This window comes from Euprymna scolopes, chromosome 46, assembly GCF_053919585.1.
Source record: "Euprymna scolopes isolate OS-2025 chromosome 46, ASM5391958v1, whole genome shotgun sequence".
In the NCBI taxonomy this organism is placed as follows: domain Eukaryota; kingdom Metazoa; phylum Mollusca; class Cephalopoda; order Sepiida; family Sepiolidae; genus Euprymna; species Euprymna scolopes.
Genome location: NC_136527.1, coordinates 193,179,183 through 193,251,271, shown reverse-complemented (window position 1 = coordinate 193,251,271; position 72,089 = coordinate 193,179,183). Strand labels below are relative to the sequence as shown.

Genomic DNA, 72,089 nt, shown 5'->3' with positions numbered 1-72,089 from the left:
TAATAAAATAATAATCTTATGTAAACGTAATAAATTAATCCATATTCCATTATTCCAAAACCTAAAACATTGAATACAATATCAAAATTATAGAGAACTATATATATATATATATATATATATATATATATATATATATATATATATATATATATATATATTGTCGAAATTAGCATACCAACGAGTAGAGGGGAGGGGAAGAAAAGACGGTTTAAGTCTTGTAACGAAATGTCGACGTTGCTTACAAGCAGTCTTTCCTTGTAAAATAACAAGTGGGTAACGATGGTGGAAGTGTAATTTGTCTAAAAGACAACTACAACTACAGTAGAGCGGCCACCCCTTTTATTTGCCCCAACTCTCAGTCAACGAGATTCACGCGTGACTGAAATGTCTATTTAACTTGTAAGGAATAGGCACTCAGGTTCTTTGATTAACGGACCAACGGCCGTGTTGGTCACAGCTAGCAGCACTCCTTCCTTCCCTACCGACCTACCCTCGGCAAGTCAACACATTCAAAATTCTCACAATATATATATATATATATATATATATATATATATATATATATATATATATATATATATATATATATATATCAATTACCGAAAAAACAGTTTTGCGTTCAGTTGTTTAACAATTCAACCAACTTCGAATCAAATTATTGTGTTTATGATAAACATTAGGATTTTCGCAGAAATCACGTTAATTTTACTTAAATAAACACACTTTTATTCACGAAATCAATATTTTTATTGGATTGCAATAAAATTAACCATTTTTTTATGTTTAAGATTATTTTAAGAATCACAAAAAAAACTTACCTTCTATTCCAGGAAATTACAACAAAAAATAAATCGTTTTTCTTTTGTATCCAACGCAGAAAATGTGTTTGTTTGTTAGGATTTCTAAATATAATCTTTAGTAAATTGATACAAATTTTGTCTTGTGTGTCCAATTCATTAAGCAATTAAATATATGAAAATATAAAAGAATCAAAATTAAAAGACAAAAAACACGATTTAAACGTGAAATTATTATAAGAAGAAAAAAATCAACTGCTTCAGAACAAAGAACTTGTGTTCATCGTAAAACGGTGTAATCATTATTTTGTTCCTCGTGTAAAAGATTGAACATTTCATTATGATTTGGATTAGTCGAACTACTGTTTACATCCAAGATGAGAACAGTAATCCAAATAATCCAAATATAAAAAAATGCAAAACTGAATATTTCACATAAACAATTCAAAAAGGAAGGAATTGAACAAATAGCGAAGTCAATCAAATAACAAAAACTAGATTTGAACCAACAAGAAACAAAACAATAATCACATGATTACATTATGAAAATTGCGACTTATTTTTATCAGATTCGATTCTGTTAACTTTACGATGACCTTAACTTATAATTCCAGACTTAAACCTGATGTTTTACATGTAATCAGCATCAAACGACTAACGATGGAAGTGTAGTATCTTTTTCTAGTTTATTTGTGCATTTCAGACATGTGTCGCGTTATCCCCATTCTGGGTTTACTTGTCATGTTTTGAGCCCTCCCATTTATTACCTCCTCCTTTGATAGAGAAGTAACGCAATGTTGTAAAAAGTTCCGACTCGCAGATGTGAATATGAGAAAAAATCCAACAGAACACAAATCGATATTTAACAACATTCAGATCGCTGTGTAATTTGCTTGAACCCTATGTGTTTAGGTAAAAAATGCACTTTCGTAAATAATTGAATTCAGTCAACAACATATCGCTAAAACCAAAACAAACATCTAAGCAAATCGGTCGTGCGAGATGGGTAAGCGGTAAGGGGTGCGGCTGCGGGCTGCGGCTCATTACCGTGGGGTCCCGATTTCGAATCTCGCTAGATTCAGCCACTCTGATGAGTCGTAGACGACGAAACACGTGTCAGTGGATAATTATATTTAAAAATAATATATATATACCGCTCCCCAAGTGGGGGTACCAAATTGTTTAACAGGGAAAATTAATCCCAACTCGCATTTAGGTAAAAATGCATTTTCGTAAATAATTGAATTCAGTCAAAAACATATCGCTAAAACCAAAACAAACATATATATATATATATATATATATATATATATATATATATATATATATTATATGTGTGTGTGTGTGTGTGTGTGTGTGTGTGTGTGTGTGTGTGTGTGTGTGTGTGTGTGTGTGTGTGTGTGTGTGTGTGTGTGGGTGTGGGTGTTTGTGTTACGACGTCACCATTGCCGGTCTCGTCCGATTCATGCTTGACCGGAATTGACAAGTATTCGGGCCAGATTATTCAAGAGTACCTAAAAATATATAAAAAATATAGTTTTTGTTTGCACTAACTTTTAGAAAAGGAAGAGTTATCGATCCCTGACAAGCGACATCTGTCGCGATTCTTGAAACTAAAATACAAACATTCGCCACATGTAAGTGTTATATCTAAAAAATACTGTCATGTATAAGTGCCGATTCTTGCTGTTAAAAACTGTATATGTTCATGAAACAGTTGATTTTAAATCCTTCTATCTTTTCATCCTCATCACCAGATGAAATGTAAAATACGCTCGTGAGTGTGAGTATGCGAGAAAATAGAATAGAACACAAATCGATAATTAATTAAATCACTTTTTTTTGCCTTTTTATATATCGTTTAAAGGGTAGGTAACTATTTTGGAAATAATGTCCCTTTGATGGAAACATTACGATATAATGCAACTCATGAAAGTCAGCTGAATTATAATTAATGTCAACAACAAAATTATGCCTTTAAATTGCCGTAATAATAATAATGTGAAAAAAAAGTCAAAATACTAAAACACTTCTATTTTTTCATACGTAAACCAGAAACAGGTACTACACTTTCATTATTACTGTCTTTTTTTTTAGTTTGGGATTCTGCGTAGAATTTTAGCTATTTAACTTTTAATATGAAAACATGGCTGGCATGAGTGTAACTGCAGTTTCTTTGCTGATTGTATGTCTTACAGGCAAACTAATTAGCAAATTAAGTTTGAAATAATAAGGGAAGTTTAAAATAAGTTTAAAGTTTCATAATGTAATCATGTAGTTATAATTTGCTTTTCTTTTTAAATCCAAATTTATTTTTTTCGTTTGACTTTACATTTTGTGTAATTTTTTCCTTTTTTTTTTTTTTTTTGAGTCGTTTAATTCTTCTTTTATTTGATTTGTTTATGTAAAATATTTTTATGTGAGGATTATTTGGATTATTCGGATTACTGTTCTCATCTTGGATGTAAACAGTAGTTCAACTAATCCAAATAATAATAGAATGTTCAGTCGTAAAAAATAAACCTTAGTTTAATATCTTCATGTATCTTATTTATTTTAATAAATTAGACATAAAAATAAGAAGAGAACTTTAATTTTTTAAAGAATCCAACTAATGAACGAACATTTTTACACAAGGAACGAAATAATAATTTCACCGGATTACGATGATCTTGAATTGATTGTTCTTTAGCAGTTGATTTTTTATTTAAATAATTTAATTTTTAAATCGTGTTTTCATCTTTTAATTTTGATTATTTTATATTTTCATATATGTTATTTCTTAATGAATTGACCACACAAAACAAAAGTTATATCAATTTACTAAAGAAATCATAACAAACAAAACAAATTTTCTGTTTTAAACACAAAAGAAATACGAATTAATCCCGATGTTTTTCGTATTGAAATCTTTGAAATATACGTAAGTTTGTATCTTTTTCTTTTTTTACGCTAAAAAATTTAATCTATAACTTTTGATATAATCTTTACAATTGAAATAAGTTTATTTATTGTTTTTCAATCCAATAAAATATAATGAGTTTGCCATGCTTTATAATAGACGTGATATTTAGATTATTGTTAAACTAGGCACCGCTAAAACTGGGGGGGGGGCAGGTAAGTAAATCAGGTAATTATCCAATCAATACGAAATTGTCAGCGATTATTAAGAGAAGAATGAACTTTATAACAGTGTACTTATTTTTCATAAACGATATTTATATATATTGTTTTTTGCTTAACCCCCCCCTTGTTTTGAAGTGTGAACAAATATGCTTAAAATAATCATCTGAAACTAAACAAAACATATTCCGTTGTTGTAAGGGACAGGATTATAGATTAAAAAAAAAAACAAAACACTTGTTTACATACCTTATTTTGACGTCTGAATATCAGAACTTTGATTGTGTTTAATTATTCCGCTTTTGACTTTTGGAGTGTAAAATTCGGTGAATATGTTAAGTAAAATAATTAATTTAAGCTAAGCAAAAAAAAATAAAAAAATTTTTTTTAATATTTATACGAAAAAAGCAATTTTAAAATCTTTGATAAATAAATTAATAATTTTTTTTTAGCGAGCCGAATAATGTATGGCCATTATTAAACAGGGAATTCTTTGAAGAATCGATACAAAAAAAAATCGATAAATATTGTGCCCTTTGTGTTAATAAAAAAATATCATCAGTTTTTCGATCCCTTTTGATAACGTTTGCCGCCTTTCGACTACGGTGGACCATACGCGCTGAAATAATTTTGTTGGATCTTCATAACTGCCAAAACCGGTGCAAGCGTGAATCAGTACAATTTATGTTGGTCAACACTCACATAGAAACGAGACATTTCTCTTTTCATTGCATATCATTTCAATTTTAATTTTTATTCTGCTTTACCCCGCCCCAATTTTGGGAGCCTACATACACATTAAAAACCAAACTCATCAAAATGGTCACCCATCTGGTACTGGCCAGCCTCAGGGTTGCTTATGTAGTTTAGTTTTTATTCTGTTTTAAATCACCCATCCCCCATATTGGGGAGCCTGAGTCCCCCACACGCGTACACATTAAAAAGCAAACTCATCAAAATGGTCACCCATCTGGTACTGGCTAGCCTGAGGGTTGCTTATGTAGTTTAGTTTAATTTTTATTCTGCTTTGAATTCCACTCCCCATTTGGGGGAGCCTGACCCCCCACACACATACACATTAAAAACCAAACTCATCAAAATGGTCACACATCTGGTACTGGCCAGCCTCGGGGTTGCTTATGTAGTCAAAAAACCCTACAGTTCTTCCTCGTTCAATGAAGGAGAAATCTTTCTAGACTGGATCAATTTTAATTTTTATTCTGCTTTACCCCCCCCCCCCATTTTTGGGAGCCTAACCCTCACACATACACATTAAAAACCAAACTCATACAAATGGTCACCCATCTGGTACTGGCCAGCCTCAGCGTTAATAATACATTGAAATTTTCGTCACTGAAAAATAAGGGTTTTTTGGCTTGTTTGGTCTTCCATAGTTTGCTTTTTATTAAACACAAACGTAAATATTCTCGATCTGGACTCTATATGGACGCGAAGTAACTGGTTGCGTATATGAATAAGTGGAATTATTTGAAATCCAGGTACTTATATTATAATATTTTTGCATATATTCATAGTAAATAACCCTAAATTTTAGTTAGACTAGAAATAAACAACTTAATTCTTTCAAAAACCTTTTTTTTTAAAAACATTTATATACGCCTTTTGTGCAAGATAAAAAATGTCAATTGTTAACTTTTGGGGAAAATTTAACATTTAAAATTTAATTAAAAATAGTAGAAAAAGTTTTACATTATTCAGCTTTCTATATGATAAAATTCAGGATTTTATCTTTCTGGAAAAAAAAAGTTACTCAGAAATCATGGTTTTTAATAAATGTAATTTCGTTTCAAAAAACAACAACTTCATTTTTCGGCCATTTTTGGCGGTGCCTATGTTAAACATATTTTTTAAAGCTTGTGTGATTTCTGAGGAAATAATAATTTAATTCGAAATTGATTGAATTATTAACAACCGGTCACAAAAATAATTTTTTGTATTTCATTTTTAAATTTTTTTATTGGTCATCACCAATTAGCAATTATTTCATGTAGAAAAAATATTCGTAAGTCTTTTCAATCTAACACAGTCTAGTTTATCCCCTTAAAATTTTTGTTAAAAAATTACTTTATTTTGACTATTACGTTGCAACAGCCTTAAAAATATCCGCTAACGGAATGAAAAAAATAATATGTATTTCAGGGGAGGAGGTGGCTGGTTACTTTTAATGCATCTAAAACCAAGCTCCTATCTTTACATCATCAACGCTCTGATCTCGTCTAGGGGAAGCTCCATGTTTTGATAAGCTTCTGGGCTTGACTTTTACTCCTGACCGGAAATGGAACACATACATCAAGTCAGTTGCCAAGGTCGCTGGAAATATGCTAGGATCCTTCTACCGCTCCAGAAGATATCTCTCCCCTGATGCAATTCTCTATCTGTATAAAAGCCAAATACGTCCAAGGATGGAGTACTGCTGCCACATTTGGGCAGGAGCTGCTAAAAACAGCCTATCCTGCCTTGACAGAGTACAAATAGGCTTCGTGGCCTAGTGGGTGATGCCCTTTTCTCTTCCCTGCAACCTCTCTCACAGGAGAGACGTTGCGAGCCTGTCTTTGTTTCATCGTTACTACCTTTCCAAGGGGCTCGTCTGAACTCCAATCTCTGATCCCCCATCGCGAATCTTTCACGATAAACACCCGCTTAGCTGAAATCACTATCAAAACTTTTCCCCACTCATTATATGTGCCAAAATCAAAACGTAGATTCCAGCTTCTTTCTTAGAAATGCATGCCTTTGGAACTCGGTTCAGGTTGCCTGTTTCCCACCTGACTACAACCTGGATGTCTTCAATTCCAGTGTAAACAAATTCCTGATGAACCGCCCCCTTAAGGAAGACACTTTATCAAATCTCAAACATTAACGTACTGTACACACAATAACCCTTATCCCCGATTGGCTTCCGGGCCTTGATATGTGGTCACTACCTTGTAAAAAAAAGGATTTTACATTTTAAACCTTAAAATAAGTTTATTTCTGCCATGCTTTATTATAGACGCAAATTAAAAAAAAACAAGCATGATTAAAAAAAATATCACAAAATTATATCATTTAATGTGATATTAAATTTTTGTTAAAAATGGGATTATTTTTTTTTTTAAAGTTGTGTGATTTTGAGAAAATTATAATTTAATTCAAAATTGATCGAATTAATACCAACTGATCACAAAAACATTTTATTTTATATTTCATTGTTTTAAGATTTAAAAAATCATTCTACACTTCCCTATTACATCGTTAGAGAATTCTGTTTTAATTTTATTCATATTGTTAAACATTAAATTTTGGATAAATATTTAATTTTAATAATATGAGTCTCTTTCTTTTAAAAAGTTTTGCATAATATATTTTAGATTTGACAATTTCTTTTGTAAAGTTTACATAAAGTCAACACATATTTATTAACCATCACCGTTTAGCAGTTACTTATTGTAGAAAAAATATTACATAAAATATTTTAGATTTTACAATGGGGATCAATTTCTTTTGTAAAGTTTACATAAAATCAATACATATTTATTGACCATCACCAATTAGCAGTAACTTAATGTAGAAAAAAATATTACATAGAATATTAAGATTTTACAATGGGGTCAATTTCTTTTGTAAAGTTGAAATAAAAGCAACACATATTTATTGACCATCACCAATTAGCAGTTACTTAATGTAGAAAAAATATTACAGAAAATATTTTAGATTTTACAATGGGGATCAATTTCTTTTGTAAAGTTTACATAAAATCAACACATATTTATTGACCATCACCAATTAGCAGTAACTTAATATAGAAAAAATATTACATAAAATATTTTAGATTTTACAATGGGGATCAATTTCTTTTGTAAAGTTTACATAAAATCAACACATATATTGACCATCACCAATTAGCAGTAGCTTGATGTAGAAAAGATATTACATAAAATATTTTAGATTTTACAATGGGGATCAATTTGGTTCGTAAAGGTTACATAAAATCAACACATATTTATTGAAAATGATTTGGAAATTTAAATTTCGTTTTATTATTTTTTTAATTGCTCATGTGCTAATAAAATTGAAATAATCAATTAAATAATTAAAAATGATATGGAAATTTAAATTTCGTTTTATTAAATTTTTAATTGCTCATGTGCTAATAAAATTGAAATAATCAATTAAATAATTAAAAAAGATATGGAAATTTAAATTTCGTTTTATTAATTTTTTAATTGCACATTTGCTAACAAAATTGAAATAATTAATAAAATAATTAAAAATAATACGGACAATTAAATTTCGTTTTATTTTTTTTTAATTGCACATTTGCTAACAAAATTGAAATAATCAATTAAATAATTAAAAATGATATGGAAATTTAAATTTTATTTTATTATTTCTTTAATTGCTCATGTGCTAACAAAATTGAAATAATCAATTAAATAATTAAAAATGATATGGAAATTTAAATTTCGTTTTATTATTTTTTAATTGCTAATGTGCTAACAAAATTGAAATAATCAATTAAATAATTAAAAAGGATATGGAAAATTAACTGTTTACTAAAATATTCTGTAAAATAACAAAGCGGAAAATAAATGACAATATTTGTCCTCAATGTTTAATGAATATTGAGTGTGTGGCTGAAACTGTCCTGCAATATCGGTGCAACATCTGGCAGCAGCTCTTTACAAAAAACTGGTATCTACCCTGAACAACTTGTGTTCTACTTCGAATCGAATAATTTCATACTTTTAAAGTTTTAAAAAGCACACACAAAATAGTGGAATCTCAAAATTATTAGGTAACTTTGTCTTAGGTGAATTATTATGTGAGTTTGTTTTATCCAATGCACACTACATAGAATTTTATTATTACCATCCATTGCTTTCAACTTTGACACGATAGTCCCAACTGTACTCACCAGCAAATTTAGTTCTGAAGCTATTTTCCTGTACCCCTTTCCATCTTTATGCCTGTCTATAATTTCAATCCAATAATATTGACACAATAAACAGATAATTATTTAGATTAAATTAACATATTGTGTTCAGTCCAATAATATTACAACAATAAATAAACAGATAATTTTTTAGATTAAATAATTCTAGATATTGTGTTCAATCCAATTATATTGACAACAGTAAACAAACATATAACTTAGATAAAATGTATTTAATCTATTAATATTGAACACAAAAACAATTATATTTACAACAATAAGCTAATAATTTTTTTTAAGATTGAATAAACGCATTGTGTTCAATCCAATAATATTGAAGACAATAAACAGATAACTTTTTTAGAATAAATTAATCTAGATATTGTGTTCAATCCAATAATATCAACAACAATAAAAGAACATGTAACTTTTTTAGATTATGCCCCAATAAACAAACAATACAAATATGTGATTGCAGATACTAAAATATTGAATTTTATTTTTACAGATGTTCCTGATTGGACGCTATTATTCAATTTTAATGGAGTATCATTTTCTGTAAACATAATCTTTTAAACAATTAATACTTCATTTGGATAATACAGCGACATCTACAACAAGATTTATTATACTGGACAATAATATTTGATGAATTTTGTGAAACATTGGTGAAAACATAAAACATCTTAAAGGTAAAATATTTTTGTTGAATAGAACAAAAGGTAATAAGAAATCAAATTGCAGAAAAATATGTGATTTTAAGAAAACAATATATTTTTACAGAACCTTAAAATATAAAACTAAGAAAAGTTTTGTCGAATGAAAAATATGTGATTTTAAGAAGACAATATTTTTTACAGCCCCTGAAAATATAAAACTTAGAAAAGTTTTGTCGAATGAAAAATATGTGATTTTAAGAGGACAATATTTTTTACAGCACCAGAAAATATAAAACTAAGAACAATTTTGTAGAAAGAAAAATATGTGATTTTAAGAAGACAATATTTTTACAGCACCCGAAAATATAAAAGTAAGAAAAATTTTATAGAAAGAAAAATATGTGTTTTTAAGAAAATAGTATTTTTTACAGCACCCGAACCTATATCAGTAAGACAAATTTTCTACAACAACAGAAACAATAGCATTACGAAAAATTTTGTATCTGATAAGTTAATTATCTTCAAGTTTAACAAATTAATAATTGCACTTAAGGTATCTGATAAGCTTATTATCTTCAAGTTTAACAAATTAATAATTGCACTTAAGGTATCTGATAAGCTTATTATCTTCAAGTTTAACAAATTAATAATTGCACTTAAGGTATCTGATAAGCTTATTATCTTCAAGTTTAACAAATTTATAATTGCACTTAAGGTATCTGATAAGCTTATTATCTTCAAGTTTAACAAATTAATAATTGCACTTAAGGTATCTGATAAGCTTATTATCTTCAAGTTTAACAAATTAATAATTATCTGATAAGCTTATTATCTTCAAGTTTAACAAATTAATAATTATCTGATAAGCTTATTATCTTCAAGTTTAACAAATTAATAATTATCTGATAAGCTTATTATCTTCAAGTTTAACAAATTTATAATTATCTGATAAGCTTATTATCTTCAAGTTTAACAAATTTATAATTATCTGATAAGCTTATTATCTTCAAGTTTAACAAATTTATAATTGCACTTAAGGTATCTGATAAGCTTATTATCTTCAAGTTTAACAAATTAATAATTGCACTTAAGGTATCTGATAAGCTTATTATCTTCAAGTTTAACAAATTAATAATTATCTGATAAGCTTATTATCTTCAAGTTTAACAAATTAATAATTATCTGATAAGCTTATTATCTTCAAGTTTAACAAATTAATAATTATCTGATAAGCTTATTATCTTCAAGTTTAACAAATTAATAATTATCTGATAAGCTTATTATCTTCAAGTTTAACAAATTTATAATTATCTGATAAGCTTATTATCTTCAAGTTTAACAAATTTATAATTATCTGATAAGCTTATTATCTTCAAGTTTAACAAATTTATAATTATCTGATAAGCTTATTATCTTCAAGTTTAACAAATTTATAATTATCTGATAAGCTTATTATCTTCAAGTTTAACAAATTAATAATTATCTGATAAGCTTATTATCTTCAAGTTTAACAAATTAATAATTATCTGATAAGCTTATTATCTTCAAGTTTAACAAATTTATAATTATCTGATAAGCTTATTATCTTCAAGTTTAACAAATTTATAATTATCTGATAAGCTTATTATCTTCAAGTTTAACAAATTAATAATTATCTGATAAGCTTATTATCTTCAAGTTTAACAAATTAATAATTATCTGATAAGCTTATTATCTTCAAGTTTAACAAATTTATAATTATCTGATAAGCTTATTATCTTCAAGTTTAACAAATTAATAATTATCTGATAAGCTTATTATCTTCAAGTTTAACAAATTAATAATTATCTGATAAGCTTATTATCTTCAAGTTTAACAAATTAATAATTATCTGATAAGCTTATTATCTTCAAGTTTAACAAATTTATAATTATCTGATAAGCTTATTATCTTCAAGTTTAACAAATTTATAATTATCTGATAAGCTTATTATCTTCAAGTTTAACAAATTTATAATTGCACTTAAGGTATCTGATAAGCTTATTATCTTCAAGTTTAACAAATTAATAATTATCTGATAAGCTTATTATCTTCAAGTTTAACAAATTAATAATTATCTGATAAGCTTATTATCTTCAAGTTTAACAAATTAATAATTATCTGATAAGCTTATTATCTTCAAGTTTAACAAATTAATAATTATCTGATAAGCTTATTATCTTCAAGTTTAACAAATTTATAATTATCTGATAAGCTTATTATCTTCAAGTTTAACAAATTAATAATTATCTGATAAGCTTATTATCTTCAAGTTTAACAAATTAATAATTATCTGATAAGCTTATTATCTTCAAGTTTAACAAATTTATAATTATCTGATAAGCTTATTATCTTCAAGTTTAACAAATTTATAATTATCTGATAAGCTTATTATCTTCAAGTTTAACAAATTAATAATTATCTGATAAGCTTATTATCTTCAAGTTTAACAAATTAATAATTATCTGATAAGCTTATTATCTTCAAGTTTAACAAATTTATAATTATCTGATAAGCTTATTATCTTCAAGTTTAACAAATTTATAATTATCTGATAAGCTTATTATCTTCAAGTTTAACAAATTAATAATTATCTGATAAGCTTATTATCTTCAAGTTTAACAAATTAATAATTATCTGATAAGCTTATTATCTTCAAGTTTAACAAATTAATAATTATCTGATAAGCTTATTATCTTCAAGTTTAACAAATTTATAATTATCTGATAAGCTTATTATCTTCAAGTTTAACAAATTTATAATTATCTGATAAGCTTATTATCTTCAAGTTTAACAAATTTATAATTGCACTTAAGGTATCTGATAAGCTTATTATCTTCAAGTTTAACAAATTAATAATTGCACTTAAGGTATCTGATAAGCTTATTATCTTCAAGTTTAACAAATTAATAATTATCTGATAAGCTTATTATCTTCAAGTTTAACAAATTAATAATTATCTGTTAAGCTTATTATCTTCAAGTTTAACAAATTAATAATTATCTGATAAGCTTATTATCTTCAAGTTTAACAAATTTATAATTATCTGACAAGCTTATTATCTTCAAGTTTAACAAATTAATAATTATCTGATAAGCTTATTATCTTCAAGTTTAACAAATTAATAATTATCTGATAAGCTTATTATCTTCAAGTTTAACAAATTTATAATTATCTGATAAGCTTATTATCTTCAAGTTTAACAAATCAATAATTATCTGATAAGCTTATTATCTTCAAGTTTAACAAATTAATAATTATCTGATAAGCTTATTATCTTCAAGTTTAACAAATTAATAATTATCTTATAAGCTTATTATCTTCAAGTTTAACAAATTTATAATTATCTGATAAGCTTATTATCTTCAAGTTTAACAAATTAATAATTATCTGATAAGCTTATTATCTTCAAGTTTAACAAATTTATAATTATCTGATAAGCTTATTATCTTCAAGTTTAACAAATTTATAATTATCTGATAAGCTTATTATCTTCAAGTTTAACAAATTAATAATTATCTGATAAGCTTATTATCTTCAAGTTTAACAAATTAATAATTATCTGATAAGCTTATTATCTTCAAGTTTAACAAATTTATAATTATCTGATAAGCTTATTATCTTCAAGTTTAACAAATTAATAATTATCTGATAAGCTTATTATCTTCAAGTTTAACAAATTAATAATTATCTGATAAGCTTATTATCTTCAAGTTTAACAAATTAATAATTATCTGATAAGCTTATTATCTTCAAGTTTAACAAATTTATAATTATCTGATAAGCTTATTATCTTCAAGTTTAACAAATTTATAATTATCTGATAAGCTTATTATCTTCAAGTTTAACAAATTTATAATTGCACTTAAGGTATCTGATAAGCTTATTATCTTCAAGTTTAACAAATTAATAATTATCTGATAAGCTTATTATCTTCAAGTTTAACAAATTAATAATTATCTGATAAGCTTATTATCTTCAAGTTTAACAAATTAATAATTATCTGATAAGCTTATTATCTTCAAGTTTAACAAATTTATAATTATCTGATAAGCTTATTATCTTCAAGTTTAACAAATTAATAATTATCTGATAAGCTTATTATCTTCAAGTTTAACAAATTAATAATTATCTGATAAGCTTATTATCTTCAAGTTTAACAAATTAATAATTATCTGATAAGCTTATTATCTTCAAGTTTAACAAATTTATAATTATCTGATAAGCTTATTATCTTCAAGTTTAACAAATTTATAATTATCTGATAAGCTTATTATCTTCAAGTTTAACAAATTAATAATTATCTGATAAGCTTATTATCTTCAAGTTTAACAAATTAATAATTATCTGATAAGCTTATTATCTTCAAGTTTAACAAATTTATAATTATCTGATAAGCTTATTATCTTCAAGTTTAACAAATTTATAATTATCTGATAAGCTTATTATCTTCAAGTTTAACAAATTAATAATTATCTGATAAGCTTATTATCTTCAAGTTTAACAAATTAATAATTATCTGATAAGCTTATTATCTTCAAGTTTAACAAATTAATAATTATCTGATAAGCTTATTATCTTCAAGTTTAACAAATTTATAATTATCTGATAAGCTTATTATCTTCAAGTTTAACAAATTTATAATTATCTGATAAGCTTATTATCTTCAAGTTTAACAAATTTATAATTGCACTTAAGGTATCTGATAAGCTTATTATCTTCAAGTTTAACAAATTAATAATTGCACTTAAGGTATCTGATAAGCTTATTATCTTCAAGTTTAACAAATTAATAATTATCTGATAAGCTTATTATCTTCAAGTTTAACAAATTAATAATTATCTGTTAAGCTTATTATCTTCAAGTTTAACAAATTAATAATTATCTGATAAGCTTATTATCTTCAAGTTTAACAAATTTATAATTATCTGACAAGCTTATTATCTTCAAGTTTAACAAATTAATAATTATCTGATAAGCTTATTATCTTCAAGTTTAACAAATTAATAATTATCTGATAAGCTTATTATCTTCAAGTTTAACAAATTTATAATTATCTGATAAGCTTATTATCTTCAAGTTTAACAAATCAATAATTATCTGATAAGCTTATTATCTTCAAGTTTAACAAATTAATAATTATCTGATAAGCTTATTATCTTCAAGTTTAACAAATTAATAATTATCTTATAAGCTTATTATCTTCAAGTTTAACAAATTTATAATTATCTGATAAGCTTATTATCTTCAAGTTTAACAAATTAATAATTATCTGATAAGCTTATTATCTTCAAGTTTAACAAATTAATAATTATCTGATAAGCTTATTATCTTCAAGTTTAACAAATTAATAATTATCTGATAAGCTTATTATCTTCAAGTTTAACAAATTAATAATTATCTGATAAGCTTATTATCTTCAAGTTTAACAAATTTATAATTATCTGATAAGCTTATTATCTTCAAGTTTAACAAATTTATAATTATCTGATAAGCTTATTATCTTCAAGTTTAACAAATTTATAATTGCACTTAAGGTATCTGATAAGCTTATTATCTTCAAGTTTAACAAATTAATAATTGCACTTAACAATTAATTAATAATTATCTGATAAGCTTATTATCTTCAAGTTTAACAAATTAATAATTATCTGATAAGCTTATTATCTTCAAGTTTAACAAATTTATAATTATCTGATAAGCTTATTATCTTCAAGTTTAACAAATCAATAATTATCTGATAAGCTTATTATCTTCAAGTTTAACAAATTAATAATTATCTGATAAGCTTATTATCTTCAAGTTTAACAAATTAATAATTATCTGATAAGCTTATTATCTTCAAGTTTAACAAATTTATAATTATCTGATAAGCTTATTATCTTCAAGTTTAACAAATTTATAATTATCTGATAAGCTTATTATCTTCAAGTTTAATCAAATAAATAATTATCTGATAAGCTTATTATCTTCAAGTTTAACAAATTAATAATTATCTGATAAGCTTATTATCTTCAAGTTTAACAAATTTATAATTATCTGATAAGCTTATTATCTTCAAGTTTAACAAATTAATAATTATCTGATAAGCTTATTATCTTCAAGTTTAACAAATTAATAATTATCTGATAAGCTTATTATCTTCAAGTTTAACAAATTAATAATTATCTGATAAGCTTATTATCTTCAAGTTTAACAAATTTATAATTATCTGATAAGCTTATTATCTTCAAGTTTAACAAATTTATAATTATCTGATAAGCTTATTATCTTCAAGTTTAACAAATTTATAATTGCACTAAAGGTATCTGATAAGCTTATTATCTTCAAGTTTAACAAATTAATAATTGCACTTAAGGTATCTGATAAGCTTATTATCTTCAAGTTTAACAAATTAATAATTATCTGATAAGCTTATTATCTTCAAGTTTAACAAATTAATAATGATCTGATAAACATATTATCTTCAAGTTTAACAAATTAATAATTATCTGATAAGCTTATTATCTTCAAGTTTAACAAATTAATAATTATCTGATAAGCTTATTATCTTCAAGTTTAACAAATTTATAATTATCTGATAAGCTTATTATCTTCAAGTTTAACAAATTAATAATTATCTGATAAGCTTATTATCTTCAAGTTTAACAAATTTATAATTATCTGATAAGCTTATTATCTTCAAGTTTAACAAATTAATAATTATCTGATAAGCTTATTATCTTCAAGTTTAACAAATTAATAATTGCACTTAAGGAAACAACGAGAATACTAAAAAGAGCTCTCGGTTGGTTTCAGTAAAAACAGAACAATATTGGCAGGTGTTTTAGACCCCCATACTCAGCGTTACAATCTTCAAAGGATGAAAACTAAAAAAGGGAAAAGCCACATAATTGTTAAGTGCGTGAATATACTTCTTAAAAATCACAGTAATGCATATTAAACTTCACACTCCTTAAAAGCCATATACTTGTGAAGTGTGTGAATATTCTCGTTCTACAAAATAAATACTTAGTCATGCATATGAGAACTCGCACTGGGGAAAAGTGCCATTTGTGTGTAGTGTGTGGATATTCCCGTTCTGAAAAATCAATTTTAGTGAAACATATAAGAACTGACAGTGAGGAAACACCACATATCTGTGAAATGTGTGAATCTTCTTTTTCAAGTAAATCAGTCTTAGTTTAACATAAGATAAGTCCTTAAAAGTCCTTGTGAAGTGTGTGGATATTCTTGTTCTGAAAAATCAAGCTTATTAATACATATACGAACTCACACTGGGGAAAAGCCATATACTTGTGAAGTGGGTGGGTGTTCTTTTTCTCATATCTTAGTCTAACATAACTCATACTGGTGAAAAGCCACATGTTAAGTGTGTGGATATTCTTGTTTTCAAAAATCAAGCTTAGCCAGAAATAAGATAACTCACACTGGGAAAAAGCCACACAGTTCTTTTTCTAATCAATCAGGCTTAATCATACATATAAGAACTCACACTAGAGTAACAAGCCACATACTGTTATGTATTAATTTTAATATAGATGACAAATTATATATTTGTTGTTGCGTTTTCATTTTAGAGTGTTCATATTAGTGAGATAGAGTCAGGGTACATTTTAATATAGAGCCGGGAACATGTAATACACAATGAGAGGGAGATAGATATAAAGATAGAAGAGATATCGACATTTATACAGTTCTGACAGTTCTGGGAGTGTTTCTATAAACATATTTCTTTAACACAAATGTTTTTGAGATGATGATTATCAGTTCTTTTATCATAAAGAAGGAAGCAGTCATTACTTATAATAGATGACGGGAGAAACATTCTTAAGATGATAGACACATTACTTATATGAATCTTATACACATGAGTTGAACACAAGTTGTTATAAATACCTTTGTTGAATGAACCAACACAAGACAGCTGTTACAAAATATGATGACATCCTAAATTTCTTCGATTGGTCAATGGTTTTGCATCAATGAGTTCATTATAATTATCTGATAAGCTTATTATCTTCAAGTTTAACAAATTAATAATTATCTGATAAGCTTATTATCTTCAAGTTTAACAAATTAATAATTATCTTATAAGCTTATTATCTTCAAGTTTAACAAATTTATAATTATCTGATAAGCTTATTATCTTCAAGTTTAACAAATTAATAATTATCTGATAAGCTTATTATCTTCAAGTTTAACAAATTAATAATTATCTGATAAGCTTATTATCTTCAAGTTTAACAAATTTATAATTATCTGATAAGCTTATTATCTTCAAGTTTAACAAATTAATAATTATCTGATAAGCTTATTATCTTACAGTTTAACAAATTTATAATTATCTGATAAGCTTATTATCTTCAAGTTTAACAAATTTATAATTATCTGATAAGCTTATTATCTTCAAGTTTAACAAATTTATAATTGCACTTAAGGTATCTGATAAGCTTATTATCTTCAAGTTTAACAAATTAATAATTGCACTTAAGGTATCTGATAAGCTTATTATCTTACAGTTTAACAAATTAATAATTATCTGATAAGCTTATTCTCTTCAAGTTTAACAAATTAATAATTATCTGATAAGCTTATTATCTTCAAGTTTAACAAATTAATAATTATCTGATAAGCTTATTATCTTCAAGTTTAACTAATTTATAATTATCTGATAAGCTTATTATCTTCAAGTTTAACAAATTAATAATTATCTGATAAGCTTATTATCTTCAAGTTTAACAAATTAATAATTATCTGATAAGCTTATTATCTTCAAGTTTAACAAATTAATAATTATCTGATAAGCTTATTATCTTCAAGTTTAACAAATTTATAATTATCTGATAAGCTTATTATCTTCAAGTTTAACAAATTTATAATTATCTGATAAGCTTATTATCTTCAAGTTTAACAAATTTATAATTGCACTTAAGGTATCTGATAAGCTTATTATCTTCAAGTTTAACAAATTAATAATTGCACTTAAGGTATCTGATAAGCTTATTATCTTCAAGTTTAACAAATTAATAATTATCTGATAAGCTTATTATCTTCAAGTTTAACAAATTAATAATTATCTGATAAGCTTATTATCTTCAAGTTTAACAAATTAATAATTATCTGATAAGCTTATTATCTTCAAGTTTAACAAATTAATAATTATCTGATAAGCTTATTATCTTCAAGTTTAACAAATTAATAATTATCTGATAAGCTTATTATCTTCAAGTTTAACAAATTTATAATTATCTGACAAGCTTATTATCTTCAAGTTTAACAAATTAATAATTATCTGATAAGCTTATTATCTTCAAGTTTAACAAATTAATAATTATCTGATAAGCTTATTATCTTCAAGTTTAACAAATTTATAATTATCTGATAAGCTTATTATCTTCAAGTTTAACAAATCAATAATTATCTGATAAGCTTATTATCTTCAAGTTTAACAAATTAATAATTATCTGATAAGCTTATTATCTTCAAGTTTAACAAATTAATAATTATCTGATAAGCTTATTATCTTCAAGTTTAACAAATTTATAATTATCTGATAAGCTTATTATCTTCAAGTTTAACAAATTTATAATTATCTGATAAGCTTATTATCTTCAAGTTTAATCAAATAAATAATTATCTGATAAGCTTATTATCTTCAAGTTTAACAAATTAATAATTATCTGATAAGCTTATTATCTTCAAGTTTAACAAATTTATAATTATCTGATAAGCTTATTATCTTCAAGTTTAACAAATTAATAATTATCTGATAAGCTTATTATCTTCAAGTTTAACAAATTAATAATTATCTGATAAGCTTATTATCTTCAAGTTTAACAAATTAATAATTATCTGATAAGCTTATTATCTTCAAGTTTAACAAATTTATAATTATCTGATAAGCTTATTATCTTCAAGTTTAACAAATTTATAATTATCTGATAAGCTTATTATCTTCAAGTTTAACAAATTTATAATTGCACTAAAGGTATCTGATAAGCTTATTATCTTCAAGTTTAACAAATTAATAATTGCACTTAAGGTATCTGATAAGCTTATTATCTTCAAGTTTAACAAATTAATAATTATCTGATAAGCTTATTATCTTCAAGTTTAACAAATTAATAATGATCTGATAAACATATTATCTTCAAGTTTAACAAATTAATAATTATCTGATAAGCTTATTATCTTCAAGTTTAACAAATTAATAATTATCTGATAAGCTTATTATCTTCAAGTTTAACAAATTTATAATTATCTGATAAGCTTATTATCTTCAAGTTTAACAAATTAATAATTATCTGATAAGCTTATTATCTTCAAGTTTAACAAATTTATAATTATCTGATAAGCTTATTATCTTCAAGTTTAACAAATTAATAATTATCTGATAAGCTTATTATCTTCAAGTTTAACAAATTAATAATTGCACTTAAGGAAACAACGAGAATACTAAAAAGAGCTCTCGGTTGGTTTCAGTAAAAACAGAACAATATTGGCAGGTGTTTTAGACCCCCATACTCAGCGTTACAATCTTCAAAGGATGAAAACTAAAAAAGGGAAAAGCCACATAATTGTTAAGTGCGTGAATATACTTCTTAAAAATCACAGTAATGCATATTAAACTTCACACTCCTTAAAAGCCATATACTTGTGAAGTGTGTGAATATTCTCGTTCTACAAAATAAATACTTAGTCATGCATATGAGAACTCGCACTGGGGAAAAGTGCCATTTGTGTGTAGTGTGTGGATATTCCCGTTCTGAAAAATCAATTTTAGTGAAACATATAAGAACTGACAGTGAGGAAACACCACATATCTGTGAAATGTGTGAATCTTCTTTTTCAAGTAAATCAGTCTTAGTTTAACATAAGATAAGTCCTTAAAAGTCCTTGTGAAGTGTGTGGATATTCTTGTTCTGAAAAATCAAGCTTATTAATACATATACGAACTCACACTGGGGAAAAGCCATATACTTGTGAAGTGGGTGGGTGTTCTTTTTCTCATATCTTAGTCTAACATAACTCATACTGGTGAAAAGCCACATGTTAAGTGTGTGGATATTCTTGTTTTCAAAAATCAAGCTTAGCCAGAAATAAGATAACTCACACTGGGAAAAAGCCACACAGTTCTTTTTCTAATCAATCAGGCTTAATCATACATATAAGAACTCACACTAGAGTAACAAGCCACATACTGTTATGTATTAATTTTAATATAGATGACAAATTATATATTTGTTGTTGCGTTTTCATTTTAGAGTGTTCATATTAGTGAGATAGAGTCAGGGTACATTTTAATATAGAGCCGGGAACATGTAATACACAATGAGAGGGAGATAGATATAAAGATAGAAGAGATATCGACATTTATACAGTTCTGACAGTTCTGGGAGTGTTTCTATAAACATATTTCTTTAACACAAATGTTTTTGAGATGATGATTATCAGTTCTTTTATCATAAAGAAGGAAGCAGTCATTACTTATAATAGATGACGGGAGAAACATTCTTAAGATGATAGACACATTACTTATATGAATCTTATACACATGAGTTGAACACAAGTTGTTATAAATACCTTTGTTGAATGAACCAACACAAGACAGCTGTTACAAAATATGATGACATCCTAAATTTCTTCGATTGGTCAATGGTTTTGCATCAATGAGTTCAACATCTTACATGAGTTCATTCTTCTAAACCTTTGCTTCCCAAGGTGGATGTCAGCTCTGTCTGTCCGACCAAATCCGACCTCTGACACGGCACTGACTCGACTCTCTCTAACTCTGTCTCACTAAAACTCTAACTATACCGACAACTCATCTCTTAGCCATGACGTCATTGCATGACAAAACGACGTGCTCACGTTGTCTAAAACACACTGTTCACATGTCTACAACAAGAGTTCTCTAACCTATTTCGGCCTAACCAACTTTCAAATATGTTATAACATTTTTCATATTTCGTTTAAAATTCCTTTTAAAATAAGCAGACTTAATCATCAAATTCCTTTTTCAATGACATTAGTAAACAACGAATCTCTTTTAACCAAACATCTGCTTATTTATTTTAAACTCTCGATAAGAATTCTCCTGAATCTTAATTCCAAACATAGCTTCCCAGGTTCGAATTCTCGGACTATCCTGTCTCATTTTTACTTACAATAACAGGCGACATGTTCTCTAACAATACTTGTGAAGTGTGTGGATATTATTGTACTAAAAAATCCGATTTAGTATCACAAATGAGAACTCACACTGGGAAAAAGCCACATACCTGTGAAGTGTGTGGATATTCTTGTTCTGAAAAATCCTTCTTAGTGATCCATATGCGAACTCACACTGGGGAAAAGCCACATGTTTGCAAAGTGTGTGGATCTTTTTTTTCTCAAAAATCACACTTAGTCATGCATATGAAAACTCACACTGGGAAAAAGCCACATATTTGCGAAGTGTGTGGACGTTCTTTTTCTCAAAAATCAAACTTAGTCATGCATATGAGAACTCACACTGGGGAAAAGCCACATACTTGTGAAGTGTGCGGATCTTCTTTTTCTCGAAAATCAACTTTACTGACACATGAGAGAACTCACACTGGTGAAAAGCCACATACTTGTGAAGTGTGTGGATATTCTTGTTCTCAATATTCAAGCTTATTCATCCATATGAGAACCCACACTGGTGAAAAACCACATATTTGCGAAGTGTGTGGATGTTCCTTTGCTACAAAATCAAACTTAGTCATGCGTATGACAACTCACACTGGGGAAAAGCCACATACCTGTGAAGTATGCGGATCTTCTTTTTGTAAAAAGTCAAGCTTAGTCAGGCATAAGATAACTCACACTGGGGAAAAGCCACATGCTTGCGAAGTGTGTGGATGTTCTTTTGCCCATAAATCAGGGTTAGTCAGACATATGAGAACTCACACTGGGGAAAAGCCACATACCTGTGAAGTGTGTGGATGTTCTTTTACTACAAAATCAAGATTAGTCACCCATAAGATAAATCACACTGGTGAAAAAACATATACTTGTGAAGTGTGTAGATCTTCTTTTACTACAAAATCAAGCTTAGTCAGGCATAAGATAACTCACACTGGGGAAAAGCCACATACTTGTGAAGTGTGTGGGTGTTCTTTTGCTTATAAATCAGGGTTAGTCAGACATATGAGAACTCACACTGGGGAAAAACCACATACTTGTGAAATATGTGGATCTTCTTTTACTAAAAAATCAGTCTTAGTTACACATATGAGAACTCACACTGGGGAAAAGCCACATACTTTTGACGTGTGTGGATCTTCTTTTACTACAAAATCAAGCTTAGTAACCCATAAGATAACTCACACTGGGGAAAAGCCACATACTTGTGAAGTGTGTGGATATTCTTTTACTACAAAATCAAGCTTAGTCAGACATAAGATAACTCACACTGGGGAAAAGCCACATACTTGTGAAGTGTGTGGATATTCTTGTTCTAAAAAATCAAATTTAGTGAGACACATGAGAACTCACTCAGCAATAACAACAATTGCTGATTCCACCACACAGAAGTAGAGAATGTTAGCTTCTTGACATCTAATTGTAATGTCATATTGGTAACGACTATTATACAATGTTACATAATGTAATGTGTAAATAACTCCACTGTAAAATCTTGAATATTCCATGTATTAGCAAGTCTTGGGAACATGTACCAGAAACAACAGTTGGTAATAAGTCATACACCATCCATTATGACTACAAAATTCCTACATCTACATACATAGAAAACGGGATATTAAGCCGGACATGTTGATATGGGACAAGAGGGAGAAAGTAACAACTCAAGTTAAAGTAAGCGTCCCTAATGATGCTGGCCTGAACAGAGCTGATAGGAAGAAAACAGCAAAATATTAAGGACTTATGTACGACATGAAAAGAAACTGGAATCAAAAGATCTGTCATTCCACTCATTATAGGAACAACCAGGCTATTGAAAAAGAATTTCAAAAACTATTTGGCGAACATACTCGGTGAACCAAGTGAAAAAGAAATACAAACAAAGAAAAGGAAACAGAAGAGGCCTAAAAACCCAACACTGGACAGTTGCACAAAAGAAGGTATTATTATATTGTTACCATAATTCAAAGTTTGAAAAATGGAGCAGAACGTTGAATGAGATCCTACAAGAGACAATCAAGAATTCTGACCTCCCTGAAGACAATAACAAACAAATTTTGTGAGACACGTGAGAACTCACTCAGCAATAACAAACAATTGCTGAGTCTGCCACACAGAAGTAGAGAATGTTAGCTTCTTGACATCTAATTGTTGGGGAACGACTATTATACAATATTACATAATGTAGTGTGTAAATAACTCAATTGTAAAATCTTGAATATTCCATGTATTAGAAAGTCTTGGGAACATGTGCCAGAAACAACAGTTGGTAATAAGTTATACACCATCCATTATGACTACGAAATTCCAACATCTACATACATAGAAAACGGGATATTAAGCCGAACCTATTGATATGGGACAAGAGGGAGAAAGTAGCAACTCAAGTTAAAGTAAGCGTCCTTAATGATGCTGGCCTGAACAGAGCTGAGAGGAAGAAAATAACAAAATACCAAGGACTTATGTACGACATGAAAAGAAACTGGAATCAAAAGATCTGTCATTCCACTCATTATAGGAGCAACCAGGCTACTGAAAAAGAAATAAAAAACTATCGGTGAATTAAGTAAAAGATAAATACAATTGCACCACAATAGACGGTTGAATCATAAAAATATCTTTCAATTTGAGTCACTAAAATAATTGGAGAATGTTTGGCATCTGGTGGAAGGCTCTGGTCCCAACAAAAACAAAGATAAGATAAAAAGCCACATTCTTGTGAAATGTGTGCCTTTTTCTTCTAAGAATTTGCATTTATTTACATGAGAACTTCAAACAAGACAACATTACATGTAACACATTTGAAATGACTCATGATTGATGCAACAATTCTAAATGAATATTGTCATAATAAAGAGAAAAAGAGAATATAATATTAGTAAATAAATAATCACAAAGACTATAATTGGGTTCAACTGAGTGAAAAGTCACAGACATGGAATAAAAGTATATAACAGTATATATTTGTGTTATAGTGTTTTGTTCAGAAGAAGATGTATTTCTTGTAAGATAAAAACCACCAAGAGAGCGAAGGTCAATGGGATAAGGTATGTTTCCCTTTTGTGTGATGTGCAATGCAAAGATGTCTATTCGTTATGTTAACAGAACTGTCTCGCATACGGTTCTTGTTCCGGTTGTAAACAATGTTTATGTGTGTATCTCCACACACAGGGAAAACCACAGAGACTGTATACTAACAAAAAATGAAAAGAAAACATTATACATACATTAATAGATAATTTTACATGAACACGGTTACATAGACACAATACAACCTGACACGTACATATGCACGTTATGTATATGTATATATGAACTAGTATACTACATCACATGCTTTCTTATCTGTCCCATGGCTTACTAATATGTACAGTCGAACATATCACATTAGAGAGCACCTTTCTTACAGCTCATTGAAATGAGAACAAGACAGATGATTAAGGTCGCTTCAAGCATTATTTCAGATATAATAACTGAAAAATATGCTTAATGTATACACCAGGAGAGCAATGTGACTTTATATTATTATACTATATATATATATATATATATATATATATATATATATATATATATATATATATATTTAATCAATGCCACATTCTTTGAAGCCTAATCCAGTTCCACTACACAGCCACGTGACTTTATAGAAAGCATATAGCAACAATGCGACACTCTGGCAAACGTAATCGAGTTCACTTACATAAAAGAGATAAACTTACATGAACACGTATGCACGTTATCTATATAAGTATATACACCAGTATATTACAATGCATGCTTTTACCTGTCCTATGGCCTACTAATATGTACAGTCGAACCACCTTTCTTAGATGAAAATTGAAATGAGAACAAGGGAAGTGATTCAGGTCAGATATTTATAACTGAAATAATGATTAATGAATTATGTCTACATATGTTAATGTCAAGATGTTTAAAGTAAAATGTTTTCTTTAATATTAATAGGTGGTGGTTAAATATATTTTTTCCTTTTATTTTCTTATAATAAATAAATAAAACAAATCAATTGTTAATTGTCTTCCCTTACTTTTTGCATGATCAACTTGTTTACAAATATGAAAAAAAATATTTGAACAGACAATAACAGATTATGTTATTAAATATTTTATTAGAATATCTTTTATTGAGAAATATTCAAGTATTTTTTACACAGAAATCACCACTTATCAAGGCCCGGAGGCCACTTGAGGATAATGGCTAATGGGTATACATTAGTCAATGTGATTATAGCGTAGTAAACATAAATGGTAGGAATTTTATAAATTGAACTACTTAGGGGGGACGGCTTATCAAAAACTTGTTTACAGATTGTAGTCAGCTGGAAAGCAGCCAAGCAGAAAAGAGTTCCACGGGCGTGCAGTTCTAAGAAAAAATCTTTGTTCATGGAATGCACATTTAGGTTTAGGCACAGATAAAGAGTGTAGGAAATTATTGATAGTGGGTTTTGCTACACGAGTGTTTTTCGTGAAAGTTTGGTGAGGGACCATAGATTGAAGCTCACATGATCACTTGCCATGAAAATAACGATAAAGCAGTCTTGCAATGTCTATTCTGTAGGAAACAGGTTGCAGGGAAGAGAAAAGGGCATCTCCCACTAAGCTACGAAGTTTATTTTGAACTCTGTCAAGGCAGGATAAGCTGCTTCTAACAGCTCCTGCCTAGATGTGGCAGCAGTACTCCATCATTGGATGTACCTGACTTTTATATAGGTAGAGGATTGGGGGGGTTTCAAATTTTTTCTGCCTGATGACCTTATTTTGCGCATGAGCGGCACGTGTTTGCTCCAGCAATGCAGTTTGGTCTAAGTTGTTAATGCAGCTGTAAGTCGATGGTGAAAGCTCTTTACCATCCCGTTAGCAGAAGGATGATAGGCGGTTGTTGCTATGTGAGAAACTTTAAAGGTTTGAAGGATTGGCAAAGGTCTCGGAAGGTTTGTGATGTAAACTGGGAACATTTGTCAGTGGTAACAGTCTTGGTACACCAAAGTTAGAGATCAAGTTCTCTACAAATGCGTTGGCTATGACGTCTGTTGAAATGTCATACAAAGAAATTGCTACTGGCGAACGTGTAAAAGAGTCTACCATGGTGAGCATGTGGCGATGACGATATCAGAAGGTCGCAGTGGTCCAACAATGTCCAGGTGATCAAGGGAGAAACGTGCGTCAGATACAGAGAAGCTGCCTGGGGTAGAGTTTATATTACGATGAACTTTTGTAGTTTTGCGTGAAATACGTGCCTCACTTCATCGACGTATATTACCAGTCATGCTAGGCCCAAAAGAAAATGAGCTGTGATAAGCTTGACTGTTGCCTGCTTGCTGGGTTGTGTCAAGTCCTGAAAGTGTCGAAATACTTTCTTACAACAAGAAGGAGGTAAGTAGGGTTTTTCATGCAACAGACATCTCGCACCAGATTAGCTTTCTGAAAAAAAATGTTTGATTTTCACATGAAGTCTGTCAATGACGTGTGTCATTCCTGTTCAGTCGCGATATCATCTTAATCCAGATGTTTGTCAAAACTGTTGAGGTCACAGAAGCGGGAAAGGGTGTCAGTTACATTATTCGTTTTTCCTGGTAAATATTGACTGTCAGCAGGATATTGCGTCACAATTCTTTGGGTGTATGTTTTCTAGGGGTGGAAGATGTAAGGTAAGCGATCAGAGGTTTGTTGTCGGAAAAAATTGTGAACTGTCTCCCTTCCAACATAAAACAAAAATACTTTACTGATAAATACATGGTGATTTGTTCTGGACCGAAAATGCTGTATTGGGCTCAGCTTAACATAAAAGAAAGACAGTGGTCCTGTTTGAACATTTATCACCTGGTTGAGTACGGCACCAACAGCTACACTAGAAGCATCTGTAGAAAGAAAGATTTAGCTTTGAGGTCACAGAAGCTGTCGGGTCAGGATAAAGGTAAAATGTCTTTGTGAAATTCACCAGAGCAATTTTGGATGCGTGAAAAGATGTGAGGTTTCGTGAGAGAGTCAGTCTCTAGGTGTATCAGAATTTTTGTAGGAATTTTTGACACCCCTAACACGAAACTGCGAATAAAATACAAAAAAATCTCGTAATGTCTCTGTTAAAAGTGGGTTATTTATTTTCTTTATGGATTATACTTCCAAAATAAACTATTAAAGTTGTTTTAAAAGTAATAGAATTTTTTTTAAACAGTAATGAATTTTCCGAACTCAATATTTTTCAATTTTTAAACTTTAAAAATCTATCAAAATTTTTCTATTGATTCTATTTTTACGATATTTTCAGGGTCAATGTGAAATTTTATGTTCTTTCCAATAAACCGAATATAATATTTTAGACAAACGTTTTTTTTAATTCACGCCCCCCCCCCCATTTTCAAGTTTCTATTAAAAAGTAAATAATTAATTTACTCACCGAAAAGTAAATAATTAATTTACTCACAAATTTAAGAGAAAAGGTCAATAAATAATATATTCAAATTTAAAACAAAAAACATGTAGTGTTTTTTAGAATTTTACATGTAAAGTTTAAAGTTTAAAACCTTTTTTTTAACCACGTTATTTGTTTTTTCTTTTTTTTCTTTTTTAAATGGAACCTTGGTCATTGCTCCTTTAATTGAAAAATAATTAGGGCTTGAATTACATTTTTCGAGGAGTTATAAGTTTGGAAAGACAGGGGGTCGAATAATTCACGCCTCCCATTTTGAAATGTCTATTAAAAATAAATAATTAATTTATGTACCAAAGTCTTATATATCATAAATTCAAGAGAAAAGGTCAATAAATTATATATTAAAATTTAAAATAAAAAAAGAACTGTTTTTTAGAAATTTACCTGTAAAGTCCGAAGTTTAAAACCTTTTTTTAAAAAACACGTTGTTTTTTTTTGTTTTTTTTTTTAATGAAACCTTGGTCCTTGCTCCTTTATTAGGGCTTGAATTACATTTTTCGAGGAGTTATAAGCTTGGAAAGATGGGGTGGAATTATTCACTATTATCACGAAATTTCTGACACACCTAGTCAGTCTCTGAGTTTGGACAGGTTATGTGAACAGTTGGCTATGAACTGGCGGTAGTAGTTCACAACTGGAATGTAATAACAAAGTTTACACAATGAAGTGGGTACGGGAAAATCCTGGATTGCTTGCACTTTTGAAGAACTGCCACTGAATTTGCAACATTGATTTTTAATCAAAAGGATTGTAAAGATTGGGAGACTCGGTGTTCTACTTGTGTGGAGCTTGCGATCAGGATGTCGGCGATGCATGTATAGACCAAGAGTAGTTCATGAAGGACTTAATATGTGAATCTTTGGAATGCCTGGGCGGCAGAGCGAATTTAGCAGGTGTAAACAGTTCGCTATGATTTTATTGTTAATTTACTAATGTCAAAATTTAATGAAGTTCATATGTTAATTTTATTCAGAGTTTATGAAAAAATAAAGGAAAAAATGTAAATATTAATAAATTGATGAACACTTGTCTTTAACAAGGTTGTCTCCCGCAGATTAAGCAATATCTAAAAATATAAACAGATTTCATGATAAAATGTATATTTAATCTTTTATTATGTGGATAACAAATATGTATTAGTTGAAAAGGCAAAAACACTATATATAGTATAGTTCATATACAAAAGTTCTGATACACTTGCAAGGATTCTGCATAATTTCAAAAAATTTTTCGTTGGGAAAATTATCCCTACCACAACAAGTGTATTTCTTCCGTCATAGTTTACTTTGTTTTCAAGTCCTTCTGTACCATTTGATTCTCGAGATTAATTTATATCTATAGGTTCTTTAAAGGATAACTTACCTTTTGTTCATATTAAGTACAGATTGAAATTACTCTTAAGTACACATCTGTATTACATTGTATATTGGTAAATGATATTATGTTAAGGCAGCATATTTCCGGTTTTTATGTAGCATGGTGGTCAGTAATGCAACATCCATTAGACGACAGTTTTTGTCAGGTAATTGATTACATTTATTTTAAGTGATATTTCGATGTGAGAATTTGAATAAGGCGCTTATTTTCATAGAAGTCACTATTTCTTAAGGCCTGGAGGCCACTCGGGGATAAGGGTTATTGTGTGTACAGTACTCAATGGAAAAATATCGTAGTAATCGCTAGTAATGGAAATCTAATAAAGTGCCTTACTTAAGGGGGCGGTTTATCAGGAATTTGTTTATGTTGGACTTTAAGACATCCAAGTTGTAGTAAGGTGGAAAACAGGCAAACGGAAGAGAGTTCTACGGGCGTGCACTTCTAAGAAAGAAGCTTTGTTCATAGAATCTACGTTTGGATTTAGGAACAGATAAATAGTGGGGAAAATTACTGACAGTAGTTTCAGCTAGACGGGTGTTTTTCATGAGAGATTGGCGAGGGGGACCTTAGATTGGAGCTCATACGAGCACTTGCCATGGAAATAAGGATAAAACAACGACAGGCTCGCAATGTCCCTTCTGTGAGATATAGGTTGCAGGGAAGAGAAAAGGGCATCCCCCACTAGGCTACGAAGTCTATTTTGTACTCTGTCAAGGAAGAATAGACTATTTTTCGCAGCTTCTGCTCAGATATGGCAGCAGTACTCCATCCTTGAACGTATTTGGCTTTTATATAGATAGAAAATTGCATCAGGAGTGAGATATCTACTGGAGCGGTAAAAGTATCTCATCATTTTCCAGCGACCCTGGCAACAGATTTAATGTACGTGTTCCATTTCAGATCAGGAGTAAAGGTCAAACCCAGGCGCTTATCAAAACATGGAGCCTTCCCAAGACGAGGGCATCCATTTCAATTGATGCCAGATGAGATCAGAGCGTTGATGATGTAAAGATAGAAGCTTGGTTTTAGATGCATTAAAAGTGACCAGCCACCTCTTCCTTACGTTTTATATATTTATATATTTTAAGTAATATTTCTTATGAGGGTATTTGTAATAAGGCGCTTTATATATTTTTAGTGATATTTCAGATGTGAAAATTTGATTAAGGCGCGTTATATATTTTAAGTGATATTTCCAATGTGAGAATTTGATTAAACGCTTCATATATTTTCACTAAAACTTATTTCTAAACATCCAAGACTGATATAATCTTCTTGAACCTTGTTTCATAATCCGCCAGATAGCATCCTAGGTCTTCAAAAGATGGCAGTTATTTTAAGTGAGATTTCTTTTATTATGGCGGTTGATTAATTCTCCCCGAACCTTATCTCTCATCATTCGAGACTGATGTACTTTTTGGACCATTATGGTTCATCATTTGACTCGTTATATACTCTTTAACTACGAAGTATTTACAGCCAGCATTCTCTCTTAGGTATTCAAAGGAACAGGTGGTTCTCTTGGTTTTGTTGGAAGTTTTAGCTCAGGTTGTTTACATCTTCTCACTTATTGACCAGCAGATTCATTGTTACACAATATGTTGTATTTAAAACCTTGAAAATCTTAGATTATTACATAGTTGGCAGTTTTAGTGCAGTTGTTAATACTTTCTCATGTATTGATTAGCATATGGAACCAATATATTTTCTGTAGCAAATTCATTATGTTTATATTACTTTCACACTATGTTAATATTGTTAATTTCCAGTAAAGTGTTGTAAAAGTTAAAAATTGACAAAGCCATATTTTGGGGAAACATGCATAATCTTTTACTAAGTCTGGTAAATTCAAACAAAGAAAAAAGTCTATAATATTGAGACATAATGCCACAACAAGTCCACATAAATCTGCTGTGCCTCTACAATATATAAGTTTTCACTTTCCTAGTTGCATACTTCATCTATGAACCATTCTTGTCTACATCGTCTATTATAAAATAACCAACAGTATGAAGCAGGAAGTGTTTTGGCATCAAGAATCGGTTGCTGATTAAAAAGAAAATCACTGTGCGTTGTAAGAAGCTGCGGAGAAATCTAAGCATTGCTTGGATTGATTACCAAAAGACATACTATACTGTACTATACACGTATCTACTACGATGCTTTGAATTACCATCAAGTAATAAACACTAATTGAACAAATAATATTTTACATAATGATAAATCTGCTAATTAATTCTCAGTTAAGAAATGTTCATTTGGAAATATTCGTGTTTTACTAGAGAATGTTCAATAAGCCTAGGCGATGGCAAGAGATAGTGTTATGTAGCAGTGTGTACATATATCAGTGTGTGTATGTATATATCGTGTGTACATGTATCAGTGTGTGTGTGTGTATACCGTGTGTACATATATCAGTGTGTGTATGTATATATCGTGTGTACATGTATTAGTGTGTGTGTGTATACTGTGTGTACATATATCAGTGTGTGTATACCGTGTTAACATATATCAGTGTGTGTGTATATACCGAGTGTACATATATCAGTGTGTGTATATACCGTGTGTACATATATCAGTGTGTGTATATACCGTGTGTACATATATCAGTGTGTGTGTATATATATATATACTGTGTGTACATATATCAGTGTGTGTGTGTGTATCGTGTGTGCATATATCAGTGTGTGTTTGTATATACCGTATGTACATATATCAGTGTGTGTGCATATCTATGTACATCAGTGTGTGTGTGTGTTTGTGTGTGTATATACTGTGTGTACATATATCAGCGTGTGTGTATATACCGTGTGTACATATATCAGTGCGTGTGCATATACCGTGTGTATATCTCAGAGTGTATATCGGGATGAGAGATAACGGGGGAAACATTTTTAACGGGAATGACATTTATATTCTGGGAGAAACATTTATAACTGATGCTGAGAGACATTTATAACTAATGCTGAGAAACATATAAACTGGGGGAGAATTTAAAATTAAATAAAAACTAACTACACTTTTTTTTAAAGATTTCTAAATTTGATTTTTTTAGCTTTGTAAATATGGATTTAAATTGTATTTTTTGTTAATCCTACTTTGTAAAATGTATTTCTATAATTATTTCACTTTAAAACCATTTAAAAAAAAGGAATACAATAATATCGAGATTAATATAGCAGAAAAATGCCTTAGGCAAGGCAAGTACCGCCCAGCCCTTGAAATTTTCAAATGCATTTCTATAATTAAATGGAATTTTAATTAGATATTGAGATAAATTTTAAATTTAAAAGGTTAATTTTTAAATAAATATTAGAGTTAATATTTAAAAAAAATGAAATTAGACTTTAAACTTAATAAGGCGCATCCGATAAATATGGGTGGGGGTGGGGGTGTATTTCACAAAACGAGAGTTAAACGTGAACTCCTTATGTATATATATATATATATATATATATATATATATATATATATATATATATATATATATATATATATATATATATATATGTTTCCACTTCTCGTTATAAAACAGATGAGTATTGGTTGGAGAGACCTTGAACTAATCTAAGCTTTCTGTAAACACACACACACACACACACACACACACACACACACACACACACACACACACACACACACACAGCCAATATATATATATATATATATATATATATATATATATATATATATATATATATATATATATATATATATATATATTGATGTAATGGAATAACCTAACATCCCTCCATAAATGAAATGAACTAGAGATATATTGACCCTCTGACGTGACTGAGATAGAAGGAAAAAGACAGGAAGAGAATAAGACAAGATGTCGAGTAACTCTTCCCTTGTAAATAAACCCCTTTGTTTATTATTGTATTTTTATTTAAAGTAAGGATAGATAGAACAATCCATTCCAACCCGAATTGGAGAATTGTAATGTTTACTAGTAAAGGGACATAACTTTCAGAAGAGTTACCTTTCCCTTGCAATATATATATATATATATATATATATATATATATATATATATATATATATATATATATATATATATATATATATATATATATATATATATATATATATATATATATAAATTAAATAAACAAGTAGGGTCCAAGCAAATTACACGGCGATCTGAATGTTGTTAAATATCGATTTTTTTCTCATATTCACACCTTGGATGCGGGACATTTTACAACATTGCGTTTCTTCTCTATCAAAGGAAGGGGTAATACATGGGTGGGCGCAAAACATGACAAATAAAGCCAGATGTAAACAGTGGGAATTTTGTAAGTCTGGAATTATAAGTTAAGGTCATCGTAAAGTTAACGGAATCAAATCTGATAAAAATAAGTCGCAATTTCATAATGTAATCATTGTTTTGTTTCTTGTTGGTTCAAATCTAATTTTTGTTATTTGATTGACTTCGCTATTTGTTCAATTCCTTCTTTTGAATTGTTTATGTGAAATATTCAGTTTTGCATTTTTTGATATTTGGATTATTTGGATTACTGTTCTCATCTTGGATGTAAACAGTAGTTCGACTAATCCAAATAATAATGAAATGTTCAATCTTTTACACGAGGAACAAAATAATGATTACACCGTTTTACGATGAACATAAGTTCTTTGTTCTGAAGCAGTTGATTTTTTCTTCTTATAATAATTTCACGTTTAAATCGTGTTTTTTGTCTTTTAATTTTGATTCTTTTATATTTTCATATATTTAATTGCTTAATGAATTGGACACACAAAACAAAATTTGTATCAATTTACTAAAGATCATATTAAGAAATCCTAACAAACAAACAAATTTTCTGCGTTGTTGGACACAAAAGAAAAACGTTTTTTTTTTTTCGTATTAAATTTCTGGAATGGAAGGTAAGTTTCTTTCTTTATTTTTTTTTTACTTGACAACAATATTATTCAACAACTTTAAAATAATCTTAAATATTAAAATAAGTTTATTTTTTATTGAAATCCAAGTTTGGGGCTAATTAATTTATGTTTTGTACAAACAAGGTGTTTGTTTTTTTTTTTTTTTAATTTTAATTCAATATCTTACGACTTTACTTTACTAATTATCTTTGAAATAGACCCAGAAAACTTATACTTATCTTTTAAAGGATTTTTTACGATGAATTTATTTAACTTCAAAATTTAGCTGAATTGGGTAGCTCGCCGTGAGAACATTTTCATAACTTCTTTTTCACGTGTACAAATATTTTTTTTCCCTTTTGTAAATTAATCTTTCAAATACAATCATAAAGTAATCGGAAACCTACAAAAAATTATGATAAACCTGCTTTCAAAACTGTCCTCCATTTTCCGCATATTTTTGCCCGTACCTATATTCAATGTTTAAGGTTTGGGAATAATGGAATAAGGATGCTTTTATTACGTTTACATAAAATGATTCTTTTATTACGTTTACATAAAATGATTTTTTTTATTTCGTTTACATTAAATGATTCTTTTATTTCGTTTACATAAAATGATTCTTTTATTACGTTTACATAAAATTATTATTTTATTACGTTTACATGAAATGATTCTTTTATTACGTTTACATAAAACGATTCTTTTATTACGTTTACATAAAATGATTCTTTTATTTCGTTTACATAAAATAATTCTTTTATTACGTTTACATAAAATGATTCTTTTATTTTGTTTACATAAAATTAGGCACCGCCAAAAATGGCCGCAAAATCAAGTTGTTGTTGTTTTTTAAAACGAAATTACATTTATTAAAATCCATTATTTCTGAGTAACTTTTTTTTTCCAGAAAGATAAAACCCTGAATTTTATCATATAGAAAACAGAATAATGTAAAACTTTTTCTACTATTTTTAATTCAATTTTAAATGTTAAATTTTCCCAAAAAGTTAACAATTGACATTTTTTGTCTTGCACAAAAAACGTACTTAAATATTTAAAAAAAAGGGTTTTTGAAATAATTAATTAATTTATTTATTGTCTAACTAAGATTTACGATGATTTTCTAAGAGAATATGCAAAAATATTATAATATAAGTACCTGAATTTCAAATAATTCCACTTATTCATATAGCTAACCAGATTTCGCGTCGATTTCGCGACTCTGTTTACGTTTGCGTCTGATCAGGAGAAAACTATGGAAGACCAAACAGGCCAAAAAAACTTATTTTTCAGTGACGAAAATTTCAATGTATTATTAAGCTGAGGCTGGCCAGTACCAGATGGGTGACCATTTGTATGCGTTTGCTTTTTAATGTGTATGTGTGTGGGGGCCAGGCTCCCCAAAATGGGGGGGGGGGGCAATTTAAAGCAGAATAAAAAAAAATTATTTCAGCGCGTTTGGTCCACCGTAGTCGAAAGGCGGCAAACGTTTTCAAACGGGATCGAAAAAAATGATGCTATTTTTAACACAAAGGGCACAATATTTATCGAATTTTTTTTTTTGGTATCGATTATTCAAAGCATGCTCTGTTTAATAATGGTCATGCATTATTCGGCTCGCTAAAAAAAAATTGTTAATTTATTTATCAAAAATTTTAAAATAGCTTTTTTCGTATAAATATTAAAAAAAATTTTTTTTCGTTTTGCTTAACTTAAATTAATTATTTTACTTAACATATTCACCGAATTTCACACTTCAAAACTCAAAAGCGGGATAATTAAACACAATCGAAGTTCTGATATTCAGACGTCAAAATAAGGTATGCAAACAATTTTTTTTTTTTTTTTTTTGGAATCTATAATTCTGTCCCTTACAACAACACAATATGTTGATTTCAGTTTCAGATGATTATTTTAAGCATATTTGTTCCCACTTCAAAACAAGGGGGGGTTTTGTAAGCAAAAAAATATATATATATATATATATATCGTTTATGAAAAATAAGTACACTGTTATAAAGTTCATTCTTCTCCTAATAATCGCTGAAAATTTCGTATTGATCGGATAATTACCTGATTTTTGGTAGATTTTTAAAAAGACGGTCCGTCAAAAAGTACTGACCTGCCCCCCCAGTTTTGGCGGTGCCTACATAAAATGATTCTTTTATTTTGTTTACATAAAACGATTCTTTTATTACGTTTACATAAAATGATTCTTTTATTTCGTTTACATGAAATGATTCTTTTATTTCGTTTACATAAAATGATTCTTTTATTTCATTTGCATAAAATGATTCTTTTATTTCGTTTACATAAAATGATTCTTTTATTTCGTTTACATAAAATGATTCTTTTATTACGTTTACATAAAATGATTATTTTATCTCGTTTACATAAAATGATTCTTTTATTACGTTTACATAAAATGATTATTTTATTTCGTTTACATAAAATGATTCTTTTATTACGTTTACATAAAATGATTCTTTTATTTCGTTTACATAAAATGATTCTTTTATTTCGTTTACATAAAATGATTCTTTTATTTCGTTTACATAAAATGATTCTTTTATTACGTTTACATAAAATGATTCTTTTATTACGTTTACATAAAATGATTCTTTTATTTCGTTTACATGAAATGATTCTTTTATTTCGTTTACATAAAATTATTATTGTATTTCGTTTACATAAAATGATTCTTTTATTTCGTTTACATAAAATGATTAATTTATTTCGTTTACATAAAATGATTCTTTTATTTTGTTTACATAAAATGATTCTTTTATTTCGTTTACATAAAATGATTCTTTTATTTCGTTTACATAAAATGATTCTTTTATTACGTTTACATAAAACGTTTACATAAAATGATTCTTTTATTTCGTTTACATAAAATGATTCTTTTTATTACGTTTACATAAGATAAGCATATAATAGAAACTTAATAAAGAAAAAAATAATTGATAAATGTTTACAATCGAATTCAACATAGTTTTAATAAAAAAAATTAAATAAAATAAATTTTTTGTTTGCCATTACGTCTGAAAAGCCATTAAAAATATTCCGAAAAATAGAATGAAAAAAAAAAATTAATACTGACGCCTTTGTTTCATAAATTCAAGTGAAAATGAGCACCCACCCCTTCCTAATCTTTTTAATAATAGATGATTCAATCTGATACTTGGATTTTTTTAATCAAAAATGAGTTTATTTATTTTTGTTATTTCTGAGAAAATAATAATGTTTACCATGAACAAAATAAGTTGATCCAAAGTTTGTCGAATTGTCAGACAACTGAGCACAAAATGTTTTTTTTTATATTTTTATTCTTTTTTAAAAATATTTTTACAAATACTTTTCTGTCAACATTTACCTAATATGTCACTAGAGAATTGTTTGAATTTTGATATTTTATTCAATATTTGGGATTTTCGAATAAAGATAATTTTATTTAAGTTTACATAAAATGATCCTTCATTTATTGGGCATCACTAATTAACAGAAACTTTATATAGAACAAAATAATTTGTAAATATTTACAATCACAACCAGTATAGTTTTTCGGGGTTTTTTTTAGAGATTTTTTTATTTGTTTCTTTTAGATGTAGTTTTATGTCAACAATTATCTATTATGTAGCTAAATCATAATGTTTATCATAAACACAATAATTTGATTCGATTTGGATTTCTAAGAGTACTAGGAGTCGGAGTCGGAATTTTTTTATCAAACTCCGACTCCTTAAGTCCAATAAATTTACTTTTTTATATGGGTCTCCTGTTTGGTTTTACCCGTTATTTTTTAATTATACAAAACACGGCACATAGGTCCCTGATAGTAGCCCCCTACATCAAAGTGCCAAAGTTGCAGGGATACTATGTAGGGAGTTGAGCAGCAAAGAGTGTGTTTACAGTAGGTGTATCAGAATTTTTGTAGGAATTTTTGACACCCCTAACACGAAACCCTGTATAAAATATTTTAAAAAAAACTCGTAGTTTCTCTTTTAAAAGTGGGTTGTTTATTTTCTTTATGGATTATACTTCAAAAATAAATTATTAAAGTTGTATAAAAAGTCATAGAAATATTTTTAATTTAAAAAAAACAGTAATGAAATCAATTGAATTTTACGAGTTCAGTATTTTTCAATTTTTAAACTTTAAAAATCTATCAAAATTTTTCTATTGATTCTATTTTTACGATATTTTCAGGATCAATTGAAATTTTATGCTCTTTCCAATAAACCGAATATAATATTTTAGACAAACGTTTTTTTTTAATTCACACTACTCCCATTTTGAAATGTCTATTAAAAAGTAAATAATTAATTTATTCACCAAAGTTTATATATATATCACAAATTGGAGATAAGATCAATAAATAATATATCCAAATTTAAAACAAAAAAGTAGTGTTTTTTAGAAATTTACCTGTAAAATCCGAAGTTTAAAACCCCTTTTTTAAACCACGTTGTTTTTTTTTATTAAATGAAACCTTGGTCCTTGCTCCTTTAATTGAAAAAAAAATAGGGGTTGAATTACATTTTTCGAGTAGTTATAACTTGGAAAGACAGGGGTCTAATTAATTCACGCCCCTATTTTGAAATGTCTATTAAAAAGTAAATAATTAATTTACTCATCAAAGTGTTATATATCACAAATTGAAGATAAAAGATCGATAAATAATATATTCAACTTTAAAACAAAAAAAGTGTTTTTTTAGAAATTGACCTTTGAAGTCCGAAGTTTAAAACCTTTTTTTTAACACGTTGTTTGTTTCTGTTTTTTAACTGAAACCTCGGTCCTTGCTCCTTTAATTAAGAAAACATTAGGCGTTTAATTACATTTTTCGAGTAGTTATAAGCTTGGAAAGACAAGGGTGGAATTATTCAATATTTTTCACAAAGTTTCTGACACACCTAGTCTAGAAGTTCTAGGGAAGAAACTATTAGAATAGAAGGTTTTCATACATCTAGGGATTTCTACTGTGTTGGGGTGGGACTTTGCTGCCTGTCGGGTTTGTCGGGGGTATTTTCATTAAGAGGGTTCAAGAGCTTGTAGTTCATCAGAACATATACCATTAAAATACTTGTAAAACAAGCGGATGGATGCAATATTTTGTTGATGGGACAGGGGATGAAGCTTAGATGACAGTTCAGGATCTATCAAGTTGGTGACTCTCTTTTGAACCCTGCCCAGGAGCGATAGACTAGTAGCTGATGCACCAGCCCAAATGTCACAACAATACGCCATACATGGGCGAATGTTAGCTTGGTAGAGGTATAGGATATTTTCAAGTGTAACTAACTTTCTAGCAAGGTAGAGAGAGCCCACATTTGCAGCAGTCTTGGCAATGATCTCGATGTATCTATTCAAACTCATGTTCTCTGCCTTGGCAGAGTTAAAAGTAGACTTCATAGTCTAGTGGGTGATGCCATTTTCTCTTCCCTGCAAACTCTTTCTCACAGCCTGTCTCTGCTTTATCATTATTTTCATGGTACATGCTCGTCTGAGCTTCAGTCTATAGCCCCCTCGCCAAACTTTCACGAGAAACACTCGTCTAGTTGAAAAAAATTATCAATAATTTCCCCCACACTTTATCTGTGCCTGAACATAAACATAGATTCCATGAACAAAGTTTCTTCCTTAGAATGCACACCTCTTCCATTTGCCTCTTTGCCAGTTGACTATAATATCGTCATTTTCAAGTCCTACCTAAGCATGTTCTTAATGAGCCGTTTCCTTTAAGTAATCGAATTTTTCAAATTTCCATTTACAATTAAGACGACAGTGTTCCATTGACCACTGTATGCTTATTAACCCTTATTCTCGAGTGGCATCTGGGCCTTGATAAATGCGGACTCTTTTGTAAAATAACATAAGTCAAACGTAGGTATATAAAATTTCAAACATAAAATTTTCACTGACAAAAAAATATAATAATTTAAAACTTTTCTTAAACTTGAAAAAATATATTAATTATTGTGTAAAACCACTTTTGAAAAATATAATAATTAAAACCTTTTCTTAAACTTGAAAAAATATATTAATTATTGTGTAAATAAAACTTAAAAAATATGATAATTTAAAACTTTTCTTAAACTTGAAAAAATATATTAATTATTGTGTAAAAACAACTTTTGAAAAATATAATAATTAAAAACTTTTCTTTAATTTGAAAAAAATATATTAATTATTGTGTAAAAAAAACTTTTAAAAAATACCAACTCTTACAAACTCTTAAAAGCTGGGGTCACAAATTTAAATCCAAAAGGTTTCAGCACTTTGTAAGAATATATTCTGTGGAGATCATAAAATTCTATAAAGTCTCTCCTGTGAACAACTTGTGCTGTAGTTCTAATTAAATAACTTCATACCTATTAAGTCTGCATCTTATAAACCACACACAAAATGGATAGTGCCAGCTCAGAAATGTTAGGTAAGCCTATCTAATCCAATGCTCACCTAACAATGAAGTACAACCGCACAATATATATATTGTCTGATTATTATGTGAAGATGAATCACTATTGATACAACACATAAACATTTTAAGGCCAATCGATTTGGCAGGTGAGTTGTTACACACTCCGTACACATAATACAATTAAATGTCCGGGTAAAGTTTGCTATACAAACAGTAAAGATGATATTTAATGACAATATGGATACTCAATACTAATGATAATCATATGAAATCCTATTTAATTCAATACAACAAACTCAATAATGATAATCATATAAAATTTTACTTAATTCAATAAAAGCTCAATAGTAATGATAATTATAGGAAATAATATTTAATTAAATATAACAAACTCAATAATAATAATAATATCAAAACACAAACCATGGCCGACAATTAATTTTGTGCTCGTTTGACTTGTTGATCTAGTGTTACTTTTCATCAATTCTCTGTTTAGGTAACTCATTATAATACATCATCATATTCCAGTACCTTTCTATTCAAAGCTGTAAACTTATATGAGTTTTTTTTGTTTCTCCCTTTCAATTTTGACTTAACAATGACAGAAAAAAAGTTCATGAAAACATTTGTAATTCTCTCCCTGTTCCCTGTTTTCCTGACTATATAGACATGCTAAACTTAAATGTGATGTAAACAGACATATCACATCACAACTTACAGGGAAAACCTCTGCTGATATGGCCCATAATCCATAGTATCTCATTATGTTTCAGTTGCAATGTGTGTTGTTTTTGAAACGCCAATAAGGATACTTTTTCAGTATATTTTGTTTATTAAATTTTTACATGAATTTGTAGAATAGTTAACGACACTTGGCTCTTATTCTCCCTCAACAAACACAAGAAAACTGAAACCGATACAACTTCCTCTCTACCACAATAAATTGTAACCATATTGTTTATCATGTTAAATGCGTAAAATATAAACGACATGCAAAATTTGTCTTACTAATATTTAAATATAAAACATTAAATTCGCTTAATATAAAGGTCTATGATTGCAAATTATTTTAACGTTTAGATGAATAAAAAAATGAACAAATATTTTAAGATAAAACATTTCAATCCAATTTTAAATTTGTTTCGTCTCAAACAATAGAAGCCTTACAATCAACAAAGGAGAATGGTTGGATTTTGATGTTTGTCCGATTGGTCGAGAGTAGGTATGTTTGTGCAGAGCGTATATTTGAGACTCTCTTACTATGTGAATTGTGTATTAAAAATATTTTGTTTTAATCAATAGTTAAAGATTAAATATAAACTTGCTGATGAGATATATATTGTCTGATTATTATGTGAATATGAATTAGTATTGATACAACACACAAACGTTTTTAGGCCAATCGATTGGCAGGTGAGTTGTTACACATTCCTTACACATAATACAATTTAATGTCCGGGTAAAGTCTGCTATACAAACAGTAAAGATGATATTTAATGACAATATGGATACTATGGGTTCGTTGAATTAGCATATCTTTCAATATAGCACTTAAAAACTTTCGATGTTAAAGGGAGAAACACTTTAAAGTCGTTAACAAATGATAGTCATATGAAATCATATTTAATTTAATAAAAATCTCAATAATAATGAAAATCATATGAAATAATATTTAATTCTATAAAAAACTCAATATTACTGATAATCATATGAAATATTTAATTCAATAAGAAACTCAAAGATAATGATAATACTAAGAAATCATATTGAATTCAATAAAAAAAATCAATAATAATGAAAACTATGTGAAATCATATTTAATTCAATAAAAAACTCAATAATAATGAAATAATATAATCAAATGAAATAATATTTAATTCAATAAAAAACTCAAAAATCATGAAAATCATAATTCAATAAAAACTCAATAATAATGATGATCATATAAAATAATATGTAATTAAACAAAAAAACTCATTAATAAAAATAATCATATGAAATAATATTTAATACAATAAAAACTCAATAATAATGATAATCATATGAAATATTTTATTCAATAAAAACTCAATAATAATGATAACTATATGAAATAATATTTAATTCAATAAAACTCAATAATAATGATAATCATATGAAATAATATTTAATTAAATAAAAAAATCAATAATTATCATGATCATATGAAATAATATTTAATTCAATAAAAACTCAATAATATTATAATCATGAAATAATATTTTATTCAATAAAAAACTCAATTTAATGATGATCATATGAAATATTTAATTCAATAAAAAACTCAATAATAATGATAATCATATGAAATCTTATTTATACAATAATAATGATAATCATATATCTTATTTTATTCAATAAAAACCCCTATAATAATGATAATCATATGAAATAATATTTAATTCAATAAACAACTCAATAATAATGATAATCATAAAAACTCAATAATAATGATAATCATATGAAATACTATTTAATTCAATGAAAACCTCAATTATAATGATAATCCTATGAAATAATATTTAATTAAAAAAAACAAATAATAATGATTAGCATATGACATCTTATTTTATTCAATAAAAAAACTCAATAATAATCATAATCATATGAAATAATATTTTATTCTATAAAAAACTCAATAATAATGATAATCATATGAAATCTTATTTATTCAAAAATAATGATAATCATATGAATGTATGAATGGTGTTCAATAATAATGATAATCATATGAAATAATATTTTATTCAACAAAAAAATCAATAATAATGACAAGTTTCTGCTCGTTTGACTTGTTTATCTAGTGTTAATTAATTCACTGTTCAGGTACCTCGTTATAATACATCATATTATTCCAGTACCTTTCACTTCAAAGCTGTAGACGTGGAGCTCTACTCTGTCCGTTTTTATTGCCTATAACAATTCACTATAAAATCTCTTAAAACTATATTCCTTAAAAATAGGAAACAGAATTAACTTTCTAAACATAAAACCATTTTCATAGATTTATTATTAAATGTGCTGATCTTACATGTGATTATGTTTTAAAAAATATGTTAAGCTGAATTAGAGATGAACAAATATTTTTCTTCATTGGTTTGGAATAATAGGATTGACACATTGAGAAATACACGAGAAGAAATAGAAAATGTAATTGTCCCAAGCAAGGAAAATATTAATCTATATGTGGTAGTTGTATTGTTATAAAATGTTTAGTAAAAAATCAAAATAATATAATTAGGTTAAGTGTTTGTTATATGTTAATAATAATTTAAATATTTAGTCTTACTAATATTTAAATATAAAACATTAAACTCACTTATAAGTTAAACGTCTATGATTCCAAATAATTTTAACGTTCAGATGAATTAAGAATGGACAAATATTTTAAAATAAAACAATTCAACCCCATTTTTAAACTTTTTTTCTCAAATAATAGAAGTCTTACAAGCATCAACAAAGGAGAATGGTTGGATTTTGATGTTTGTCTGATTGGTCGGGAGTAAGTATGTTGGTGCAGAGCGTATACCTGAAACTTTTTTAGAAGTCTAAGACAAATATGGTCTTGGTAGTTGCACGAAGCCATATTTGGCTAGAATACATATGGTAATCTTAGCTTTGTTTACGTATAGAATACTCTTATGTAATTTTCTAGCAAGTTTTAAGCAGGCTTTGTAACATCCTTACTATGTAAATTGTGTATTAACAGATTATTAAATAACAATTTTGTTTTAACCAATAGTTAAAATGACGTTAAATGGGCTGGTAAGTCCAGCTAGAATTCGTCACATAAAGATTAAATATTAACTCACTGATAAGTTAAACACGTAGTAACAACAATTTCTATGTTCAGATGAATTAGCGATAAACGGATATCCTTAAACAATCTATAAATGTTAATAATATGCTTTAAATTTGATAAATATATATACGGAAAACAAAAAATAACTAATAAAAAATAAATGTACAGATTTTAATGTAGGTTTTCGAACCGAATTAGTAACGTTTTCGGCATTAAATAAATCCTTTATAAGAAATAGTCGATAATTTTGATAAATTTAAATATTTTATATACAGTATATGCATGTGCTTTAGGAAGGCAGAAATAAACCTAGATATATTTCTCTCATTATAACAATGAAAAATATTACATCAAGATTGTCACACACACATGCGCACATGCATATTTTCCTTAAAACAATATACGTTTATAATGTATTTATTCAATAAACATATCTTAAAATGCAACGGTTTATTTAACTCAATGAAAATGATTTACACTTTCAGAGCATATGTAACTTTATTAAGCATTTAATTCACATTCATATTGTTTAAATTACTGCGTCTTACACGTGTTTCATTGCATAAACCAATCAAATTATCAGACATTTTTATCAGTTCATCAAAGAAGAAACTGTTCACTTTTTCTTGGTTCAAAAAGGAAATATATTTTAAAAGCTGCTTAGAAACGTTTAACAGACATAAAAATCCAAAATCCAGTAAAAAAAGTAAATGAAACGTAACTTCAAAGCGAAATAAAAAGGTTTAAAAGACAGTAAGACTTGTTATATATAAAACATTAAAGACAGTAAGACTTGTTATATATAAAACATTAAAGACAGTAAAACTTGTTATATATAAAACATTAAAGACAGTAAGACTTGTTATATATAAAACATTAAAGACAGTAAGACTTGTTATATATAAAACATTAAAGACAGTAAGACTTGTTATATATAAAACATTAAAGACAGTAAGACATGTTATATATAAAACATTAAAGACATACTGATATGCAGAAGAAAGACGTTTAGTTCGTAGAGCATGAATTGAATAGACTCATTTTACAGGCCATATTTAAATTTATACTAAACTTTCAACATTAATACATTTTAATAATTTATACTATCAGAAGGTGAAAATAATCAGAATAAAAAATCATAAAGAAACAAAAAATATATGAATAACAAAAATATGCTAAAAAAGTTGAATTAAATAATTTCTTAAATTGCAATACAAAAATACTTATTTTAATAAAAATTAAAAAAGTAACTACTAAGAATATCAGTTCTGTAATGGAGGTAAGGTAACCAATTTACAGCTTCGAGAGCTTTTTAAGGTATATTAATATGTATTATCAGACGTTAATTAAAAAATAAAACTGCACTAATCGATTATTAAAATAAATAAATAAAACTGCACTAATCGATTATTAAAACGGTTTATATCAGTGGGATAATAAAATATAGGAATTATAGTAATGCATTCACAAGCGTTCGATAAAATAATTCGTTGAATGAAAAACTGTTGATTTCTAAAAAAAGTACAAAAAATAAGAACCTAATTCTGTTGCATTAAATTATTATGAATATTAATAAATATGTAATGTTATGAAAATATTCAGTTTAATATCAAACACATTAGAAATAAGCGGTTATATTTCCACACATATGACTTAAAACGAAAGCTATTTTAAAAGACCATATTAGTATCCATTGCTAAGTAACTAGATTATATATTGATTTGTATTATTAACTTTAATTTAATGAGTATTTAAATTCAATTTTCCTGTAATATAAACTTATAATATTTCTATTGTTTGCAATATATTTTTATTATTATCAGTAGCAACTATGGTAGTTGTATGGGTACTGTTCCTACAATTCTTACTATTATTGTTTATTTTACTTTATTAATTGCATAATTCATTTATCTATTACAAAATACTATGAATAGTATTAAATATTACAACAATATGAATGTGAATTAAGAGTTTTTGTGATTTGGAAATGTTTTATAAGGTTATGTTTCTTGTTTTGTTGGTACGATTAAAATAAACAATGATATTAAAATATTTAATTTAATTTGTTTTTACTTACAGATGTTCCTGCTTGAACGTTTTAATGGATATTAAAGGATCACCTTACTCCTTAAAGAGTATTCTTTACACAATTATATCTTTACGTAGCTGTCAACAGAAAACGTCTGCACACAACTTTATTAGAAAGATATGTGTGAAGAGTTATTTTATCTGGATTGTTTAGCAAATAGTGATAAGAACATCACACATAATTCAATTTGTGAAATTTTTGTTTAATGTTTTAATAAATCATAAGATATCGAATTTAACATTTCAGAAGAATCTCCTAATTTACAAAATAGAATATTTTAACTTTTACACAACGACATATATCTTATCAAATAAAGTAAGTGATACAAATTGAAATTTCTTTAGTATAAAATCTAACTTGCATCAACAACTCAGATTAAAATGTTGTTTATAACTTGGAAGTTATAATCTTGCACCAGGAGCAATTTATGTTTAAATATGAATATACATATGAAGGGAAAGCCACATTCTTGTAAAGTGTGTGGATATTCGTTTACTCAAAAATCAAATTTAGTGACACATATGAGAACTCACACTGGGGAAAAGCCACATTCTTGTGAAGTGTGTGGATATTCCTTTACTAATAAATCACATTTAGTAAGACATATGAGAACTCACACCGGAGAAAAACCGCATTCTTGTAAAGTGTGTGGATATTCTTTTACTGAAAAATCGAAATTAGTGATACACATGAGAACTCACACTGGGGAAAACCCACATTCTTGTAAAGTATGTGGATATTCGTTTACTCAAAAATCAAATTTAGTGAGGCATATGAGAACTCACACTGGGGAAAAGCCACATTCTTGTAGAGTGTGTGCATATTCTTTTTCTCAAAAATCAACATTAGTTAGACATATGAGAACACACACTGGGGAAAAACCACATTCTTGTGAAGTGTGTGGTTATTCGTCTATTCAAAAATCAACATTAGTTACACATATGAGAACACACACTGGGGAAAAGCCACATTCTTGTGAAGTGTGTGGATATTCGTCTATTCAAAAATCAAAATTAGTGAGACATATGAGAACTCACACTGGGGAAAAGCCACATTCTTGTAAAGTGTGTGGACATTCTTTTACTGAAAAATCAAACGTAGTGAAGCATATGAAAACTCATACTGGGGAAAAGCCACATTCTTGTGAAGTGTGTGGATATTCGTCTATTCAAAAATCAGATTTACTGAGACATATGGGAACTCACACTGTGAAAATAGCAAATAGCAGCCATAAAGGGAACAGCATCTATTCTTAAAAGAGCCCTCAGATATAAATTTAAATCATAGCAGAATCAATTGTTAGCTCCAGGAGGGAGTCCCTTGATCTCTTAATACTTACTGAAGTAAAATAAATAAAAAAAAGGGAAAAACCACATTCTTGTAAAGTGTGTGGATATTCTTTTACTGAAAAATCAAAATTAGTGAGACATATGAAAACTCACACTGGGGAAAAGCCACATTCTTGTAAAGTGTGTGGATATTCGTTTACTGAAAAATCAGATTTACTGAGTCATATGAGAACTCACACTGGGGAAAAGCCACATATTTGTGAAGTGTGTGGATATTTTTTTACTGAAAAATCAACATTGGTGTTGGTATTCTGATATCAAGTTGCAAAGTTCTTCTAGGGGACGGCTACTATACAGGTTCTTTGGACTGGCTCAAAAGAGGATCCCTCCACCACGATCAGGAAAGGGTCATAATCGCGTCCCAAGACCAGGGATTGATGACCAATGCATTCAAGAAGATGGCAGGGATCAGTAATGACAATAAATGCAGATTCTGCCACACAGAATTGGAAAGTATTGGTCATCTGATATCAAGTTGCAAAGTTCTTCTAGGGGACGGCTACTATACAGCGAGACATGATGGAGTATGCAAGTACCTCCACTGGATCATCTGTAAAAAATTAAACATCCAGTGTAGCAGCAAGTCCTGGGAACACCAACCTGAAAAAACAGTTGGTAATGATTTATATACCATACATTACGACCATGTAATCCCTACAGCCACCTACCTTGAAAATGCTGCTGTGAAACCTGACATAGTTATATGGAATAAGTCAGAGAGAGTTGCAACCTTGATTGAAGTGAGTGTTCCTAATGATGGCGGTCTTAACAGAGCTGAAAGAGAGAAACAGACCAAATACCAAGGTCTCATGTATGATATGAAAAGAAACTGGAACCTAAGGGGATATCGATCATACCAGTTATCATAGGTGCCACAGGACTTATGAAGAAGAACCTGAAGTCCTACCTAACTAATATTCCTGGTGAACCAAGTGCAAAAGAGATTCAGACAATTGCACTTAAGGGAACAGCGAGGACACTAAAAAAAGCTCTAGGTTGGTTTCAATAAAAAAGAGGGCAATGTTGGCAGCTGGTTTGGCTGCCCCATACCCAGCATTACAATCTTCAAAGGAAGAAAAATAAAAAAAAAAGAGAAAAACCACATTCTTGTAAAGTGTGTGGATATTCTTGTTCTCAAAAATCAACCTTAGTTAAACATATGAGAACTCACACAAGGGAAAAGCCACATTCTTGTAAAGTGTGTGGATATTCTTGTTCTAAAAAATCAACCTAAGTTAAACATATGAGAACTCACACAAGGGAAAAGCCACATTCTTGTAAAGTGTGTGGATATTCTTGTTCTCAAAAATCAAATTTAGTGAGTCATACTAGAACTCATACTGGGGGGAATTGAATGCGTACTAGACACCAACCTCGGGTTTCAGTCTCTTGGTATAGGGGTCTACCATGAACTCTGGTATGGAGAAACTGTCAATTGTCATTTATGTAAACCTTGATCATATATTAAAATTTAAATGAAAATAAAAAAAAATAAAACTAAATCAATAAACTGGCAGGACGTCGTCCAAAATAAAGAAAAATCCCTTTAGCTTTGCTATTTACTGGGTTATATGAGAAAAATAACGGTGCACCTTCTTCTAGTGATGTTTCCACAAGTAACAACACTAAGCTGGACACTCCACCAGACAAGTCAAATTCTAGTCCTGAAATCCGGCAAGATAAAACAAAGACTACTAGGAAAAGACATTATAACCAAGTAAGTGATCTATTGAGGAGACGAAAATTATTTTTCATTGTTTCGCATATTCAAGGTATGAAAAATGGAGGAGGAAGAAACGGTATTTGAGGTTCAATTAAAAACTTATCCCTTGACAAAAGAAAAAACATTACTAAATACAAGTAAGAACATACTTTCAATTATATCTAAAATACATAAATATCTCCAAAAATATGTTAGAGAGTACATTAAGAAAGATTTTAGTGAAGCAACGATTGATTTCACCAAATTTAACACTGCTGAAATTGCCCAAAGCCAGTGGAATAGGGAGAAAGATTGGACAGTGATTTGGTCAATGGAATACGCAAATATAAAATATCAAAAATTCGCAGAAAGTTGTAAGCAAGCTTTGAGAAGGAAAAGTTAACATGTCAGAAGTCTAATTCTTTGAGGAACAATGTCTGTCCTGTTTAGCAAATGTTCCAACTAAAAAAATATCCATGAAATGGCTAAAAACGTCATTTGTCAAATCAGCAATACACTCGAATCTCGTCGATGGGGTTTGCATCTTATAAGAATGTGAAGTTTGCATGAATAAGAATGCAGCGGTAAAGCAATAACGTTATCGAGTATTAATTAGGGAAAAGGAGGACGATAATAAAATTCGAGATTTAAAAAGACGAATGAAAATCGGGAAACCGTCCAACATGGAACAAAAAACTTTATAGTAGACGAAGTCGTATATTATTTGTTTGTTCTTTGGTCGTAATTTTTTGTTGATTATATTAATCTGATTACGGAATAAAAACTCATGACGGTAAATAGCATTTCGGTAAATAACTTAGATGTAAGTTGTCTCCTATTTGCGTCATTATCAGAGCAAATTGATAGCGTTAAATAGTCATTCCATACTGAGAACCGTCATTCGTGTGTGCATGTATATTTCAGAGTGTTTATATATATTATTCGTGTCTATATTGGCGGGGGCATAGAGAACGAAAGAGTGTATATTATAGACAAGTTTATTCTTCATCCGGATGAGATGATGCCAGAAACTCAAGCTTTTATGGCTACATGGTCTCATTTTCCCTCCTTCGCCTCCAACGGACATCAGCTCCCAGTCTGACGGACTCCTCTGGTCGATCTTGCCTGCTCTCTCCTAACCTGTCTTTCAACTGACTCGAACACATCTCAATATATTGGGAATTCCATTTTCCGGCATCAGTGTGGTTTCTTCACGTTTCAAATTACACGTGTGCTTTGAACATGCATTCACATGCCTTTGGTAAACAAAGAAATTCCTAAATTGAATTGTATCGTTTTTAACCTATTTTGTTAATCATTATTTCTAACCTCGTATTGTCCATTCTTTTAACTGACATATTTAATATCCAGTTATTTCTAAAAGAATGAACAATCGCTGCATTCCTAAATTGAATATCCATTATCTGTTTAAACTTTGCTTACTGGGTTCGATTCTATCCTTTTCAAATATCATCTTCAAACATATCTATTTAATTACTGGGGTCTGTCCCCTCCTCATGTAGCAATAGTATTATGGTTCAAACGGAGATAAATAGGAGTGGCACTGAGAAAGAGGGAATCAGATAGACCAGGAGAAAGGGAAGGATCCGGAGAAAGGGAATTGCTAAGGATGGGTAAAGATTATAAATTCTGATTCTATATTATTCTCTATTCTAAGATAGACATTACAGAAATTAACTTGCGGATATCAAATGTTATTTAACTGGTATAAATTTAACAAATGCAACGCGGTTACTATTGATGCTTAATGAATATACGTCAGAGATATCTCCAGAAACAAACAAAGTACGAAAATAACCACCTCCCCTAAAAAACTGGACTTGTTTTATTGTCTGTAAAATATAAAGACTGGTGTGTTTTTAAATTAAAACCCGTTATAGAAATTGTGATGAACACACACACACACACGAGGAAAAAAGATAAAACTGTATAACAGAAAACAGAAAAACAAAGAAAAAGACAGAAAATCATCGATTCAATTGGAAAAAATACTAATGTGATATTTTGTATTATTTTTGAAAATATGGAATGCCTTGTTTTAAATAATTTATTTGTTTTGTTGATGTAAATATTTAAAAATTGGAATGATAAAAAATATAAAATATTTTTTTTTGTAAATGAGGGTTTCGAATGGTGGATATTGAGCCGGGGCGACGCCGGTAAAATCGAAGGTGTATGCACACGCCAGATTTTTTACTGGCCTATAAAAATGACCTGAATTGTAATTATCACCGAAAACAAAGAAAAGCTTACATTTCAGGTTGGGAAGTTAGAATTGCTTAATGCCAAATAAAGAACAATAAAAACTTGTAAAGTGAAAACAGTTGTCTGCTTTGATTTTGAGAACAACAAAAGAATTGTCAGGTATAGATATAATTTTGCAAGCATCTGAAAAGGGCAAACCAGAAAATATTATATATATATATATATATATATATATATATATATATATATGATAAGGGAACATAAGATCATGATATTATTAATATGGGAATAGATACTTAATCGAAGGGGCATTCTCATTCGAAATAAAAAAAAACGAGGGCATGTTAGCATTACGGACCCTCAGTATATTAAAATTAGCTACTTCTCATTTTGGGCAGAGTTCACAAGAGAGTCGCCAACCTGATAGGTTGTGGACTGTCATCTAAGTTTCAGCCTCTGTCCCATCGACGAAATGTTGCATCCCTCTGCCTGTTCTACAAGTATTTTAATGGTGAATGCTCCGACGAACTACAAGACCTTGCACCCCTCGACGTAAATACCTCCAACAGACCAATCAAGCAGATAAATCTCACCCCTACACAGAAGAGATAAGAAGGCCGTCTACTATAATAGTTTCTTCCCCCGGAACTGCTAGACTTTTGAACTCGCTTCCGGGTTTTTGTTTTCCCAACTGTACTGACATGCAGATGTTCAAGTGTAATGTGAACAGATATCTTGCTACTCAACTCCCTACATAGAAGGATATTCGACACTATAAAACACGAACAAGGAAGCGTTAGACAAAACATCTCATATAAACAACGCTGCACACTTAAGAGCCTCAGCAGTAGCCCTAATCACCGACCACATCTCCTCCTACAACTTACACTGCTTCGGCCTGATTCCCTCAGACATCCGCAAACTCCTACTTATAATAGTAGACAACACATACTTCACCTACCAACGCCAAAAATACAGACAAATTACAATGCTGCCCATAGGTTCCAGCCTCTCAGGAATATTGGCCATCTCATACATGGACAGACTCGAACGCCGAGCCCTCAACACGTGCAACTCTATCATATTCCTCTCGAGATATGTTGATGTTCTGATCCTCACATCATCACGCACCGACGCTGAGAACATCTACGCTATCTTCTCTGATTCTGACCAACACATAGAATTCACCATCGAATACCCCAGCGATGACGGATCCCTATCACTCCTAGACTTCAACCTAAAAATATCAGATGACGGGGCCAGCATTACTAAATTCTACCGAAAACCAGCCAGCCGAAGTATATTTATACACTACAAGTCTGCCCTCCCTACTAAGGTCATCATCAAATATGCTAGGAATGAGATAACCCGCATCCAAAGCAAATGCAGCAAGCCAAAAAACAAGACAGAATGCACAAAACGGTTCCACCAGGTCCTAGAGGCTAACGGATAACCCAGCACTGTCATTAAACACCTTTGGAACACGAGAAAACATGTAAGAGGTTTCTCCACTAATACTTGCTTCCTTAAAATGCCCCATCTCAGCGACAAGATCACAACGGCTATCTGCAGGGCTATCAGAAGAGAGGGTCTCAATATGCAACTAGCCCACTCTAGAAACTTAATAAATAAACAGCAGTATATATTTAAACGAAAAAAAAATTAAAATTAAAATATAGCTAGCTGAAGTAATACAAACCAACTAAAAAAAAATCTACCACTCATGAAAATAAATAAATTAACAACTCCCAAGGAATGTCATCCCTATTCCACTCCCCTTCCCCTCACCTATTTTCCTACCCCCAGCAACACTAACCTAAACACCCAGCTGCCGACCGAGAACACATCACCCCGCACCCCACCTCCCTCCTCTCTCACATCCGACCCCTACAGTAGTCGACCGGACACAGTCCAGTGGCGATTTACGTGAGGCAGAAAAGCAGAGACACCGCACACGTCAGCAGAAAAAATAAATAAATAATAGTAATAATAATAAAGACAACATAACAGAGAACATTAAAAAAAGCTCACGCTAAAACAACAAGTTATAAACAAAAAATAAAGACAAATAAATAAAAATAATAAAATCATAAACATATTAATTACCACACCATACCTTACACAAATCCCTTACTCACATTTGCCCCGAGTCCTACACAATTTCCGCTCCATCATCCAGCATGCTTTGAATCGACCTGTTACGCACACCATTTGAAAAGGGAAAATTTCCGACATTAATAATGGAATACGTCGCAGAGACTAACAAGTAAGACATTTTACCAATACAACTGAAAAAAAAATATATATATATATATAATAAAAACAGATATCATAAAACTCTAATACAAAAAAAAAACTATCTAAAAATTATTGCGGATCAATAAGTGCACTAGAAGCTTTTTATTATTATTATTATTATTATTATTATTATTATTATTGGCGTCTGTTATAAAGCAATATTATTTTTTGATCGGTTACATTGAAAACAAACTTGTTATAATATTTAAAACTATTTTAAAAGTTACTTAATTGAATGTATTTAAATTGTAAAAAAAAACCTTACCTTTCATTCCAGGAATTCAATACGAAAAAAATCGGAATTAATTCTTTGTTCGATTTGTTTTTCTTGCTATGATTTCTTTAATAAATTGATACAACTTTTGTTTTGTGTGTCTAATTCATTAAGAAAAAAATATATGAAAATATAAAAGAATCCAAATTAAAAGATGAAAATCACGATTTAAACGTGAAATTATTTAAAGAGAAAATCAATTGCTAAAGAACAAAGAATTTAGGTTATCGCAACACGGTGTAATCATGATTTCGGTCTTCGTGTAAAAATGTTCGTTCATTAGGTAAGTGTGCCGAATTTGTTTCCATATGAAGTTAAAATTATATTTGCCAATGATTAAAGCTTATTAGGTTAGTTCAGTGTTCGGATTTGTTTTCCTATCAAGTTTGAATGATATTTGTTAAATTTCTTCAGTGAATTTTTTTTGTGTGTCAACTTCATTAAAAAATAAATTATATGAAGATATAAAAAAACTTTTTTTAAATTTCCATTTTCACCCCAAACAAGGTACAGTGCCACTTTGATGTAGGGGCAATATGTTTCAGAGATACTATGTAGGGAGTTGAGCAGCAAAATATCTGTTCACATTACACTTAAACTTCTGCAGGTCAGTACAGTTGGGAAAGCAAAAACCCGGAAGGGAGTTCAAAAGTCTAGCAGTTCCGGGGGAAGAAACTATTATAGTAGACGGCCTTCTTATCTCTTCTGTGTAGGGGTGAGATTTATCTGCTTGATTGATCTGTTGGAGGTATTTACGTCGAGGGGTGCAAGGTCTTGTAGTTCGTCGGAGCATTCGGCATTAAAATACTTGTAGAACAGGCAAGGGGATGCAACATGTCGTTGATGGGACAGAGGCTGAAGCTTAGATGACAGTTCACAACCTATCAGGTTGGCGACTCTCTTGTGAACTTTGCCCAGGAGCGAGAGCCTAAAAAATATATATATGTACTTATTGATTTGTAAATCGCCACTTGTTCTCGTCTCCTCTTACCAACAACGACTATAATTCATTTCTCGCATCGTGACAGCCTTCGAAACCTCTATTACATACCTATCCCACACAATGCTCAAGCAAACTACATATCAAACATAATAATGTTTACCATAAAAAATAGTTTAATTTTAAGTTGCTCGAATTGTTAGTCAATTAAGTAGAAAAAATAATTTGATGTTTTTTACACTTACCTAAATATCTCCTCAAAAAAATCTAAAAATATATTATTGTAGAATATTTGATATATATATATATATATATATATATATATGTGTGTGTGTGTTTTTACTATAAACACAATAATTTCATTCAAAGTTAGTCGAATTATAAACAAACTGAACACAAAAAATAAATGAATTTGTTTTAACATGTTTAAAAGCTTTTTTCTGTTTACACTTATCTATTATGTGGCTTAAAAATTCAATTAGCTTGTTTATAGTTCATCCAATATTGTATATTTTAGAGTGCTGATCACTTTCTTTTATAAAATTTACATCAACTGAGCATTCTTGTATCTGTCACAACCAATTAGCAGAAACTTAATGTAAAAAAATGGTAAATCTGAATAAATAAAAATCGATTTTATTACGTTTAAAAAAAGCCACAATTTATTCACAAAATAAATAATTGATAAAAAATGACAAACATTTTAGAGTGGAGTATCATTTAACCTGTAAAATGTTTTTTACTTGTGATGGGGGTATGAGACGAATGGATTCGCCAATCATTTTTTTAACCAACGGCTGTGCTAAACAACCAATCAAAACGTCGCAAAATTATTATAAAAATTGTCGAATTTTGGATTCAATCAGTTTGCTGTTAACCACGCCACAGACCGCATTTGATTCTTGACCGCCATCTTGGTTACTGATCTGAACAACGCCGCCATCTTTGTTCAACACAATGTCTTAAAACTTAACAGGTTATGGGCCCAGCCATCATCTTTTCTTTGACGGATCGGAATCTAAAATCGAATTGTGGCAGTTAAAATTTCCGGGATATCTAAGGATTCGAAAACTACACAAAGTGATACAATCTCAAACGAGCCGAATTTCTCGAAAAGAACGTGACTGTTTTTGCAGAACTGATTCAATGTTTAGACGATAGTAGTCTTTCTCTGATTATAAGAGACGCCTTGGTTGATGGACGAAAAGCATAGAACATATTAAGAGAACATTATTTATCAAAAGGGAAAATGAAAATTATATCCTTATATACCGAACTAACGTCTCTGAAACGTAACGAGGATGAAACGATCACCGACTACGTCATAAGGGCAGAAACAATCGCCAATGCCTTAAAACTCTCAGGTGGAATAATAAGCGATAGCTTCTTGATATCGATGACCCTCAAGGGACTTCCAGCCGATTTTAAACCATTTACAACTGTTATAACTCAGAAAGACAAACCCATAAATTTCAGCAAATTTAAAGTGGCATTGCGCAGTTACGAAGAGACTAATTGTATGCTCGTGGACAATAATAACTCCAGCAATATTATGAAGTTCAAAAATGCTTCTCGAAAGCAGACACCACCAAATTACGCAACTCACCGCAACGTATTCTCCAAAAGTAATTTTCCCAAGAAAAAGAAAATTATCTGGTATAATTGTGGACGACCCAACCACAAAAATCTCCAATGCCAATATAAACGCTCTAAAATGGACTCGGTAAAAAACGTTGAGAACTTTGAGGAAGAACATACATTTCTATTCACATGTAACTTTGACACAAACGGAAAAAATCTCCTTGTAGACTGTGGTGCTACAGCGCACGTTATCACCAAGGAATCTGATTTTATTAATTTTGATTCAAACTTTAATCCTCAAAGTCATTTTGCCGAACTTACCGACGGCAGTGAAATAAATGATATAGTCTTGAAAAGAGGCGATGCTAAAATATTCCTAAAAAATAATAAAGGCGAAATCTGTAACTAAAAAATGCTCTTTCTTAAGCAAGACATATTTTCCGTGCAGTCTGCAATTAAACAAGGCGCGAATATACAATTTGGCCAAAATAAATCAAAATTGGCATACCCCAATGGAACTGTATTTGACATTAAAGAAAATGGCCGACTATATAATTTAAAATGTATGGTTCCCGCAAAAACTGCCTGTCACGACTTGGAAACCTGGCATAAAATTTTAGGACAGTGCAATACATCTGATATTAAAAAATAACCAAATGTAGTCGAAGGCATGAAAATAATACCTTCAGACGATCTCTCAAATTGTGATGTGTGTGCACAGGGGAAAATGACAAAAGATATAAGCTGAACGCCAGACAAAAAAACTACGAAAATTCTCTTACTTGTGCATTGTGACTTAGCAGGTCCGATCAATCCGATGGGGAGAAACAATCTAAGGTACGTTTTAAACCTTATTGATGATTTTTCCGGTTTAATTATAGTTTATTTTCTAAAAAACAAATCCGACACTATCCTCGCCACTAAGAAATATTTAGCTGATGTTGCCCCGTACGGTTCAGTAAAATGTATTCGCTCAGACAATGGGACTGAATTTACTAGTAAAGACTTAAAACTTCTATTAATTAACCACCGTATTAAACACGAGAAATCTGCGCTGTATTCCCCTTTCCAAAATGGCATGGCGAACCCTTTTGGAGATGACAAAATGTCTATTTATCGAATCGAAATTAGTGCATACTTTATCGACATACGCTTTAATAGCAGCAGCATATATAAGAAATAGATCGTTCAATAGAATATTAGGCAAATCACTGTGTGAAGCGTTTTGCGGTGTAAAACCCAAAATCAACCGAATGCATATATTTGGTTCAGATTGTTTTGCATTTATAGAAAATACCAGTAAACTAAATACTAAAACCGAAAAAGTTATTTTCGTAGGTTACGATAAAAAGAGTCCAGCATATTTAATCTACTTTCCAGCCTAAAATGCCATAAAAGGGTTAGATGTGTAAAATTCAATGATACATTAAATTTTAAAAATGGCGATTCAGTGGATGAACAACATGAAAGATACAAGACTACGCAGTGGATGACTGTTACTCGTTGAAAAACGCACCGGAAAGTTATAATAAGGCGATTAATTCAGAAAATCATCAAGAATGGGAACAAGCTATGATGTCCGAATTGAAAACTTTATCTGAAAATAACACCTACGAAATAGTGGCAAAACCAACTGATTAAAATATTATTTCTTCATGCTGAGTTTTTTCCAAAAACTTAACAGCTTCTGACAGTGACACTTTTAAAGCAAGATTTGTTGCAAAAGGTTTTTCACAAATTTCTGGAGTGGAATATTTTGCAACATTTTCACCAACGACAAATTTAACGACAATTAGAATTTTATTACAACTTGTCGCTCAATACAATTTAAAAATACATCAAATGGATGTAAAAAATTGTTATTATAATGCTCCGATTACTATGAAATCGATATTCACCCTTCAGAGGGATTTAAAATGAAAAATAAAAATTTCGTGTAGAAACAGAAAAAATCGTTATATGGACTAAGACAAAGTGCTCATAATTGGAATTTACTCATGCAATGTCCCGTAAACTCGTGCATATGTAGAAAATATGTAGGTAATAAACTATTGATTTTGGTTTTTTGGGTTGACGATATATTACTCGCCTCAAACTGTGACAATACTTTAAAAGATGTTAAAAATAAATAAATAAAAAATTTAAAATGGTCGATCTTGGAAGACTGTCGTGGTTCCTCGGTATAAAATTTACCTGTGAAAATGAAACGATAACCATGAATCAATCAGGATACATTGAAAAAATTCTGCTCAAGTTCGAAATGCAAGATTGCAAACCGCGGACAACTCCCATTGAAATCGACGTAAATAAAAATATAGAGACTGAAACAAAATAATTGGTCTCATACTCCCCCATCAGGAGTCAAAAACATTTCACACATTGTTCCTCAGAAAATTAAATTTCTGACGTAGTAAGATTTCTTTCTCAATCTACTTCTTATTTGGGCAGTGGTGCTTAAAAATCTTTTGCCATTGCTTATAACTTCTGTTAATTTTTGATATTTTATTTTTACATATTCCATTGACCAAATCAATGTCCATTTTTCTTCCTATTCCACTGTGTTTGGGCAAATTCAGCAGTGTTAGATTTGGTGAAATCAATCGTCACTTCACTAAGAGCTTTCTTCTCAATTGACTCTCTAACATCTTTTGGGAGATATTGATGTACTTCAGATACAATTGAAAGTTCTTAGTTGTAGTTAGCGATGGTTTTTCTTTTATCAAGGGTGAAGATTTTATTTGAGCCTCAAATACTGTTTTTTATTCCTCCCCTATTTCTCATTCCTGGAGTATGCGAAACAGTGAAGAATATTTTTTCTCCTCAAGAGACCACTTTACTTGGTTATAGTGTCTTTTCTTAGTGGTTCTTGTTTGGTCTTGCCGGATTCCAGGACTAGAATTTGATTGGTCTGGTGAAGTGTCCAGCTTAGTGTTGTTACTTATAGCAACATCACTAGAGGGTGCACCGTTATTTTCTTCACATGACCATACTGAATGTACGTTTGTATCCTGGGCGACATCCTGCTAGCTTTTTGATTTAGTTTTATTTTTCATTTTCATTTAAATTCGAATATTTGTTCAGGATTTACTTTAAATTGAAAATTGAAAATGTCCTCATACCAGAGTCCAGTGTAAATCCCTTATACAGAGAGACTGAAGACACCCGAGGTTGGTGTCTCGTAGGCATTCAATTTTCCCCCGAGTGTGCGTTTTCATGTGTCACTAATGTCGAATTTTGAGAATAAGAATATCCACACACTTCACAAGAATATGTCTTTTTCCTTTTTGGTTTTATTTTCCTTCAGTCGAAGTTCTCAGAAATCAAGAGGCCATAACCTGGGGCTAACACTTGAAGTCTATATGAGATATATAGATATGCGAATGTTCCATTAAAGTTCTTTATCTCTCAAAACACTGAGTTAGTAAAGAAATTGAGAACATAGTTTTATTCTCCCCAATTAACCATTTTTATAAGTTGTATATTTCATTTGGTCTCTTGGTTATGCAGTATATCTTTTATTTTGGTCTCTTGGTTATACTGGATTCCATGACAAGAATTTATCAAGTCTGGTGAGTGTGAGTTCTCATATGTCTCACCGTTATTTTCCTCATATGACCATATTGAAGGGATCTGTTTATCCCGGGCGACATTCTGCCAGTTGCTTGATTTAGTTTTATTTTTCATTTTCATTTAAATTCGAATATTTGTTCAGAGTTTACTTTAAATTGAAAATTGAAAGTATCCTCATACCAGAGTCCAATATTAATTCGTGAGTTCTCATATGTATCACTAATGTCGAATTTTCAGAACAAGAATATACACACATTTCACATCAAAACAAGAATATCAACACACTTCGCAAGAATATGACTTTTCCCTTTTTTATTTTATTTTACTTCAGTCGAAGTTCTCAGAAATCAACAGGCCCACGACCTGGGGCCAACACTTGAACTCTATATGAGATACTTAGATATTCGAATGTTCCATTAAACTTCTCTCAAAGTTAGTAAAGTTAGTTAAGGAATTGTGAACATAATTTTCTTCTCCCCAATTTACCATTTTCATACATTGTATTATATCTTTGATTTTGGTCTCTTGATTATACTGGATTCCATGACAAGAATTTATCAAGTCTGGTGAGTGTGAGTTCTCATATGTCAAACTAATGTTAATTTTTTAGTAAAATACTTCACACGAATATGGCTTTTCCCCAGTGTGAGTTTTCATATGCTCCACTAACTTTGATTTTTGAGAAAAAGAATATCCGCACACTTCACATGAATATGCCTTTTCGCCAGTGTGAGTTCTCATATGTCTCACTAATATTGATTTTTGAGAAAAAGAATGTCCGCATACTTCACAAGAATATGGCTTTTCCCCAGTGTGAGTTCTCATATGTTTCACTAAGTTTGATTTGACAGAACAAGAATATCCACACATTCTACAAGAATGTGGCTTTTCCCCAGTGTGAGTTCTCATATGGTTCGCTAATTGTGATTTTTGAGAAAAAGAATATCCACACACTTCACAAGAATGTGGCTTTTCCCCAGTGTGAGTTCTCATATGTGTGACTAAAAGTGATTTTAGAGAAAAAGAATATCCACACACTTCACAAGAGTGTGGCTTTTCCCCAGTGTGAGTTCTCATATGTCTCACTAATGTTGATTTTTGATGACAAGAATATCCACACACTTTACAAGAATGTGGCATTTCCCCAGTGTGAGTTCTCATATGTCTCACTAAAAGTGATTTTCGATAAAATGAATATCCACACACTTCACAAGAATGTGGCTTTTCCCTAGTGTGAGATCTCATATGTCTCAGTAAATTTGATTTATCAGAACAAGAATATCCACACACGCCACAAGAATATGGTTTTTCTCCAGTATGAATTCTCATATGCCTCACTAAATATGATTTTCGAGAACAAGAAAATCCACACACTTCACAAGCATGTGACTTATCTCTAGTGTGAGTTCTCATATTGCTTACTAATGTCTATTTATAAAAACAAGAATGTAGGTTTTTTCACCAGCTTGTGTATCTATCTTTATTGCAAAAGTTTTCTTCCACACACACGTCTTTTTTTATTTTAATTTTTTTTATAATTCAAGCTGAGGCACTATACAGATGCCAAACACCTATAACTATTACATATATTTACACCGAGATATTTCTTTTTAAATTATATATTGTCTTTGAAATAGTAATTTTAAACATTACTTGTCTGTAATTTGTGATTCGATTTCTTATTACCTTTTGATTTATTTGAACATTAAATATCTTTTTCACAAACATTTATGTTACCTTCATGCCGTGGTTTGTTTTCACCATTTCGTTGTTTTCAAAAATTCCTTAAAAAGTAATGTCCAGTATAATAATTTTCTCACAGATGTTACTGTAGTGTTGCAAATAAAGTAATAGATGTTTACACCTTAATGTTTATGGGTCATGATACTTCATTCACATTGAATAATAGGGTTCAATCCGGATCATCTGGAAAATATAAATAAATTCAATATTTTTAGTATTTGCATTCAGATATGTGTTTGTTTATTGTTGTCAGTATTATTAAATTGAACTCAATACATGTAGATTAATTTAATCTTAATGATTAATATAACATGACAAATATGACCGGATATTTTCAAATTTGGCACAGAGTTAATCGCTTTTTTACGCTATAATAGTCTAATTGACATTGTATCTAGCGTTTTGTTGTATTTCATCTTAGTGAGAATACATACACACACACACACACATATATATATATATATTAATGATACAATAAGTGTAAATTACAATAAGTCCATGAAAATGTGCCTTGTCCAAGAACATAATTGATATATGAATATGCAAAAGTATAAAAAATATATTGAAACATTTCCTTAATCTGTGTTTGTTTTATACTTCCCCACTTGTGAAAATTTTTATTTTTTTTATTTTTGTGTTATTTTTTCGTATATATTTGTAAATTTTTAGTTCATCTTAGGTTTGTTCGAGTATATAAAGCCGTTTATTCATCTGAATATAAATATATGACAGTAATTTTTTTGACATTCTATAAATTATAATTTTAATTTTTTTTTTACTAATTCTCACCTGAAAAAAGCACTTGGACGTAAGGGGATTAGTGATTGAGAACACACGGATAATAAAGATGTTGATTTACATTACATTTATACTTCTGTCTATCAGTACAGTTAGTGAAACAGGCAGCATGAAGACTAGCTGTTCTAAGGAAGAAGCTATTAAAGTAGGAAGCTTTCTGGCATTCAAGAACCTCAACAGTGAAAGGATGTGATTTTGTTGTGAAGCGGATTTGTTGTGGATATGAACGTCGAAAGGGCACACATGTAATGAGTTCATCAGAGCACATTCCATTAAACATGCTTATAAAACAGGCACTAGGCTGCAACATTGCAAGAATGTAAAAGTACAGGATTCTCTTTGGTGTGAGTAGTTTTCGAGCATGATAGAAGGAGCCATCTTCCTTGTGGCAACCTTCACAATGTGCTCAATGTATTTGTTCAAATTTTCCTTAAAAGGCTATGGAACCCCATCCAGAAAGAGAAGGTGTCACGGTTTTGCTCATCTGGAGATGAGCATTGGAGGTTCAGAGGGTGTTTATCTGATGCGCAAGAGATACTACACCTGAACATGATAGAAGGAGCCATCTTCCTTGTGGCAACCTTCACAATGTGCTCAATGTATTTGTTCCAGTTTTCCTTAAAAGGCTATGGAACCCCATCCAGAAAGAGAAGGTGTCACGGTTTTGCTCACCTGGAAATGAGCATTGGAGGTTCAGAGGATGTTTATCTGATGCGCAAGAGATACTAGACCTAAACATAGTAGGAGCCATCTTCCTTGTGGCAACCTTCACAATGTGCTCAATGTATTTGTTCCAGTTTTCCTTAAAAGGCTATGGAACCCCATCCAGAAAGAGAAGGTGTCACGGTTTTGCTCACCTGGAAATGAGCATTGGAGGTTCAGAGGATGTTTATCTGATGCGCAAGAGATACTAGACCTAAACATAGTAGGAGCCATCTTCCTTGTGGCAACCTTCACAATGTGCTCAATGTATTTGTTCCAGTTTTCCTTAAAAGGCTATGGAACCCCATCCAGAAAGAGAAGGTGTCGCGGTTTTGCTCACCTGGAAATGAGCATTGGATGTTCAGAGGGTGTTTATCTGATGCGCAAGAGATACTACACCTAAACATGATAGAAGGAGCCATCTTACTTGTGGCAACCTTCACAATGTGCTCAATGCATTTGTTCCAGTTTTCCTTAAAAGGCTATGGAACCCCATCCAGAAAGAGAAGGTGTCGTGGTTTTGCTCACCTGGAAATGAGCATTGGAGGTTCAGAGGATGTTTATCTGATGCGCAAGAGATACTAGACCTAAACATGATAGTAGGAGCCATCTTCCTTGTGGCAACCTTCACAATGTGCTCAATGTATTTGTTCCAGTTTTCCTTAAAAGGCTATGGAACCCCATCCAGAAAGAGAAGGTGTCGCGGTTTTGCTCACCTGGAAATGAGCATTGGAAGTTCAGAGGGTGTTTATCTGATGTGCAAGAGATACTACACCTAAACATGATAGAAGGAGCCATCTTCCTTGTGGCAACCTTCACAATGTGCTCAATGTATATGTTCACGTTCATATTTCTTGTACATATTAAGCCAAGAAGTTTTAAGGAATAATTCTCAGGAAGGTAGTTATTTATACTGTTTTATTGTTTGTCTCATCTATTTGTCAATTTTCTTAACTGTATTAGTCTTAGGTTTCTTTGATGAAATATATTCGTTCATTCACTTGAATATACATTATTTGTAACTGCATACTTTTATCTTATCAGTTGTGTTTTTTTAATTATCAAATAATTTGAGAATATTACAAAACGTATTGAAAAGTGTATTTTTCAATTTTATAGAATTTGCTCTTATGAATTTATAGTAATTGTACCCCTCTATGTACATACTTCCTAATAACCCAACAAGCAGCAAAAGCACACACCTTCCTTGTTGATGTCTAAATTTTCCGGAAATCCTTTTACACAAATAGCTACATCCCTCGCTCAAAAACGATTTTAAATTCCTTTCCTATTTCTGGCTTCTCTGGTTAAAACGAAGCAATTTAAATGACATCTCTCTACTCCCATATTTCTTAGTAGATTGTAATAATTAATTCATTAGATCATTGCGTTTTTAGAATTCACTTTGAAGGTATGATTCAAAGTGTCGTTACAATATTTTGTTTGTGTCCCATCAATACTTGTTTAAGTATTGTCTCAAGATTTTTTTTTCTATTTTGTACATGCCACTATTCTGTGTGTTGTTTATAAGACTTCAAACATATGAAATTATTGTTTCCCCTTCACATAATAATAATAATACAGTATGTAGTGTGCATTGGATAAGACAGGGTTACATAACAATTTTTGTCTATGCCACTATTTTGTGTGTTGTTTATAAGATTTGAAATGTATTAAATTATTGTGTCTCCTTCACGTAATAATAATATTACCTTATGTAATGTGTATTGATTAAGACAGGTTTACATAACAAATTTGAATATGCCACTATGTGTGTGATTTATAAGACTGCGAATGTATAAAATTATTTGATTCGAAGTAGAGCACAAATTATTCAGGATAGACACCAGTGCTTTGGGTAGAGGTGGGACCTGGTGTCGCAACGATATTGCAAGACAGTTTCAGCAACACTCTCAAAATTCAACAAACACTGAATACCCATATTGTAATTTATTATCCTCTTACAGAACACTTAATCACTCATTAAATTAAGATTATGTGACTGAGAATTGTATGCGTTTCACATATCATGTCTTCAGGAAATGTTGAAATATGTTGCAATCAAATTTGTGACACCAGCTAAACGGACATTTTAATAGTTACTTTTTAAAGAACAGTTAAAACGTTTTAGTAAATTTAAGACAATTGTAATTCTGATATATTTTTGCGAATGAAATAATTTTCTGTTTGTAATTTTACACATCTATGTTAGATCTTTGTTATTTCCATTCATATATTCCTGTATATCTGCTTCTGTTTATAATTTGTTTTGTGAGCATCAAGTAACCGTTAATCTATGAACCCCAAACAAAAAATTGTATCAATTTAAAAGCTTTTTAAACTTGTAAATAGTTTATTCCTATTCTATAAAAATACTCTAAATCCTACACGAAGATTGGTATATCGTTGTCAATTGTTTTCAATCCTTTTATCACAGCATAAAGACGTTTTTTGTATTTTCCAAAAAATATTTGAAGCATTTTCATTAATTAAAATGTTAGTTTACAACTGATAATAAATAACGTTAATTTTGAAACGCTCAAGTTTATAGAACTTGCATTTATTAGTTGAACACAAAAATACGTTTAACGTCTTATTTGTGTTGTATGCAATTATTCAAAAATTTGGGAGAGAGGGAGAAAATGATAGACGACATTGTAGAACATAGATTATTGATGTGTTTATTGCAAAGTTAATTAAAACAATTAAAATGGACTTTTATCAAACATAACTCAATCCCTACACAAACTAACATCGTGATGTTATATTTTATAATATTTATATACTTTTAACACCACTGGCTAAACTCATGGGAGCAGCTCTGCATAGCTAGTACATATCCTCTCGCTCATCAAGACTCCTACAGTGCCTCCATGTTAGCCACACACGGTAACTGTGTTCCTTGCGGCCCCAGGCTAAACCTGTAGGATATCTCATAGTAGGGGACCCGTGAGATAGTGTGTTATGGCCCACCGATGTATGGGCATGCCATGGCACACTACCAACCCCTACTACCAACTCCATCCAGAAAGAAAAGGCGTAGTAGCGGACACGATAGGGTGGCTGTCTAGCTCACTGAGATTATTTTCGACCAGAAGCTGTGGCCTCCTCTGCTGCCATTCGTTGCGGTTTTGCTCACCTGAAAATGAGCATTGGAGGTTCAGAGGATGTTTTTTGGATGCGCAAGAGATACTACACCTAAACTGTGCGAACAAATTAGGAGCCAATGTGCAAAGTTGTGTACCGATGATGATGATGCTTTTAAGATTTAAATGAATATATTGACATATATAGAGATAAGTTACTTGACGAAGTAATTTCAAACTGAAACTTTTTAGAATTAAAATCATTTTTTAAATGTAATGCAATCCTGATAATGTTATATATTTTTAATACGTATTTTATTGGATTCAAATCTAAACGTTAGTGTAACAACTGCTGATTAAAATAGTTAATCATTAATAAGATACTTCTAATACATTGTTATTTACTTAATAAACAATTTACATTCACACCAAATAAAGAGCATTGAGACATAATTGGATGCTATGTGAGAGAGAGGCATACAAATGAAGGCACCGTAAGTAATTAAACTAAATGTAAAAAATTGTTTCCCACTTTTTTTACGATCACCAATGTAAACAGGTTTTTATGTGAAACACTTAACGTGCATGCGGCTAGATAAACAGTTTAAATTAAATTTAATAGATAAACCGTTTGGTTTTTTCATCTTAAAATTTTATCTTTTTGGCTTTCCTTTGTTTTTTTAAGGAGGGATAACAGCCTGTGTGTTGTTTGGAGAGAGTGCATGTATTAATAATACATTCTATGTTTTGTGGTTTTAAATAAAAAACACATGCCATCATAAATAATAAAATTTCAATTTAAATTCTATTTTTTATTGTTTTAAATAAACACCTCCCTTCATAGGTAATACAATTTCAATTTAAATTCTATTTTTGTGGTTTTAAATAAAAAAAAACACCCCCCTCATTAATAATAAAATTTCAATTTAAATTCTACTTTTTGTGGTTTTAAATATAAAAAACACCCCGCTCATTAATAATAAATTTTAAATAAATTCTATTTTTTCTGTTTTCAATAAAAAAAAAAAACAGCGCCTCTCATTAGTAATAATGTTATCATTTAGAAAGCTATTCTTACCACGAAAAAGGAGGTCCTTGCTTATTAATTTATACTTTCACCCAACAAATAAATATACGGACATTTTCTGTGTGATGACTTATTTATTTTTTTTAATAGTACTTTACGTTACGTTAGAAGAAAAAATGGTTGATACAAAAATGATCATCTCGGAAGTCCCGATAATCGTCCAAAAAATTGCAAAAACAAAAAATACTTATAGAAAACAATAAGAATCAGGATGACAGTTTTTGCAAAATGTTATGTCAAACGATTTTTACAATATTTTTTTTTTTTTTGCTTTTTTTTTTTTCAAATTATGAAGTGAAAGTACAGAATAGTTAACATCATATGTCATCTAATCCCCATCTAAAAAACGTAAGGAACCAAAAACTAATATGAATCCCCCGTCTCCTCCCCTGCAACAAAAATTTGAAACTGCGAACGATTACAAGTACCATTGACTGGTAACTGGTCATAAAGTGAGTGTTAATTTTACATTAAATAAAATAGGAAAGTGATCCCCACTCTAAAATCTGAAATAAGTATTATTAATTTATAATTCCTTTAGTGGATATTGTTAAGGCTGTATAAACGTAATAGTAAAAAATAAACTCATTTTTTTTAAAGGGTTAAACTATGCTGGGTTAGATTGTAAAGACTTACGAATATTGTTTTCTATATTAAGTAAGTGTTAATTGATGATAATTGATCATTTTGTGTGAACTTTATAAAAGACAATGACGCATCTTTTAAAATATTACATATTGGATGAAACATAAAAATTAAAACGGAATTCTCCAATGATATAATATATTTCTTTAAATCTTAAAACAATGAAATATAAAAAAAAAAAGTTTTCGTGATCAGATGTATTAACAAAAAGCTTAATTCAATCAACTTCAAATTAAATTATTTTCTCAGAAATCACACAAGTTTTACAAAAATAATCATATTTTTAAGAAAAATCTAAATATCACATTGAATAAAATATTTTAAAGATATTTTTTTAAAATCATACTATTATTATCATATTTTATTGGATTGCAAAAACAAAAATAAATGAACTTATTTTGATGGTTAAGATTATATCAAAAGTTATAGATTGGATTTTTTAGTGAAAAAAAAAAGAAAAAAAGATACAAACTTACGTATATTTCCAGGATTTCAATACGAAAAAAAAAACATCGGGATGAATTCGTTTTTCTTTTGTGTTCAAAACACAAAAATTGTTTTTTTTTTTTTTTAAGATTTCTTTAGTAAATTGAAACAAATTTTGTTTTGTGTTTTCAATTCAAGATTTTCAAGAGATAAAATATATGAAAATATAAAAGAATCAAAATTAAAAGAGGAAAAACATAATTTAAACGTGAAATTATTTAAATAGAAAATCAACTGCTAAAGAACAAAGAACTTAAGGTCATCGTAATAACACGGTGTCATCATTATTTCGTTCCTCGTGTAAAAAATGTCCGTTTATTAGTTAAATGTGTCGAATTGTTTCCATATCAAATTTAGATTGTATTTGTCAATGTTTGGGAATTTCTTTATAAAATGTCTTTTCGTTTTTTTTTTTTTGTTTTTTTTTTGTATGTCTCATTTATTAAAATAAAAAAAAAATAAGATACATGAAGATTTAAAAATCAGGTTTATTTTATTTTATTTTTATTTATTTATTTTTTGAAGACTGAACATTTCATTAATAATTGAATTAGTCAAACTACTGTTAACATCCAAGATGAGAAATGTAGTCAAAATAATCAGTAGATTTACCGTTTAGTTGTACAAATAGCCTCGAACCATATAATCACTAAAAGGTACTCTTAAAGGTCAACACCGGTATCGAGCAGAAGTTTGTTTACATGTTTCACAAAGTTTAAATGGCTAAAATATAATCACGTAATTATTGAAAATGTGATCATGTGATTAAAATTTAATTTTTTTAACCACGGTGTTAAACAAATTTTAAAAAATAATGAAAGATGAAGTTTTAAAATGATTAAACGTGTTTTATTTTATAATTTAAAATGAAAAACGTTGAACAATAAAAATAACATTTTCAGTACTTATGTATTGTTAGTACTGTGCTGAAATGATATTGTTATTTTATTGAAAGCCATTCTTAACATGGGGAGGGTGATTTGTAACTATTCTGTGATTCCACCATACAATTAAAAAAGAAAAAAAAAAGATATCGTAAAACTTTAAGTAAACCTGAAAAACTATTCAAAAATAGCGCGGTAACAAAAATGCACAAGCATCAAATTTTGATTTAATTTTACAATAGATATTTTTCTCGGATGCATATGTCGGCAAATGGTACCGTGCTATTTTTATATAGTTTTTATTTTTTCAGTTTAAATTCAAGTTTCAAGATTTTTTTTTTTATTACATAAAGTTGTAATGTGGAAGCATAAATTAGTTACAAAACACCATCACCTCCTCATATTAAGAATGGTTTTCAAAATAATAACGGTATTATTTCAGCTCGGCACCAAAAATACATAACTACCTAATATTTAATTTTTATTGCTCAATGTTTTTTTCATTTTAAAGTATAAAATAAAATGTGTACTCGTACAGTTTATTAAAGACATTAAAAATGAAAATATCGAGAAAATAAAAGAGGTTATATTGTACGTATCCATTATGGAATGAAGTTCTCTGGAAAAACTTTCACTTAATTTGGTCAAGTAGTTTTTTTGTTTTGTTTTTTTCTTTGCTAAAAAAAACAAACAATTTGTTATGAGACCAATCAAAAGGGGCAGTGTTGTACTTTGTCCCGAAAATGTTCGATAACTCTTGGCGGTTCACAATTTACTATGACACCGTCTAAGCAGGTGCGCGTTCATATTAATTTAATTTTACACAGACGAATTTGAATAAATAACCCGACGCTTTTTCATTAAAGTTTCGATAAATTTGCACTTTTTTTTTAATACGCACGTTAAAGTTATTTCAAGTTATTACAAATACAAAATTATTTAATTTATTTTTAATTTTCACGTTTTAATTTTTTTTAAGTTATTTCAAGTTATTACAAATAAATTAATTTCGAACAAACAAAATATTGAATAAAATGACAATTGTATTAAGTTTTTGAATAAAAATTATTTAACACGAACTAACAAAATATTGAATAACATGAAAATTATTTAACAGGAACATTTTTATTAAGCATCTTGCTCTCGAAACAAAATATTGAATAAAATGGTACTTGTGCAGTTTTGCATAGACATTAAAAAATGAAAAATATTGAATAAAATTTATTTAACACGAACAAACAAAATATTGAATAAAATGATAATTATTTAAGAACATTTGTTTAAGCATATTGCTCTCGAATGCATTTAATGATGCGAGGAAATGCGTGCTCCTTCTCACGTCGTCTCCACAACTCTTCCATGAGATGAGTGGAACAAATTCTCATTTGTCGCTAACTCTCCTAAGTTTTCTTTTTATGTGGGACCAAAATCCCTCCACAGTTTGTGTGTGGACTAATGAGTCTACTGGATTTATGAAATTTTGTTCGTGGAGCACCTTATCGTGACTGCTAGGCATACTTCCGTAGGCCGCCCATCCGTCACTGATGATCCTGGTCCCTGGCAGAATCCAAGATCTTATAATTGGAAGTAGTGTGTCCCGATCCCTTCGTTCTACCACTGTAAGGTTGCATCGACTACTTCCTCTTTCTACGGCTCCAAAAACCCACACTCCATTTTTTGCTCTCCCTCTATTATATTTCCTTCTGAAGAATAGAGACTCGTCGATCTCAACTTCTTTTGGTACATTTGTCTATTTGCATTCCACCCAGTTGGGTTGTCTATGATATCTTTTTCACAGACTTCTCGGATGAAAGACATCCAGTTAACTATTGTATGTTCCGATACACCGAATTCATCTTTTATTCTGCGCTGGATCATTTCCATGCTCCACCACTCCACCAGAATATTAATGTCAGCAACTTACTTATTGGCAAGTGGCTTCTTTCGAAGAAGGAGCC

At 29.6% G+C, this 72,089-nt stretch overlaps 1 long non-coding RNA gene across 1 annotated transcript; it reads left to right on the top strand.

Annotated features, from left to right (window-relative positions):
* The first annotated feature begins 34,152 nt into the window (after positions 1-34,152).
* Positions 34,153-48,172, top strand: LOC145271414 (uncharacterized). The gene is made up of 2 exons (XR_013865864.1): positions 34,153-34,427; positions 46,751-48,172. It is a non-coding gene; the product is annotated as an uncharacterized LOC145271414 (long non-coding RNA).
* The last annotated feature ends 23,917 nt before the right edge of the window (positions 48,173-72,089 follow it).